This window comes from Spea bombifrons, chromosome 13 (assembly GCF_027358695.1).
Source record: "Spea bombifrons isolate aSpeBom1 chromosome 13, aSpeBom1.2.pri, whole genome shotgun sequence".
Taxonomy (NCBI): domain Eukaryota; kingdom Metazoa; phylum Chordata; class Amphibia; order Anura; family Pelobatidae; genus Spea; species Spea bombifrons.
Window position 1 is genome coordinate 4,398,266 of NC_071099.1, and position 65,312 is coordinate 4,463,577.

The 65,312-nt window shown below is 40.8% G+C and overlaps 3 protein-coding genes across 9 annotated transcripts in view; 2 read left to right on the top strand and 1 right to left on the bottom strand.

Moving 5' to 3' along the window:
* CASKIN2 (CASK interacting protein 2) overlaps positions 1-16,497 on the top strand; it is a 17,795-nt gene extending 1,298 nt beyond the window's left edge. The window contains exons 1-21 of one of the 2 annotated variants that reach the window (XM_053453376.1): positions 518-542; positions 658-1,315; positions 7,908-7,959; positions 8,355-8,452; positions 8,563-8,708; positions 9,253-9,348; positions 10,509-10,639; positions 10,734-10,842; positions 11,009-11,117; positions 11,222-11,316; positions 11,472-11,589; positions 11,725-11,853; positions 12,490-12,599; positions 12,707-12,755; positions 12,837-12,910; positions 13,086-13,196; positions 13,281-13,382; positions 13,523-13,661; positions 13,955-15,442; positions 15,621-15,864; positions 16,044-16,497. In XM_053453376.1, the coding sequence (XP_053309351.1) occupies positions 1,222-1,315; positions 7,908-7,959; positions 8,355-8,452; positions 8,563-8,708; positions 9,253-9,348; positions 10,509-10,639; positions 10,734-10,842; positions 11,009-11,117; positions 11,222-11,316; positions 11,472-11,589; positions 11,725-11,853; positions 12,490-12,599; positions 12,707-12,755; positions 12,837-12,910; positions 13,086-13,196; positions 13,281-13,382; positions 13,523-13,661; positions 13,955-15,442; positions 15,621-15,864; positions 16,044-16,137 (3,588 nt within the window). In that variant the 5' untranslated portion in view covers positions 518-542; positions 658-1,221 and the 3' untranslated portion in view covers positions 16,138-16,497. Of the gene's footprint in view, positions 1-517; positions 543-657; positions 1,316-7,907; positions 7,960-8,354; positions 8,453-8,562; positions 8,709-9,252; positions 9,349-10,508; positions 10,640-10,733; positions 10,843-11,008; positions 11,118-11,221; positions 11,317-11,471; positions 11,590-11,724; positions 11,854-12,489; positions 12,600-12,706; positions 12,756-12,836; positions 12,911-13,085; positions 13,197-13,280; positions 13,383-13,522; positions 13,662-13,954; positions 15,443-15,620; positions 15,865-16,043 lie in introns of those variants that run through there. The other variant, XM_053453375.1, reaches the window with a different exon arrangement.
* Positions 16,498-24,792: 8,295 nt separating this feature from the next.
* Positions 24,793-41,997, bottom strand: TMEM94 (transmembrane protein 94). Of its 3 annotated transcripts, none has more exons than XM_053453725.1 (32): positions 41,895-41,997; positions 39,665-39,741; positions 39,460-39,579; positions 38,584-38,708; positions 37,815-37,951; positions 36,652-36,854; positions 36,043-36,194; positions 35,079-35,181; positions 34,902-34,988; positions 34,672-34,788; positions 34,268-34,324; positions 33,975-34,079; positions 33,730-33,894; positions 33,162-33,335; positions 32,740-33,034; positions 32,397-32,570; positions 31,716-31,818; positions 31,342-31,559; positions 30,843-31,018; positions 30,628-30,766; positions 29,989-30,104; positions 29,740-29,839; positions 29,552-29,660; positions 28,129-28,318; positions 27,806-27,883; positions 27,462-27,547; positions 27,279-27,360; positions 26,227-26,375; positions 26,009-26,103; positions 25,846-25,939; positions 25,593-25,763; positions 24,793-25,496 (listed from the first exon to the last, which is right to left on the bottom strand). In XM_053453725.1, exons 2-32 carry the CDS (start codon positions 39,686-39,688, stop codon positions 25,424-25,426), a joined length of 4,017 nt encoding a protein of 1,338 aa, XP_053309700.1. In that variant the 5' UTR covers positions 39,689-39,741; positions 41,895-41,997; the 3' UTR covers positions 24,793-25,423. The 3 variants fall into 3 exon arrangements, with proteins under 3 accessions (XP_053309700.1, XP_053309701.1, XP_053309699.1); XM_053453726.1 differs by lacking the exon at positions 41,895-41,997 and adding an exon at positions 41,675-41,753 and having other exon boundaries at positions 30,843-31,015; XM_053453724.1 differs by lacking the exon at positions 41,895-41,997 and adding an exon at positions 41,675-41,753.
* A 171-nt stretch (positions 41,998-42,168) lies between these two features.
* On the top strand, positions 42,169-60,607 carry GRB2 (growth factor receptor bound protein 2). 4 transcript variants are annotated; one of them, XM_053453517.1, is made up of 7 exons: positions 42,224-42,319; positions 44,516-44,630; positions 56,196-56,412; positions 58,729-58,826; positions 58,934-59,056; positions 59,187-59,391; positions 59,644-60,607. In XM_053453517.1, exons 3-7 carry the CDS (start codon positions 56,335-56,337, stop codon positions 59,827-59,829), a joined length of 690 nt encoding a protein of 229 aa, XP_053309492.1. In that variant the 5' UTR covers positions 42,224-42,319; positions 44,516-44,630; positions 56,196-56,334; the 3' UTR covers positions 59,830-60,607. The 4 variants fall into 4 exon arrangements, with proteins under 4 accessions (XP_053309493.1, XP_053309492.1, XP_053309495.1 ...); XM_053453520.1 differs by having other exon boundaries at positions 59,187-59,355; XM_053453519.1 differs by having other exon boundaries at positions 44,516-44,611.
* Positions 60,608-65,312: the final 4,705 nt, after the last annotated feature.

A 65,312-nucleotide genomic window follows, 5' to 3' on the forward strand; every position in this document is an offset into this window, starting at 1 on the left:
ACAAATCCGCTTTCTTTGAGGTTTGGCTATGAATGCTTCTAAACGTCATTCATTTGAACCTCCCAAGGCCTTGTTGGCTCGTTAGCCTTTGACTTCCACACAGGCTTGAAACTCATTGTTGGTTTTATGTTTGAACAGCCAGCATATCAGGGCTGCTTCCTGCCTTTCAGAACCAGTCAGTGGGGAGACATGGAGGGTGGGGGGCTTTTAGCTTCCTGCCCCTGGATTTATGAATGGGTCCTGGACTCTTGAGAGGGTTCAGGAAATAGAAGCCTGTGGTGGTGGCGGCGTTAACCCCTTTCTTGCCGTGTTTTTGCAGAGGCCACAATTGTAGTGACAGTAGCTCCAGGTGCTAGAAAATACTTGTGGCTACATTCCCATTCTTCCCTCAAAACCCCTAATAAAGACGATGCCGTTAATGAAAGGTTGTATGCAGGCGTGTTATTTTCTCTTTACTTTTCTGCACATCAAAGGTGGATGTGAATGCTGGAGTATTCTTACCTCTTCGCCTATAAACCTATAAGATGTGGGGGTAAGACAAGGTATTAATGTATGTCGTGTGCTCCCCCAAAGAGTCCAGGGGGTTTAAGAATGCCTTATTTACCATAACATTTGCATGGAGCTGTAACACCTCATGTTTTGTTTCTTTATTGGCAGGTATGAAGACAAGAAGGGGCTTGAAGAAATATTTCAATGATTGAGAACAGAGAGAAAATTAGTAGTCCGCTAAAATAGAAGCCTCTTCGTTACCTCGTGGGACCTTAGAAGGAAGCAGCAGAAAAACACTGAACTCAAGATAAGCGAAGGAATACAAGGAAGCTCTTTCATGAGTAGACTTTGTCATGGAGCGTCGTGCCAGATCATTGCACCCTGTCATTTTGGGAAGACATGGCACATGGTCCTCTGCTTTTGATGACGTATGGGCCCTTTTATTTTGACCGCAGATCTGAAAGAGTTTACAATTCTGTGTTGACAGTGCTGATACTCCCTTTCATTGTTTTCAAATCTCTGCTATACATCTGAAGGCTATTGCGCTGGATTTAATACCGAACAGGATACCTCTAGTCGATATACGTTTGGAGCGTGTGCTGGAAATGATTCATTTTCCAGAAAGTTGTTGCTGGGGGTCAAATTAGCAAATGTCCTCTGTGGATATAATTTGAAGGAACGTAAGGGTATATTTTTGGCCGTAAACTATTGCGATGACGCCATAGAGTGGCGATGGGTCGAGAGAATGAACTGATTCAAGCTGTAAAGAGCGGGGATGTTGTAACTGTACAGAAACTGCTTGCCAAGGTCCGAGCTTCCAAAAACAGTAAGTTCTCTTTGGGTATTGCGGGAGTGAGCGGGGAACTAAGTTCCTGAATTGGAATTGAATCGTATAAGTGAACACGGGGAAGGTAGCCTGAAAATAATGAAAAATACATATCAGTATAAGGAATTGAGATACAGTATAAAATGGAGTGTGCATGAGCCTTACTATAAGAAGGTGTGTGTGAAAATAAAGACATAAGACAAAGCGTAGGCAAAAGGCTTTCAAAATACATTGAGAAAATGTTTAGCCTTGTAATGCCTGCTGTTAATATGCTTTGTATGACTTTCAGAATGAATCTGGATTGCGCGCAGTGATTTTCTTTGGCTTGTTCAGTGCCCTTGTAAGGGTATCTATTTACTTGGTCTATGCACATGGAAGAATACAATGCGTATTTCTTATTTCAAAGCGTCAGCATAATGATGTGTTAAAGGCATAAATTCTGTGTGTTGGGATAGTATGATGCTCGAGACTTTTAATATGTAGATAAGGCCAATGTGGTCACTAAGCGTTGTGGACGCTGTAACTCGCACGTACACGGCGTCACTTGCTCTGCATCTGGTTGTTTGTTACTAGGTTAATAGTTAAATATCTACCTGGAACTGCGTGATATAAACAGTATCCAATAGCACAAAGTTCCTGTTGTGATGAGTTTTACGGTTTCCCCTTCTGTCGTTCTTCTTTTATTTTGTTCTTGGTATTTGTACTGATTTTATCCAACTAATATGTACATAGCTGAAAGAAAAGACATTCCAACGAGGGCCATGCTATACAGTGATGTTATATTGAATAATATAGAGGCAAACAGCAATTGTTAAGGTGTAGAACAAGCAAATACATGAGAATTAAGGCAGATATGTATTCAATTTGAAATCTTTAATAATTTTCTTTTTTTTTATGAGCACTATATATATATATATATATATATATATATATATATATATGTAATGTGTTTCTTGGCTTCTATATAGGTGTGTGTGTGTGTGTGTGTGTGTGTGTGTGTGTGTGTGTGTATATATAAATATAATGTGTTTCTTGGCTTCTCATCACTGACAGAGTGCATATATTTAGCATCACAGATGTTATTGTGTTCTCAATGTTGTGTATTGTGATGTCACAAGCGTTCGCAGGATGTATATGTCATCACGCTCATGACATAAACTTTGGCAGAAACTCAGACTCTGGAACAAAGTTTTTTTTTTCCTGTGCGAGTTTCCTCTGGGCAGAAAGTGCTACTTTGTGCATATGTTAAGAGCTCCATGTGTGATCCCATTTTGCATCATAACTTTACAATGCATTATTATACAAGAGAACCCAACTGACATTAAGTGCCAACTCCCATAATCCTCAGCCAGATTCACTAGCCAGCAACACCTGAGAAAAAGCAAACAACATGGACATGATTTCTGAACATCCCTGTTTACTTCTTCAAAGTATGTTCCAGTCTCTTGTAGCGGTTGTCTGCTGCACCGTGGACAGTGGCCAGGCTCACCCACCCCTAGTAATTTCTGTCATTGGTGAGCCTGCTTTATCTTCAGATTAACTCATGCTTTCTTGTCGCCAAAGTGGGTTTCGTTTACTGTTAAATCCAACTCTTCGCTCACCCTTGTCCTCTTGATTCTGCAGGACTTTACACGCAATGGAATGTGCAGGAACTGGTTCCTCGTCGCTCCTGCCTGTCTGAACGAGCCTCCCAATACTCACTTTCACTGCTCTTACTTTCTCCCCGCCTGACATAAAATTATAAAAACCCTCGCTAATGGTGCAGGGGCCCCCTCTGACACAAGCTTCTTGCAGTTATAAAATCAGACATAGAAGTATTCATCAACTATCCAGGTCCATATTGACCGTGAATTTCCAGTTCTATGTGCGGAATATTCCTGCTACGCTCAGGGTAGAAGGGGCCTCAGTAGTGATGCAACTTTCTCCAAATTGCAAACTGAGATAGCGTTATAGAGCCTTGCACAGTATGTGGGTGTGTATGTGTGTGTGTGTGTATGTATATATATATATATATATATATATATATATATATATATATATATATATATATATATATATATATACACACACACTGTATTGGCTCGAATATAGGCTGCACCCTAAAAGTTTGGTGCTATTTTAAAGAAAAAGTTATTTTTAAAGAAACAATACACATTAGTGGAATGGTATAACAGTATTTTATCTAATAAACAGGAATACATTTTACCATTTTTGGTATCTACCGTGTTTCCCCGATAGTAAGACACCCCCGATAGTAAGACGTATCGGGGGTTTCAGAGGGGTCGGCTAATATAAGCCGTACCCCGAAAGTAAGACATATGTCTTACTTTCGGGGAAACACGGGGGATTTGCCGGGTCCGCCACTCTAAGGGGCCGGGAAGTCCCCACCAAGGCCGGCCTTACGTGTCTGCGGCCGCACAGGATTTAAATTAAAACATCGGGGTTTTTTTTTAACTTTATTTAACATCCTCCATGTTAAATAAAGTTTTTTTAACTTTATTTAACATGGAGGATGTTAAATAAAGTTGAAAAAAACCCCCGATGTTTTTATTTAAACCCTGTGCGGCCGCAGACCCCTAAGGCCGGCCCTGGTGGGGGCTTCCCGGCCTCTTAGAGCAGGGCGCCACACTCCAGGGGGCGCGACGGGGGGCGGTCCGCACCGGGTGCCGCTCATCAGGGGCTGCCAACTTGCGGCACCCGGCACTCCTCCAGAGACGGACAGTAATGTCCGCCGCTGGAGGAGCAGGCTCGCAAGGGAGCGGTATCGGAGGTCTTTAACAGACCTCCGGCTCCCTTGAGTGATTTTAAGCCGGGTTCAACCCGGCTTAAAATCACTCAAGGGAGCCGGAGGTCTGTTAATGACCTCCGATACCGCTCCCTTGTGATCTGCGCGGCAACAGCTGTTGTGCGCCGGGGTTTCTTGTCAGATCCCGGCGCACAACACTGAAGCCGCGCCCACCGCTGTCCGTGCCCTCTGAACCAGGAAGAAGACAGAACTGAAGAAGAGGAGCGAAGAGGAGGAAAAGAAGCTGAAAGAAGAAAGGAAAGGTAGGAAAGCATTAAGTGAGAGTGGATTGGTGTATGTGTGTGTGGATTGGTGTATGTGTGTGTGGATTGGTGTATGTGTGTGTGGATTGGTGTATATGTGTGTGTGGATTGGTGTATGTGTGTGTGGATTGGTGTATGTGTGTGTGGATTGGTGTATATGTGTGTGGATTGGTGTATATGTGTGTGGATTGGTGTATATGTGTGTGGATTGGTATATATGTGTGGATTGGTGTATGTGTGTGGATTGGTGTATATGTGTGTGGATTGGTATATGTGTGTGGATTGGTGTATATGTGTGTGGATTGGTGTATATGTGTGTGGATTGGTGTATGTGTGTGGATTGGTGTATATGTGTGTGGATTGGTATATGTGTGTGGATTAGTGTATATGTGTGTGGATTTGTGTATACGTGTGTGGATTTGTGTATATGTGTGTGGATTGGTATACGTGTGGATTGGTAGGTGTGTTGATTGGTAAGTGTGTGAGAGTGATGGGTGTTATGCTGTACCATTTCCAATGTCTTTTTCATGATCTAATTATGCTCTAAAAGTACATCATAACTCCCATCACTCTCAATTTTTTCCCAATATAAGACATACCCCGAAAGTAAGACATAGTGGGGCTTTTAGGGATAAAAAGAAAGTAAGACACTGTCTTACTTTCGGGGAAACACGGTATTAAGCAGTTAGTCAGCAGGGAGTCTGGGGGGAGTGGCATATCTGGGGGGGGGGAGTGGCATATCTGGGGGGCAGAGTGGCATTTCTAGGGGGCAGAGTGGCAGATGTGTTAAAGCCACAACTTTGTGCATAGAAGCTATTGTACACATGCAAAACGTGTTGTGCATAATACTTATGTTTTACGTCTCCAGAATAGAAGTCCTTGTTGTTGCCAGTGAAGGAGCAATACTAAAACATTTTCCTGATAGCGGTGATCCATCTTCACTGCTGAGGGTCTTCTGTAGTGTCGCTACATCTGCTGAATCCACTCTCAGTACTGGAAAGGAAAGCAGTGTGACCTTCCTTTATTCATCTTTAAAGTCTACTTGCCTCTTATTGTCCAGGGTCCTGAAAAGGTTCAGGGGAGGATCAACAAGCATGAAATTTTAACCACAGTTCTGGGTCTGAGACGTAATGTAGTAGTGGTCAGCAAATAAACAAGAATGTGGGAAAATTGTTGTAATGGCCAGGAACGCCGACAAACCAGGTGCTGATGCAGTAGAAACTAGAACACAGAAGGAATCAATAGGTTTAAACTAGACATCTCACACACTCACACGCACTTACATATCGCGGTTCCAAATCTGCTATCGGCAAGATAGATTAAAAGAGAATTTGAGAATTTTATATTGTACCACTCAATTCCTAATGTAACCCCACAATGCAGTGGATTTGCCCTATTGTTACACATAGAGGTTCATTCAGTAAACCAGGAGTTTGCAGACTGAATAATCTTTTAGCATGAATTATGCTCGCTGAGCCCTGCAGAATGCATGCCGAGGTCAGTAAGTGGGGATGTTGTACACCCCTCCGTTTTATAGCTTTGTGATGACTGCATGGGTGTTGGCTGAAAATATCTTTACATCTCGGCGTTTGCCGGCTCTTTGAAGAGCTCCTCGTAATTCATATTTCAGTGAAGTATCCTGGGATCACGTGAACTGCTGGCATGGCTTGTGGCACATAGACAACCACTTGTAACTTGCAGCGTCCTTGACCGAAGGCCAGCGACAGCCGCAGCAAAACAGTCCTAGGTAAAAGAAAAATAGAATGTGTAGTCCGGAAATTCATGGCTCGAAGACGTTAAAGTAAAGAAACTAGAACAGTGTTAGACAGCACGTGACCATCCTGATATCATTGACTGTACTGTACAATAACAGCTGTTGGCATTGTGTTTAAAACCCTACAGTAGTCAGTATAGCTGCCACCACCACCCCCTGATAGCGATATCATTACAAACTGCCTGCTCCAGCGAGCCTTTCCGGTAAGGACGGCATTATGATGTGTTAAATGCGTGAAAACCAATGCATTATTCGGGGCCAATGAACAAATAAGTGAAGTGATGTGATAGAGAGACGTGCAGCTAATAATCACAAAAAACACACATCTCCACAATTGTTAGCAATTAACCAAATACACAAAAGTGATTGCGCACATAAACCCAAAAAGGGGAAAAAAGAATAACGATCCCCCCCTCAACTTGCACCTAAAACCTCAGAGACAAAGAACAACATAACAGTCCATATAGTGTAGTATATGCAAATGCAACGAGAGAGACTGCCAAAAGATATGAGAGACTCTGTGTAAAGAAATAGCAGGCTCATCAAGGGTGTCCTCAAGGCAAAGTCAGAACCTCGTTCTCCTGGTGGGGCTTCTGGATGATCCTCACAGGAAACAGGTGTCCACTTGGTACTTGTAAGTAGAAAGTAAATGTAGGCAGAGCTGGGGGTCTCTCCGTTTTAAAAATGATTTAATAATTAGTAAAAACAAAAAAAAAAAACAGACAGTGCCCATATAGGGCTAATAACAAAAATAATAGAGTGGTCCTCACAAAAGAATTGCCATGCAGTCCTATCAGCACTGCTAACAGGTCTTTCTGGTCATTAGTCTCCTCTTCCCATGACGTCGCCATGCAAACGCGTTTCCCATAAAGCATCCCTTAAGGACGGCGGTACGATGTATAGTTGAAGGAGTGAAAACCTATGCATTATTCATGGCCAGCTTAGCCTTTGCTGCAGGAGACTACTATTTATTATCCCGTGGGCTTTGTGTGGTAAAGCTCTAATGAGTTTGACAGTAGGACAGTAGTAGTGTCTTCTTGACTAGTGTTGGTATGGGGAAAACATGGTCAAAAAGTAAAAGTTGGGCCATGCAGAATGGATCTAAGATATATGGTCCACAGGTCAAAGTGATCAGCTAACAAGTGAAAATATGAAAAGAAGAGGAACAATAATTATAATACAAGGCATCGATGAAGATTCTTCTGCTGTCAGAGGGATGTTTGTGGCAGCTTACCCTATTCTATGTCGTTCATCTGAGAACACAACACACAAACTGGCGTCTATGCCATCCATACTAATGTCCGCAGTGAGCAGTATAACCCATCCTGCCTTTGAGATGCCTTTGTACGCATTTTGATGTCTGCGTGTATGAATGAAATGTCAGCAATGTATGTGGGAAGTGAAAGAGACGTGAAGTATGCAGAGAAGCACCCAGTAGGCAGAAGAGCATCCAAAATGAAAGGACCAGCAGAGCGATATTCGGACGATGGTATGGGAGGGGGTGTATCAGTATTTCTGGACAGAGTGCTTATAAGGGATTTAAATGTTTTACAGCGAAATAGCACGTGTAATCGTGTTACATGGGACAGATTCTGTTCTGTGCAGTATTCGGATCCAGTACGTTTTCCTGTTTCCAGGGTCTGAAGGATTAATTCCAAGATGTACAAGACATAGCTTGGCATACATAACATGGCATTTCATACAAAGAACACGTATGCGATGTGTTGTTGTTGCTATTGATAATCTTAATAACCTTTTCTTTCTATGCAGAGCTGCTTGGATCTACAAAGAGGTTAAATATAAATTATCAGGATGCGGATGGGTGAGTTTATTTAATCCAATATGACGTAGCGTGTTTCTTCTTGTGGCTGTGTGGTCTTAGAATATACGCTGTGCAGCTGGACTGAAGCACTATGTGATAATAGCCCAGAACCTATATATTTGTCTGTACAATTTTGAGAGCCTATGAAATAAATTTAGGTCAGGTGGACTTTTAGTTGGACATCCCTTCTCTATGTCACTCTTCTTCGCTGTAAAGATCAAAGGAGCACCCTTCTAATGTTAATTCATATGTAAATAATTAAAGCCCCTTGAGGGCAAACATATGTGCATGTGGGAAATGTTATAGCCTTTAAACCTCAATCCCGGGCAGATACATAAAGTCTGTAAGTATTTGCCATATAGCCTAACATTATTAAATGACTGTTAATCCTACAGGTTTTCAGCACTGCATCACGCTGCACTTAGCGGCAACTCTGAGCTCCTCCTCATGCTGCTTGATACACAGGCAGCCGTAGACATTAAAGACGGCAATGGTGAGTATTTGCCGTGATCTAGAATGTATCAAGCATGGTTACAGTGTAAAAAGTAAAGTTAATGTACATAATCTATGGGATTAGTAATAGTTATTCTCTGTGCTGCGCAGGTATGCGGCCACTTCATTATGCGGCTTGGCAAGGACGTCCGGAGCCTGTTCTCCTCCTGCTTCGTGCTTCTGCCAGTGTCAATACTGCGTCCCAAGATGGGCAGATCCCCTTACATCTGGCTGCACAGTATGGGCACTATGAAGTGGTAGGTGTCAACCGGGGTATAAAGTCATAGAAACAAATTAAATCTGTTGTGCAAGGGTGTACAGAATTCTGGTTTGTGTCCCTCAAGGCTGAGTTTGAAACATCTTCATTAGAAAACATGGATATGCACACAAGTTGTAAGACTGTATTATAGCTGCCTTGATGTGAGTCTTTCTTCATTAGCATGCATTATAATGAGGATTTGGATAAAAAACATGAAAGACTTATTTTTTTCCCTTTATATCCTCCTTGACTTTATAATATGACTTATTGATAAGAAAAAAAGATTACAAAATGGTACAACTATCAGACTATGCTACTTTGGCAGATCTCCCCCAGGAACCCTAAAACCTACTTATAAATATCTACTGCATGTATGGTTGCCTCTATGCATATTCATATACTGTGTCTTTTAGCTATTTCATGCATCTGTATACTTTGTTCTCTCTTCAATATGTCGCTGTGTTTATAAGCACATTGATCATGTAGCCCTTTTTTTTCTTATTATTATAATTATTATTATTTCTAATGCTTTCTCTTCCTAGTGTGAGACGCTCCTGCAGCACCAGTCGAATCCCTGTCATGTCAACAAAGCCAGGAAAACCCCTCTGGATTTGGCCTGTGAATTTGGCAGAGTGAAGGTGCACGATGGGATTGGGGCTCAGATTTCTCTCTCTTCCCACAAGCTCGCCTTCCTCTTTGAGTATTTCCAATGTGACGCTAGTGTTTATTTCACGAAGCTCCCGCTTCTGTCACTTTCTTACACAATTTCCAGTTCTTCCATCCAGTTCAGTGCCTCCGAACACCTGTCTTATATTTGTTTTCGTAGTTTGGTTGTAAATAGGGTTGACGTATCCATTAAATGCATTTTGTGTGTTGCTCACCACAACATATAAAAGTATTACTCTCAGTATGTAATCTGTAATGCATTATGTAGGATGCATATACTTAAAGAAAAGGATCTGGTACTGAATGAAATTCCCTACTTTTAGTTTGCGCATCCCACATACTGCTGGGTTGCACGTCATAGTTGCTAGTCAGTAAAAATGGGTGCTATTGTAGTATTGAATATACTTTTTATTGGTTTTCTTCACTTATTGAATGTTTAGGAGTATTGCTTACCTCCTGCAGTAGCTGGTTCATTAAAGAAAAGGTGGTTCATGAATGCACACACTTCCCATATAACGGGTCCCCAAAATGCAATATAGCTTTAAAGCTGGACAACATTAACTGAGCTCTCTATTATGTTTTTTAAAGATTTAATCACAAAAAAACCAACATAGATGCTTAAAGGGAAAGCCTAATGTCCCTGGCACCCCTGCTATAGAAGAATCCATATTAAAGTGTCATTAACTCTAACCCTCTGTGAGAACGTTTATATGCATTCATCCGAAAGTGCTCACGTTGGCTGCAGTTTATGTTTCCACATGGGAATTAAGCATTTCACGAAAAATTCTGAATTGAGGCCAAAATTAATTCTTTCTAAGAATGGTTTAGACATTTATAATTCTCAGAATTGTTTTTTATCCGTTCTGCATTGTGAACGTTTTAAATGTAACTAAGTAGGTGGAAAAGCACATTTAAAATTACTTGTGAGTAAAGCAAGGGTCTACACAAAACCACAAAAATAATGAAAAAATATCCTAATCATTTTTTTGTATAAATTAGGTTCGTGGATTACTTTTAATCATGCTTTATATGCATTCATCATTGGCATTTTCTATCTGTTCTACATTTGCAACTCACCCTAATTGACTTTTGTTTTCTTTTGCTCACAATTGTTGTCATTCTGTTTCCTCAGGTGGTGCAATTGTTGTTGAATAGCCACCTGTGTGTTTCCCTCTTGGAGGGGATTTCGAAAGACCCCACAGACCCTAATTTCACTACACCTCTGCACTTGGCAGCAAAAAACGGCCACAGAGAAGTTATCAGGTGTGTTGCACTATGGCAGTTGGATTCTGAACATTATCAGACACGAAGAGCTAGAGCCCATCTTATTGACTATCCTCTGACTATCCTTTCACAGGCTACTCCTGAAATCTGGTATTGAGATTAACCAAGTGACCAAAATGGGTACAGCTCTTCACGAGGCATCACTCTGTGGCAAAACCGAGGTGGTAAAACTGCTGATAGAGGTAAGGGGAGTTGTATAGACAAAGTGTGAGCGTGTTTAAATGAGATCTAGCAAATCGGCATCCATTATAATTTAATTAAATGTTGTTGAGTCTTTTTTTTAATTAGGGTAGTTGCTTATTGAATGAAAGAGATTGTATGTGATTTATTCCTGATATCCACTTACAGAATGGAATTGATGTGAACATTCGGAACACATACAATCAAACAGCTTTGGATATTGTCAACCAGTTTACAACTACACATGGCAGCACGGACATCAAACAGCTGCTAAGAGGTATTTATTTAGTAGCCCCCCCATGGTATAGTGGTGCTTATCGGCAGTACACTGAAGGTTGGAGGGGTCCATGCGGTTACTTCATGCTATTTATTCCATTACAGAGGCTTCTGGAATTCTGAAAGTTCGAGCCCTGAAGGATTTCTGGAATTCTCATGATCCAACTGCCCTAAATATTCGAGCTGGGGATGTGATAACGGTGAATGTTTTGGTTTTTTTAAATAGATATGTTGGTCTCTTACCTTCTTTGTATTTGTAAAGCTGTTTAAATGAATAAAAGATCTTTCCCTCTACAGCTATGTAGTGTATTTTTTTCATTTCTCATCATCTGCCCTGATGTCTTCTTTTTCACAGGTCTTGGAGCAACATCCTGACGGTCGTTGGAAGGGTCATATTCATGATGCCCAAAAAGGAACTGATCGAATAGGCTTCTTTTCTCCATCGATTGTGGAGGTCATTAGCAAGCGGCTGGGTAAGTGGCCCACAAACAGTTTTGACAGTTGAGGACGTGTGCTAGCTATTGGCTTCTGAATTTTATAGTCAACACATCTCCAATTTTCTCTTTTGCCATTGGCCTTAAATCTTCTTTTGATATCTCCGACTTTAGGCTCCACTCTTTCCCGTAACGTTGTAATACCTTCTCATCAGAGACTGGCAAAACCTGCGCATTTGCTGGCTAATCAGCTCAATCCAGTAACTGGGATACAGTTGGGGATCTGCACTGAGAACACTGGAGGTGAGAGGAAATCAGGAGACTGTCGTCATTACGGAAAATAAAGTCTGGTTTGTGTAGAAAATACACTTTATCTATACAGTTTTGTAGCCAAAGTTCCAGGAATGTTTAGGTAAAATGACATGTCTGATTATGAAATGATATGCTGAATATCTCATGATTACCCAACTGGCCTGGAACCTGGAGGCTCTAAGGGAGTGCTGATTTATTAAGAAAATCTGCATTCTTTCATTGGAGAAACACTACTTCCACTGGATGATATGCCAACATTAATCCATGCATTCGCGTCCTCTCATCTAGATTACATGTAATGCACTTTACTTGGGCCTCTCAGAAAAAGAGCTCCATCACCTACGGGCAGCCAGACTATTGACTAATCAAACTCATTCATGTCACGAAACACGGAGGATTCACGTGTTGACCTGGAGGATTCGGGTCTTAACCTGGAGAACCTGAGAAGTGGTGCTATTGTGTAAGATTGTGTAAAAACAATTGAACCTTATAACTACCTGTAGTGGTACACTTTATTATTTGTCATTTCATTTAATCATTGTTAACCACCAAGCAAAATATTTGCTGAATGGATAGTTCACTGTCCCTGACACACCCGCTAAAGGAAAATCCATATTAAATCTTCAGCTGGTGACCGTCACAGCGTAGGCAGCGATGGCAGTGTGCGCAGCGCCGGAAGTGGCCAGAGTTGCGAGGGAAATGGAGTTGGAACTGCCATCCTCATAGAGAATAATAAGGTATGAGCATACCAACAGTTGTGGTATTAATGTTCTTTGAAAGGGTAGAAATTCTACGAAGGAAACTTGTTTTTGTATTTTCATGAAAACCTGCTTACCTTCTGCAGGCTCCACGCCTTGGTTTGAATGATCTGCAAAATTCAAGAACATTTCCAAGTAAGAAACGGCCTTTAGTGATATTGTAACATTTCTTTCCTTATGTCTCATTTAACTTGCAACAACTTTTCCATTTTTCAGGCTCTGTATGTGGCCACTTGCTGAATACTGGTTATGCAGTGGAGAAAGACCCAGAAATCTATCTGCATGGGAAGGTATATACACATTTTACGTGAATTACACCTGGTTTCAAGTTAGAGTAGCCCTTCAGGATAAACTGCCCCTACTTCACTCATTTGATTCTTTCAGCCTCTTAGTCATTAAATACACCAAATCAGTCGATATATTTTGCGCTACGTTTTGTTATTGCTCAGTGTTTCTCTATTTTAGGATGCAGAACTCATTTATTGCTGGCTGCGGGGCTTCCAGTTAGAAATGTATGTGGGGAACTTTCTGGCTGCAGGCTACGACCTTCCAACAATCAGTCGCATGACACCAGAGGTGAGATCATTCCTCAAAATCCTAACTCTTACGTTGTATCGTTTCATTGGCGCAGATGGCTTACGCTATCTCTACTTCTGATAGGACTTAACAGCAATTGGGGTGACAAAGCCGGGGCACCGCAAGAAGATTTCCACAGAGATTGGCAAGCTGAGTGTTGAGGATGGCCTTCCACTTCATACTCCGGTAATCATTCTGCCCGGTATTTGAACACCCTTGACATGAGCCAACTGCTACATTTTGAGACTCAAACTTTTCTCAAATTTTCTTGCACAGAAAATGTGTAACTCTCCTCATCATTGTTTCTTGAATTCTCACACATGCAGGCGGACCTCTGGGAGTGGTTGTCTTTGCTAGGTCTGCCGGAGTACCATAAACAGCTGTCAGACAATGGCTACGAAACCCTGAGCACCGTGATGGAGCTAACTTGGGAGGGACTACAGGAAATCGGTATCCACAGGCTAGGTAAGTCCGTTCCTTCGGAGAGGGGTGCATAGTCCATTGAGATTTACATTTTGAGTATAATTGATACTTATTTTAAGATTCCTTTCACTTTAAGAATACAAATTCAATCTGTTTTGTTGTGTTCGAGAAAGTGTCACAATTTTTTTTGTATCAGTAGGAATTTTTTGCAGCCGTAACTGAGGGATCGTGGGAAATGAAGGGCAAAGGATGCTCTGGCATTAAATAAAAACAAACTGTGCTATGTGGGTTTTTTTTTGTGTTGTCACGTTTAACTCTTAACTTTTTCATCTCAGGGCACCAGAAGAAGTTACTGCTTGGTGTAAAACGCCTGCTGGACCTTCAGCGCGGACATCCTGTCGGAGGAACTCTAAGACGCAGAATTGTAGGTTCCAAGGACCAAGTTACAGTTCAGGAATCTGCAGAAAATGGGGAACCACCCGTTACCCTTAAGCTGAGGACATTTCAGGGGTTGGAAATCAGCCATGAACTGCAGAGTGCGCTCACACGAGGTCCTGATGGCTTCTGTGCAGGAAGACGCTCTTATAGCCAGGAGAGTATTAGCTCTCGTTCACAGGGCTCCGGCCACTCACAGGAATCTGCCTCTTCCCGTCCATTGTTGGCCACCAACACCCAAGAAACAAACTCAACCTTACCAGAAAGGAACCTTCCTGAGGGAACAGAGCAACCACAGTGGATGCCTAATGGGTGCCAAACTCGACCAGAGCCACCCATACCACCTCCCAAACCTAGCCTAAAAAAACGTTCACTCAGTGTCTGCCGATATGCACTGTCAGATGGTGAGCCGGAGGAGGAGGAGGAAAAAAAGGTTGTATCGGGATCTGGATCACTGGGATCATATGCCACACTTACCAGACGTCCTGGGCGAAGTACTTTGACTAATGGCCAGCCAGAGAAGAAAGTACAGCGTAGCCAGTCATTTGCTGTCCGGGCACGCAGGAAGGGGCCTCCTCCACCACCCCCCAAGAGGCTTAGCTCTATGTCTAGTGTGGAAACAACAGTCTCTGGGGCAAACTGCTCAGTTAGAAGCATAGCAGCACGACTAGAAGAATTAGGTGGTGTGTCAGAATTCCGACCTTGTGAAAATCCTCAAACAGATGAAAAAGAAGTCTCTGGGGGACGAAGGAGGACAGTGAGCGAGTCTGCAGCAGGACTTGGAGGAAGGCTGACAGTACCACCGATGGTAAAGAGGGAGGGGGAGGAAGAAGGGAAGAAAGAAGAACCAATATCATCACAACACAGTTCAAGTGAAAGTCTCCCATTCGCAGAAGAAGGCAATCTCACCATTAAACAGAGACCCAAACCACCAGGGACTAAAACTGAACAAGATGTCACATTGGAGTCCAGTATCAGCCCAGTGACCAGAACAGAGCAACTGACAAACAGGGATGTCCAGGTTGTTTCAGAGCTGAACGTTCCGCCACCCATAGCTCCCAAGCCACTGACTGTATCTAAACCAAACATAGAGACCAAGCCTTCAGCAGAAGTGCTCGGCTCTAAACTTAGTATGCAGCCTGATTTTCAGCTTACAGAGTCAGACACAGTAAAACGGAGGCCAAAGGTGAAAGAGAAAGAGGTTGCTTGTTTTGGTGAAGAGAATCAGGAAATACAGAGTAAATGGAAAAATCCTTCCCCCTTACCTAAAGGATCCCCAGCGCAGGAAATTCTAGTGACCAAAATTGCGGAGATAGAGAAGAACCTCTGCAGCCTAGGAAGGAACGAAGGAATGGAGGAGATTCCAAGAGTTGCCAATGCTGGAACAGGTATACATACATACATACATACATACACAGTTACATTGGCTAGTCAAGTAGATTATTACATCATACTTGATTAATATTTAATACATAAATATTAACACACATAAATTACACATAAGAATATAATTCTGTATTTGTAATATAACCATACATTGTTTTATATTTTTTCTTTATCATTTAGGGTTTCAAGTCTCTCAATCTCATTTAGTGATTTCTGGGCCCCAATTAGTTTTGCAGAAGCCATCATGGGGAGTAAGTAGCTCAGCTCGTCCTGCAGACTCAATAATATGGGGAAATGAGGCTGGGTCTCGCCGTAGCGAACGGGACAGTGTACGTCCACAGAACATGGTAATCTCAGAACTGGGATGCAATAGCTCTTCACAACAGACAGCGGAAGCGCAAGGGACCACAAAAGAAACTAACAGGTAAATTGAGACATAAAAGGAAAAGGCATTAGTAGTAGTGTTTGCTGGCGGAGGATGGGAATGCCGCTTGTGGGCTGGGAATCTCAAGTGGGGCAAAAACAGAAAATATATTGGAATTGATACAGCAATATGTCATACAATTAAGCAAGTGTGATTTGTTTGATGTGTTTTTTCCCCAGTGTTGAGTCAATACCACTAACCAAGAACATCCTTGATGATATCAGCACGATGTTTGATAATTTGGCTGAGCAGCTGGATGCCATGCTGGATTGAAGTTTTTGGAATTTACCGCAAAAACTAAATGCAGACAACGTGGTGCATCTTGGGTTTTGGATGAAAAAAAAAAGAATGCAGTGAAACAGTGCCTTTTCAATTGGATTCTACTGAAAAAAAAAACAAAAAACTGCAGAACTAAGATGAACTTACAGGTGTTGCTCATTTGCTTGTATTTTTTGTATAGTGCATTTCCCCAGGTTAAAAAAGTATGTGTATTTTATGTACTACCAATCACAATGAAATTGTAAATGTTTGATTTGTTTTGTTCTGTTTCACAGAAAAGTCTATTTTAAAGTAACTTTTATAAATATATGTATACATTTCTATAAATATATATATATATTTACTAACCTTGAACTGCATTCTGTCTATTATGTGCTAAACAATGTGTGATGTAGAAACAAAGTTTGACAACAGGTAAGAACCATTTGGCCTCTCTAATCTGCCTGTTTCATTCCTTGGTTTCACCTTGATTCAGGATAGTCAAATTCATTTCATTTTAACATTCTACAGCATATATCTTTTAAGCAACATTTCGGGAACATTAGCAAAACGGCATCACAGGCCGTGTCAATGTCCTCTATGGAAGATATACTGTCTAGTTCTAGTCCTATAAGAGCTGACAATACATTAATTACGAAAGATATATTAAAAATGCCTTGGACGACTTAATGGAAAGAGATTTCTAACAGCTCTAAGGAAATTAAGGCTGACATTGTCATAAAGATAGAAACTAAATATGGCTCACTGGAGAAACAGCAGAAAATCATTGTGGAGACCAGTGGAAATCTAGAAAATAAATATCAAGCCTTACAAGTCAAACTATCTGATCTTGAGGACCGTTCACGCGGATCTAATTTATGTTTTAGAAATATTCCAGAGACTTACTCTAACGATAAACTTAAGACATTCTTACTAGATTTAATACAAGACATGCACATAGAAGACACCCCACCAGTCAATATAATTGATAGATGCCATCGTCTGACGAAACCAAAAGAGCTAGCAGAGAACACTAGAGATGTTATTGCTTTTCTTTCTTCCATTGGAAAGAGAATATATTAAGATCTAGAAGGAATAAAACCTCAAACGACCCAAGATTTGCAGAAATCCAAATCTACGCAGACGATCCTTTCAACAAGTTATCCGTGACAAGAATATTAGATATATATGGATTTTTCCCAGAGCGATAGTATTTTGGAACAATTCGGTCGAGACATTTACAGATTCAACTACATTGAGGGATAAAAAAGAGAAACATATAACCCCTGTTTTTTTTTTAAATGTATGTAGGTACCGTAAAGATGTATGGTATCGCAAAGCTATTAAGTTTCATGATATGTGTTCAAATCAGGTGTGCACTTACTGAAAGTTATTGGTAAATGTCCCTTACTTCTTTGTGATTAGGCATTTTAGTGTATTTATACGTATCTTAGGAAAATTGGTAAATCAAACGCTTTTAGAGTCGGCTATAATTTTTTTCCTTTCTAACACTGGGTATTTGCACGCTAGCGCTTTAATATAGCTTCTATGATCTACGGCAATTAACGAATTAGATTCCATATAAATCTGTTTCTTCCATAAGCACCCAAATTAGCGGTCTATTTGAAGACTGACAATGGTTTTCTAATACTTTGAGATTATGCACTTTAGTAGTATATGGTATATTTACTGAAGGTTTTTTAAAAGATCGACAACTTTTTCTTTAAATTCTGAGATTATGCACTTTAGTATGCTTATACAGATTTTACGGATAACGCTGAATCAAATAGTTTATAGAGTCGGATATATATATATATATATATATTTTTAACACTGGGTATTTGTACGCTAGGACTTTAATATAGCTTCCATGATTAACAACTATTAGCGAATTAGATTCTATATGGATATGTTTTTTCTATATGCACCCAAGTTAGCGGTATATTTGAAGACACTTTGAGATTATGCACTTTAGTACTACAACACCTCTTTAGGATCTCACAATCAAAAGACATTTAAAACATTAAGATGTCACAATCAAAAACCCTTTTATGATATCATATCGATATCAGAGAATAGCAGCATTATGATTAGACAATTAAAACACCTATTAATGATCTCATAATGATTAGACAATAAATAGCTTGCATGTGTATATACATACATAAGAAAAAAACAGATTGCAACAAAAGAAATGACGACATGGTTTTTACAGCAATTCAATCACTTACCATATCTGAAAATCCCTGTGTATAGTGAGAAAGGAGAGAGAGAGAAAGAGACAGAAAGAGGGGAGAAAGAAAGATACATGTTACCTGTGTCATCTCAGAACCCTAACCAGCTTGTTTTTATCACCTCTGTCTCCTAAACAGACAGCTTGCCTGTGCTAATTCTTCCACTAAAAATACTACCTGTGTCACTCTGCCCATCAACCAGTCTCTATGTGCCACCTCTGCCTCATAAATAGCTTGCATGTGTATTTAAATAAATAAAATATAAAGATTACAACAAAAAAAGGATATGGTTTTTACAGCATTTCAATCACTTACTGTGTCTGAAAAATCCTGTGTATAGTGAGAAAAGAGAAAGGGACAGAGAAACAGACAGAGTCACACATGCTACCTATGCCACCTCTGAACACTAAGCAGCTTACCTTTGGTGTCGCCTTTGCCACCAAAAAAGCCTCACTGTGCCACTTCTTCCCATAACCAGCCTGTGTCACCTCTGCCTCCTAAACAGACAGCCTGCCTGTGCCAACTCTGCCCCTTAAACAGTCTGTCTGTGCTACCTCTGCCCATAACAAGCCTGTCTGTATCACCTCTCCCTCCAAACAAAGCCTGCCTGTCCTTGTCGCTTCTGCCTCCGAAACAGGCTACCTGAGCCTTCTCTGTCCTCTAAAAAGCCTACCCGTGTCACTCTGCCTGTGTGTTTCCTCTGCCCCTTTATACAGCCTGCCTGTACCAACAATGGCCCTTAAACAGCCTGTCTATGCCATCTCTGTCGCTAAACAGCTGGTCTGTGAGATATCTGCCTCCTTAATAGCCTGTCTGTGTCATCTCTGCCCCAAAACAAGCTACTTCTGAAACAGCCTACCCATTCTGCCTCTGCCCTTAAACATGCTACCTGTGCCGCCTCAGTCTCCAAACACAACCTGCCTGTACCTCTTCTGCCCCTTAAAAAGGCTAACTGTGCCACCTCTGCCCCCTAAATAGCCTTTCTGTGCTAGAGTATTGTATGCCACACACACCTTTATTCATGGAAACAAAATGTGAACAAGACAAGATGTACTATGCAGGGTGCAGTGGCAGCATTTAACTCATTGAGTGCCAGGGAAGCCAGCCAGGCAGCACATTGTTCTGACACACATTGGGTAAAAACGTTAACCCCCCCCCCCAAGTCTTGGAAGGAAGTTTAAAGTGTTGCACAGATTTGCTTCCTTCGCTCGAGAGTGAAAATGGCTTCATAAGATAGTTTGCAATATTAACATGAATAAGCAGTGAAGGCTAAATGCTGTTTAATTGCCCCAAATCATTTGACAACTTTTCTTCTCCTGTCAGTACAGGGGGATTTGGTACGTCAGATTCCGCAGCGCTTTAAAACATTATTTTACCCCTATATCATTGTGTGACTGTGTGGTTAAAAAAATACATTTCTGCCCCCTGATGGGGTAATAAGCCATGTACTTCTGCTATAAAATAAGGGGCCACTATGATATAATGTATTTACCTGTAACAGATCTACTTAGCGCTACTTTAGTGGGGATTTCAGAAGAACTTCTGAGATGTAACTATCCGCCCCGGTATTGTGAGAGTTCTCGGGTCTGCCCGGTGGACTAAGGGTTAATACAGAGAGCCTGAGGCCTGCGTAGGGCGCAGTGGCGGCAGTTACCTGAGTGCCAAGGAAGCCAGCCATGCAGCACATTGCTGTAACGCTTAATGGGTAAAAACGGTAAGGCCGATCATTAACCCCCCCAGTGCCCGAGGGGAATTTAAAGTGTTGCACAGTTAAAGAAAATGGCTTCATAAGGAAGTTTGCAATATGGCAGCGACTCCCATGGTCACATAATGAAACTTTTTATTTGCCCCAAATCATTTGACAACTTGTTTCTTTCTCCTGTCAGCGCAGGGGCATTTGGTACGATAACATCTTGCCCTTTAAAAACATAATTTTACCCCATGTCATGATGCGACTGTGTGATTAAAAAGCTACATTTCTGCACCCTCATGGGGTAATAAGCCAGGTGCTTCCACTATAAAATAAGGGGCCGCAATGATCAAATGTATTTAGCTGTTACAGATCTATTTAGCGCTTTCCAGTTTATTGTTTAATAAGGGGACTTTTAAGTACAGTAGCCATAGAAACATTATTGGGTACAATAGGTATGTGTATATGAGGACGGAAGATCCCTGGTCTGCAGAGCTAACAGTCTAAGTGCAGTACTTAAATCTGTAACCTGCCACACCATCCTACTTGACAACTCCGCTGGGGTTGACAGCTACACCCTCGTATTAAATTTACATTGCATGCTATTATATATGTGCCTGAGAATAAGAGTGCCATTCATGAGTTCTCACAAGCTCAGTGTAGACATGAGCTATAGATGCTTATTGTTAACTATATACTGTATTTGCTCGATTATAAGATGACCCCCCAAAATGTGCGTGCGTCCCTAGACTTGTCCCCCATGCTTTTAGATTCCTTGGTGTCTAGTGGGGCAGCCGATGGAGGTCTGTGCGATGTGCGCAGGCAACCTACGCTGCTGCTGGCCAGGGCTTCTATGATGAAGCACCGGAAGGTCACGTGATGCCGGTGCTCGGTCATAGAAGCCCCGGCAGCAGCAATAACCCTGCCATTTCCCACTCAAAATGTTAATTCACTACATACTAACCCATACTTTATCCCTGGAACACTGGTTTTGCCCAACAATCACATTTATTTTGACTAACATACACATATCCTTCGCACCACTCTCTCACATCTTCTTACAACCTTTTTACTTCATTTATTTTTCTGTCGCTCCTTTTCACGTGATGGCTTGCATCAGAGACTTAAAAAACACATTGGTTCTCTGTATGACATTCTGTGCATTAATTATTGCCAATGTATTACTGTAATGTAACCTGGTTTGTTTAAAATAAGCAATTTTATGTTTTAGAAACAGTAACATTTATGGTCTGTCCACATTTGCTTGCATATTAACCCCCCCTTCAGAGCCTCCATTAAAAAAACAGACCCAGTACCTACTTACATACATTAATAGGAGCAATATCCAATAAATATGCAATTGAGTATTGTCTTTGCCTGAAGACTTGGCTGGCCAGTAGGTGAATTTATAAGGAGATTTAAACCATGTGCGTGGAGAACTTAACAAAATGAAGTTAACACTTTATATACAATGGAAATGGTATCTGAAAGGAGTGTCTTGCAACTTCCACCTAGTGTTTTTTGTTTTTATCACACCTGTACTTCTTCCACAAAGAATTTAACTTATAAATTGCATTTTTTGTTTTTAGACCCTTGCTAGGATGTCTGCTATCACTGGGAGATAACCCTCATACATACATCCTGTAATGACACAGTGCTTCATAAGAGTTTAGATTTTTTTTGTGGCTTCACATCAGTTATTTGTAACAAAGTATTATGTTGCGGTTAGCAAGATTAGTGTTTGTGTTTCTGAGCTTTTGCACTATAAAGTATTCAACTTAACCTTGAACTTCCACGTTAAAGAGCTACTATGCGATTGTGTGTATTTTTTTTTTTAATCATTCCCTTACGCCTTTGCTAAAGATGTCCAACTAGCTCAGGGTACTTAAATCCCTACTTTGACCATTCATGTAAGCCTAAGGTAAATGCACCACACAGCTTCTCTGATCACCCTCAACTGGGTGTGAGCTGCCCTGGCAGCTTTGAAAGGGAGATGATAAAGGGATACACTATACGGTGTCGGGCTACTCGGACAATCTCACGTTGACAATGCCACTGCTTCTCTCCCTACCCAATGTTATAAACCAATTGGAGACATATGGCTTGCTTTCTAACTTTTAGTTAGTGGAAAACAAGCACAGCTTTGCGTCCTTCCTATATCAATGGTCGTCTAATCCTATAAATATTAAGGAGTTTGGCCTACTAAAGAGCTCTCTAGGCTATACACTGTGAACTTTACCCCATTGCTATCCAGGCTCCAGGAAACTTTACACTCATGGAATGCTCCTCACATTTCTGGGTAGGATAAATATGATGCAAATGAATATCCTGTCTCGACTCCTTTGCTTGTTCCAGACTTTGCCAATCAATATTAGAAAACTATTTTCAAACAATTAAACATGACTCTTTATATATGTTTAGGACAAGAATAACCCTACGTTTAAATTCTACTTACCATATACTTGCCTAATCCATTTTTAGATGTAACTTTGAGGGTTTTAGAATACAAGCGGAGAGATTGTCCTTGTTCACTTCACTGCCTCTAACCACTTACATAATGCACTAAACAACAAGAGTCAGTCTGTAGGAGCTTGAGATCCTCCAGCTCCCATAACCAGTCAGTTTCCCAAGTTATGGCACTTTGTTAAGATTGACTCCTCTCGCAAAGCTTCCCTCACTAGATTGGAGCTATTCTAACCAGACTTGCGCATTCGTATTCGTGCGTTTTCTTGTCGAATGTTGCAAGTCTAGCTCTGACACAAATTCTCACTAGCAGGTACACACTTCCTTTCTAGAGATCTGACAAAATTAGTATATGTATCAAATCCTTGTACGCAAGGCACCTTCTCTGCCATAGGTCTCTTTTGTTCTTTCACAGATCAGTAAATTACATTTAATGTGGATAAATGCAAAATAATGCAGTTACCACAGTCTGACCATTTTCCCAGCGTACCTAAATTATTTGCCATTCAACCTATCCCTCTAGGAACAGCAACCATTAAGACTTTCTGCAACATCACTAATAAAGCTAAAAACTAGTAAAAGATCCCTGAGGTATCACACTGGTAGTACAATCTTCTGATCAGAGTGAAAATTCTTGTTGCAAACTAAGAACCACTCTATCCGGGAGGATCCTCAGGAATGGCTCCAAACTGGAGAAGGCCTGGAGCTCACCCACTCGTCTTGCAGAAGTGATGGCCACCAGGATGACAACCTAGTAGGTGAGTAGTTTCAGAGAAGTCCCTTGTAGAGAGGCGAGTTATCTTGGAACAAGGTTAAGATCCCATGGGAGAACTGAGGAATGGGACCTTACACCCTGCACCAAGAAACAAAAAGGTTCTCCAGACCTTCTGGTATTTGGCTAAAGTGTAGATGTAGATAGACCTCTAGAGATCAAGATTTCCCTCTCAGAAGCAAGGCAGACAGGTTGAGATGGGAAGAAACCGGGTGGAGAATAGGACCCTGGCAGAGAATGCCCTTCACCTGAGGAAGACGGATTGGCCAGTCTACGGCCAGACGGGTAAGGGATGAGAACCAGATCCTTCTTGGCCAGATAAGTCTTTGGTTTCTTGGAATCACCATGAATTGGATCCGAATTAAGTTTCAGGTACCTCATCCTGCAGGTTTAAGGTAAGAGAAAGGGGTCTTGTTGCTGCTGCAGCCTGCTGCTGTGGTTCCTTGGATTCACCCAAGGACCGATGCCAGGAATTCAAACAACATATACCCCCCTGGGGCTCCAAAGAAAAAAAATAATAAAGGGAGCATAACTAACATGCCTCCTACCGGAGTAGGGCAGGAAACATCAATTGGGAGTAAGGGGGAAGCCCACTTTTTTATAGGGTTTCCTGCCCCACCTGGTAGGCGGAGCCATCTCTCCATCTGCGCCACCTGGAATGGTAAGGAAATGTCTTCTGCACCACCTTGATCAATTATTTTAGTCACTCAAGCAAAAACATCACAAAGCACTTTTAAGACTTTTTACCCCCAATCATTGAATGGTTAACTTAATTTTGGCAGTTCAGCTCTTCTTGCAGTAGAAGCTTAGAGGGTTTTTTCCTTCATAATAATGGATATACCCCAGAGAGTGGTATTTATATCAAAAGGCCACATTTTTAGATACACCACCTAAAGAGGATTGTATTCTAATACATTGGTTCATTCTTGCATTAGTATTTAGTACAAAGCAAAGCTCATGATGCATTAATTTACCCAAAATAAAAGGACACAGGAATTATGCTTACAAAATGCTGATAAAATTTGTCACTGCAAGCTTTTCAGAGGACTTTATGTGAAATGCAATATCACGGTTGAAAAGTCTTCCCCTTACTAACTGCTGAAGTATTTCACGAGTCTAGGACAGGGAGGCAGAAATTATGGGCTACTAGAATGAAATTATTGCCCTGTCAATAAATAAGAAACTTAACAGTTGCTATCAAAAATAAAAAAAGTACAGGACACAGACTTTCACATGAACAAATGTGAACAAATACAAAAGCAGGCTATTACTAAACTTCTGATCAGTGTCCACCATCACCCGTATTTATTCACAAAGGCAGCCCAGCTGAGCACACACACAGCTGTGGTGCACCACTGAGACAATGGAAAGACCAGATATATGCGTCTCACATGCTGTCCACATTCTTCTAACCATTTACTTAACCAACAGTAGGGTCTTTGTCTACACCATCTATCCCTTTTTCTTCACGTTTTAACTTGCCAGTTCCCCCAATGGTACACATTATCCACTGACTTGGAATCGCATTTTATTTACAACATTTTAATACAAATAACAACAAGTGCTTTGATTATTTTTGTAGAAAATAAACATTATTTAATAATTACAAAAACAGCATGTTCAATGTCTGTTGCATACATTACTTGGGGGCTACAACAATCCAGTGGTTTTAAGGACACTGCAGAGCATCTCATTATCGTCGAGTCTACACAGAGCCCTGGGTGGAGTAATGATGTAAGCATAGAACGTTGCATGGGTAAATACAAACACACTAAACATGCATTAGGTCAAACAGTTTTAAAAGGACAACTGTTGACACTCTTCCCACGTCTTATCAGTGCAGGGGGAAGACTATGATAGATGTGATGGCTCGGAAGGGTGATATCTCCAGCTGCTAATTGCCTGTAAACAAGCAGGGAGATCTTGGAGGCAAGGGAGCTAGGGAGGAGGCACAGGCGGTGACAGCTGGTGGTGGGATAATATAAATAGCTTTTTATCAATGTCCGTCCAAATGGGAATATCAAGCTCAGAAACGTACCAACCCTCTGCACCTCTCCCTCATCCGTACCTGAGGTAAGACACAAAGTAAGGTCATGAACAATAGTAAATACCCAATTGCACAGAATGGTGAGAAGGGGAAATTCAGAAAGGAGAATTCATGCCAAGTTTTGTTTCAAATTGTAGCTTTTGGCGCTTTTGATAACGGACCCGAACCCTGATGAAAAAGAAGAAAAAAAAAGGCAAACATAAGCGTTTTTATCACAAACAAAAGAAGATATTTTACATTATTTCCCCAACATACTACGTCTACCTTATTTCATGCAGCTTGACTATTTCATTGATTACAAGGACAATAAGAAGTGAAAGTGATCCCAGCAGCCAGGCTAAGAGTGGGATGTCCAAAAAGTGAAATGCCAACGGCGAGTCTGTGTTTGTCCATAGTTTCAGGTCCAGGGCAGTCTGCAGTGCCTGCGCCAGCACCCTGACAGAAAAATGGAGAGTCAGAGAAAATAGAGACAATATACGACTGCTCCATGGCACAAGCCACCGCTCTCACTACTTACAACACTGGCAGTGTCAGACTCCACCATCTGTTAGAGAAAGGGCTTCGTTTCCACAGCGGTTTGGAGCGGTGCACATGACTTATTGAAATGAACACTAAAAGACAAAAAGGGATTAGACAGTGTAACATTTCCTTCACTTTCATCCTGAGCCGTTCTCTCTCACCTGTGTGCAGGACAATAAGGCAAGCAGCAAGCTTCTGGGCAAGCAGCAGAGCCCCAGAAAGGGAACCAAACCAATCCGGAGAGTCTGCAGAGTCACTATGACAAGAGTAGTGATCAATAAAAACACTTGCAATGAGCAGAGCAGACATCTATCCTATCCGGCTATAGGCTACCTTTGGAATAATCTTGCAACTGACTCTTTGTATTGCTAACCCTTACCTGTGCACTGTGATGCAAGAACAGTTGGTTGTGTTGTTATAGGATGAAATCTCACAAAATCTTTGAAGCGAAAACCAGAAGCAGGCCAGACAGCAAGTGCATGATGGCATAAACTTAAGTAGGAAGCAAATTAGAAAGTAATGCTGCGTCTGTAAATAGACAAAAACAGATGTAAAGGGTGGTCACCGATAGCGTGATATTCTATTAGAGACAAGTTGCACTTTTAACGTTTTCCTTTCCCTCTCCCCAGTTTGTCTCTGTCTCAAATTTAATAAAGATTTACTTGTTGAATTCATGAACCACACTTGAGTGTGGATTATTTACATTGACTGATGTTTAACCACTTCAGTCCCAGGAGATTTTTGTCTCCTATATAAGTTGTTTTTTCAAAGAGAGATAGAGCTTTCTTTTGATACCATAGTTAGATAATTAGCTGAAAATTTAAGATGAGAAATTTAGTAAAAAACTAGCGTAAATTAGGAAGAAGAAAAAAAAAAACAAAAAAAAAACAAAAAAAAAAAAACTAACTTTTCCCTCTGAATCCTCACAAAATTAGATAAAGTGATGGAAAATCCCCTTCAGGTTTATCAATTCAGTTGTCCTGATTTCAGAAATACCTAACTTCCATAACTTTCCCAGCACTTATGGGGAACATACTATAAGGTGTAAAAATTCAACGAAAAAATGTACATTAGGTATGATGGGATTGCAATTTAAACAAACAAATCAAAAATACCCACAAAAGCATATAATTCTGTAAAGCAGACAACTCAGACTATCATATTAGGGGTATTTGGGCACTCTTCATGCAGCTATTTGGCCACCAATCACTGTCCAAGGTGGCTGCAGAAATTATTTCCTGCTGGCTTCTACTGACAGGGGGGAGTCCAGGCTGTCAAACGACAGCCTGATCTCCCGTGTAGCGGCAGGGATGTGCCCCTGGAAGAAAAGCAGGACGCAACGGTGCTTTAGATGTGTTTCTTTAGATGAGTTTTATGGATGTACCGGTTGCTTGTTTGACGTGATTAATCGTTTGCATTATGTCGGTTTACCTTTTTGGGAATAGAATGAAGGTTTTTGCCAGTTGCTACAGTCATAATGGAATTATCAGGTGGTTTTCCAAGCAGAGACACACTATGACATTAAGCATAAGAAGAAATGTGAAAATCGTAAAACAAAACAACAGTGTCCCAAATATGTCCCAAGATATATGCAATATAATAGGGTTTCCTCACCTGAGCAAAGGGTAACAGAAGCAAGACAGCCATAGAATATCTGTAGTACTAAGGAGTGGAGGAAGCTGCAGCATACACGCTAGAAACTGCAGATGACAGAAAACATAGCAAACCCCACAATGACTATTATCTATTTAGAATATAGGTCTTCTTATACTTCTGCCAGGCACTCTCTCAAGTGGAAGCTCCACTTTATTGTGATCAATGAATGGATTTCAGGACATCTGAAAATCTCATAAAAGTCCACTCACATTTTTTCGAACATCTGCCCCTTAATTATGGTGTCAATATTTCCAGACACGATGTCTTCATATGGATACTATGCGGTCATTAAGGGGCCTCACCTGCACGATGACAAGGGTCAGTTGGCACTGCAGGAGAAACAGGAAGCACTTCCTGATACCATATGTAGCATGACGAGCCTGGGGACAAAGAGACAGTCCAAGGATTGCTAAACAACAAATCCCATAGGGCAAAAATGCACACTAGTGAAGAACGATGACCTCAGAATCAGACAGCTAGTGATAACATAAAACAGAATTTATGAAATCCCACACCAGAGCCAACATCGAGATTCGAACAAATGCCAAAATCCTGGCATCACAATGAAGATGCCATAAATCAGTCACAGATATTGGCACAAAAGGTTTGTCAAAACAGTACTGACCTGCTCAATGAGACGGATGATGCCCACACATTCCTCCTGTCTGAAGGACACGGAGCAAGGCAAGCTGTTCAGAGATGCCGAGAGTTGCAGAGGCGAGAGTACTTCTGTTTCTGTTGTCCGTAACGGACCGCTTACATAACCAAACATATCCCAAGAACAACGGGATGGGTAGAGTGGGTCCAGGGAGATACTGCAGGGATGAGATACATATATAATAGACGCACTGAAATTAGTACTGATATATAAAGGAGAATGCACTTTAGAGTTCCTATGATTTTATTAATATTCTGTTAAAATATATTTTTTCTCTAATATAAACACATAAGTACATATAACATATACAAATATATAGGAAAGTTATACATAAAGCTTGCGTGGATTTAACCTGTATGACAACCCCAATTACCTTGGTCATACATCAGTTTGTATCCAGTCCATTATGAATAACAATCACACACAGTAACTTGCCAATGTTAACTTACAATACCATACATTACTTGACAATACAATGTGGATTTGTAGATTTTGAGTTATACTATGACTTAGTATTGGCTAATCCAGGGGTTCCAGAGCTTAGAAAATGTATGCAATTTATTTTACTTTGCATAATAAAAGCTTTATCATTGCCATAAAGCAGTGCAACATTAGATACCTCTAAATGTAGAATAGCAACTCCTGGGGTAGGGATTACCAAAAATGTATTTCCAGAACTACCCTAACTTCTCACATGACCACCATACATGCATGGGATCTCACCACTGTCTTGTCACATCTTCAACATAGTGGTGCTTTCTGTCTATCTTTTGTAATCTATTAGGGTTAAGTGCCACCTATTAACCCCTTAAGGACCTTTCTTTCCTTTTTGTACCTTTGTGACAAAGGCTGTTAACATGTTTGCAGTGCTCATGCATAGGTGTAATTTTCTTCACTCTCGTTTACTGTACCCACACAAGTTATATAATGTTCTACAGAACAAGAAGGGTTTTCTTAAGATGCTATTTTGATATCTAATTTACTATAAAGAAAAATAAGATATGGAGAAAAATTTGAAAAGTTTTACTCGTCTACAAAAGCTACTGAAAAAACCTGCTAAATAGACTCTACTATTTGTCCTGAATTTAGAAATACCCAATGTTGGTGTTTTTGCAAGTTATAGGGAAATATGTACAAGTAGCGTTTTACCATTTCAAAACCATTTTTTCCCAAATCAGGTCATCCTGAACCCATGCCCTATTTGGGACATCTTTGTACCCGGCCAATTAAATTTACTCCATCAAACCGTATATTTTTGAAAACTAGACAAGCAAAGGTATTTCAAATGGTGGTATTTTAACTCTTTCCATGCCAGGGTTTTTTGGAAGATACAGTGCTATTTTTTTTTTTTTTTTATATTTTACTAATAACAGACATGGAGGGTACTGACCTGATATCACTTTGCAAAAAAAGTCCACTGTTTCTGATGCTTGCAGAGCTCCCCAGACAACAGGTCACTTCCTCATACTCCTGCATTATCTGAATCATTTCACACATGGCTGGAAGAGAAAGCAGGGTCAACAAACCCAGTGATACTCCCCCTCATTCATTTTATTTATTCTTCCCAAACATGCTTACTTTCAGGGGTGCAGTCTGTAAAAAGTGGAACCAGCAAAGGAACATTATCAATGTTCTGAAGATGAGGTCTAACCTGGTGGATGCCACGGGGAAGCTTTGCCTAAGGAGAAAAAGCGAAAAGCTGGTGACGCTGTCAGAAGCAAAGTTTCAAGCACCTACACATGCCAACACAATGACCACCCGGAAAGATACAGAGTGCCTGACCTTTCACGGAGGGTAGTGTCTTGGAGACAAATCACATTCACTAACCCTGTTGGAGTCTTCCAAGAAGCTGGGTACATCACTATCTGTGGGTTGAAAGCTAATCATATCAGCATGACCCTCATCTTCCATAAGGAGGAGTCCCTCTGCATCTTCTCGGGATGCTGAAATATGTGAAAGTAAACAAAATAGGGGGTGAAAATTATTAATAGATTCTAAGTAATGAATTACAATGTTTAAAGTGGTAGTCATGCTAAGTTTTTAATTTCACAAATAAGTCAAGCAAACCGTATTTATGTAATTGATCCGTATCTTTCTTTTTAAGCAACAAGAAAATGAATTTAACCATAATTTTCAATAGGGTCATGGTATACTGACAATCGGGATTCCGCTTAGCTACATAGGGTAAGGGGCGCATTTAAAGTATATTTGTCTGCAATCCCTATACTTGGATGCAACAGACCTTTTTATTTAGGACATTAGTGAGCAATGGAGAATATAAGTCTATGCAGTGCTGAGTAACAGTTCAAATCTAGGTGAATCTAGGTCAGATTTATCTTTTCGAAACTCAGCCTGCGATGGCAAAGAACAACAGGATCAGTTAAAGTTATGATGGTGGGAATCAACTGGAAGAATAAAATCGAAAGTTCAAATTCAAATGCTTAGTACCTAATGCTATCTACTCACTCTGGTTAAGGTCATCTCGCAGGGAGCCTGCATGGCTTGGACTGGATGGTGGAACTTCTGACCCTGGTCCTTCACCATTAGGTGTTAGGGATATGTGACAGTTCCACCCAGTTTCCAGACCCATCTTTTCTGCAAATACCTGGGTAAAGGTAGGACATTGTTTATGAAAATAAATAAATAGAAGGCAATATTAATATAGCATTTCAGCTGCTCACCTTGCTCCTGAGTTCATCCTCCATGGAAAAGTAGACAAATCTTATGCAAGCATTCACTAAAGCATCTATTAGACGCACAATGTCCAAACGAGCCTGATACTGAGAAGACACCATTCCCATGAAAATCTGACCACTTAGAGCCTGTGTAAAATCCTCTGCCACTTCTCCAATGCCTTCTGTGTCCATGGCAAGAAATATGCAAGAAAAGGGAAATTAGACCAGAGAAAATATATAAAATAAAGACCAAAAAAAAAAAAAAAAAAACACACAAAAAGTATCTCTTTACATAGTGCGGTCGCGTAAACCCCAAATTATATATTCTGCCACTCGGGCAGAGAATTAAAAAGAGCAAGGTGGGCAAATATTCCAGCTCACTCTCCTGTGGAAGGTAAGCTGGAATTCCATGCTCAACGTTCAGTAAAGCTAGTAAAGCCAACAACAGGTGCAGAACATGATCTTCCTAAATACACAATTGTAGATAGATAAACAAAACACCCACCATCAGAGCTCCAGCTATCGTGTCGGCCAGTGGTTTTGAGAGGGATAGTTCCACCAGAGTCACATAAAGCAGAAATGGTGCTTTGGCCAGGAGTATGCTGCATCTCTATACATTTTCCATGAAGCTGGTGTGACAAGGAGTAATGCATGGGCTTGTAAGAGAATGCTGAGCAGTAGCCAGATAGGCAGGCACGCTGATAGAAATCCAAAACCTTCTTCCTAAGGTAGAGAATAACAGTGACAGTACAGAGAGTTGGGCAAGAGAGAATAAAAAAGTGCGGAGAGGAGAGAAAAAAAATAAGACATCGGATGAGTATAGGGAAAAGGCATAAAGGACACTCATAAATGCAGATGCAGGAACAGGGTGCCGAGTACCTGTCAGACCCAGAAAGAGGGTAGATGTCAGCTCCGTCCCAGAAATCTGTGCAAGCTTCAAGGATAACGTCGGCTGTTCCATGGGACAGCATCTGCTCAGTGTCTGAGAGAGTGAATACAAAAAAGGCTTGAGGAAACAAAAGTAGAAGAGCGTGTGTGACAGAATGACCAGTCATACAGGGCCCAAGGAACTCAAAGATGGCTCCAGCCTGGCTGCCAAACAGGCAGGAACTCCATTGTGTAAACTAACCCCCCCATTAACAGGATTGCTGCCAGGGGGATATTCAGTAGCTAAAGGGGATTAAAGGTTGGGTGGTCTACATGTACCCGTTTATCAATGTTGACTTATGTTAATGAAGTTCTGTGGCTATACGAGTATGTTTTACATCAATACTGTTCATTCCTGCTGTACTCAATTAAAAGGTAGTTGTGTCTACTTATTGGGTACACATAGCAGGGTTCCAAGGTGCGCATGCTGGCTGGTGCTGGAAGTTACTAGAGGATACATGTGGGTGATCTCTGGGAGTTACTACAGCTCTCTTGGTGAGCCTGTTACAGTGTGTAAATATGTATTTAAGAAAGAAATAGAAACATCACAATGTTTGAAAACATAACAATAAAAGAATCCACGTTAGCAAAAGGGTTGGGAGAAGCAAATATGACATTCATTAACTGACTTACTAGTAGTAAGATCCCTCACAAAAAGACTGATCATATGGCTGAGGAGGGGTCTCCGCTTGGTAGATAACGGAAACTTAGACAGCAATGTCTCTTTCACAGACTCATCATTTGGAAGGCGGTAGAGAGACACGTGATTCTGTAATTTAAACAGATCCTTGGCTCCCGGAGTGAATCCTAGAAACGATGAGAATAATACATTTGTATCCACGATGGGTGACAGAAGAAAACGAGGAAGTTAAACCGTGAATGCACACATCGCTATGTTGAGCATCTGTCTGTACAGACGCACAGCATCACTTAAAGGCCAATACCAGATTCCACTTCCCCATTAGCAACACTTTACCAATTAGCCTGGAGAAGTCACACAGGCCCCAGGGAATGTGCCCCGGAAGCACAGAACATTGTGTTTCTTGCAGAGCTATGTGCCTCATATGGTCAGAGAACCGGCAGAGGGTGGTAGTCACTCCAGGGTTACAGAGGTTTAGTAGCACATTTAGTCCTATAGGTTTGAGAGAGCTCAGATGGAGTTGCCAGTTGGATTCATCAAACTGGATGCTCTGTGGATTCTGTTGATCTTGTGACAGACGGAGCATCTCTAGGTGACAGTCACATATATAATCTTCCATTTCACTATTAAGCTGTGGGTAACAAAAGGGTAGCCGTATTACCAGCAGTAATACAGTGATACAACAGTACAATAGTCCAATTGAAAACTAGCTTTTGTGAATTAAGTGGCTAATCAACTGACACCGCACACACTCTTACCAGCCCTCCTGCATCTTGACTGAAGCTCACGTTAGACCCAGAAGCATGTTTGCTCCGAGTGTGTACCTTTCTTTCATTAGGCTTACTGGGATCGGCAGGCTGTTCGTTTGTGTCATTCTCATTCACTAATTGCAAAGTGTCTGTGTTTGCCAGAAGTGCAACCATCTCTTGTGGCTGCAAAGACAATACCGCAAATACATTTGTAAAGCTATAGACAGGGTACACACTAATCAGCCCAAAACCGGAACGCAATTATTCATCTGTTTATTTAATTTAGCTTTATAACACGCTTTTTCCTCCATTTATTCACTTCATTTACTAAAACACGTCATTTGTTACGTGTTGAAGCTGTAGCAAAATCACAAACACCTGAAGCGCAAAATAGCCCTTGCCCTTACGGGGTTAATCAGTACATGGTCTGCAGGGAAGCTGTTCCACTTATCCACCACCCTCTAGGGGAAATAAAAACTTAACTTAGCTTTAAAAGTTGTGTGCCCAATATACAAGATAATGCAGAGAAAATGATCTTAAATACAGTACGTTTGGGTAACACACTTTCAAACATTACCTCATCTTCAAGCTCAGCCTGGCAGTAGGAGCGTAGGGACATCTGGTCAGCCATATCCTCGTGTCTGTCTGTAGCCTGATCTACCCTTCCACTAAAAAACAGAACCGTCTCTGGGCTGGGATTAGGCCACGAGAGGATGCCCTGCTTATCCACACAGCATAGCACCTGAAGGAAAGAAGTACCACTGGAACATCAACGCAACCACCGTTCAGATCTCAGTTTAAAACTATCTCGCTCTGGCTTACAGTAACAGATCCTAGGCCATGCAGCAAGCTTGAGGTGTATGCCAGATTCTCAGAGCTTCCCACGAGGACACGGAGAAAGTGTGAACACGTGCAGCGCATCAATTCCTGACAGCAAATACAAAAAAAAGTAAAAACAAATAGAAAGACGCAGAAGTTGTAATCAGAATTCAGCAGCTCATTGAACAACTGACTGATCTTTCCAGATACATTTAAGGAAAAATGACAAGCTATTATTATTGGATAACTTATTATTATTATTATTATTATTGGATAACTTTCAGACAGGTACTCACCTGTGCAGACACTACCTCGGTATAGCTGCTGAGAGTATCTTCAGAAAACTTAGCCATCTGGTGCCAGGACATGAAACACATAATTGGGGTTATTTACAAGAGACGGATTTTGCTTGTAAACTCTAACTATGGATAATGAAGGGCCATTGCTGCCAAACTTGGTCTGGACCTGCATGAAGCGCAGTTTGATAACGGAGGTTAAGTTGAAGAACGGATTTAGGTATGCATTATAAAAGGTCCATTCGCAGAAGCTCCTCACCGGGGCTGCCCTTTCATTATACATAGTACCATCAGGGTATTCAAATATTCGGCTATCCTGCATTAGTGAATAGACCCCAATCACCTAGACACATATGAAATCTCCAATAAACTTCAGGAAATCTAAAAAGTTCAGAGACCCTCACCAAGGCAGTTGGAGAAATCATGCTCATTTGAGCCAGAACACGCGCCTCTCCTAGCGCCGTTACTAGGATCCACATAACCGGGAAAAGAAGGGGAAGCACCGGTATCACAGCGTTCACCTGAATAAACAAAACACCACGTCTGTTTCTAGGACTCAAGAACAAAATCTGTTCACACGCTTAGGAACAAGATGTAAAGTAACTGTAAAACAGGCGAGAACTACTAAAAGTACCTGCAATTGCAGCAGCGCATACGGCGCAGGCGGGATGCCAGGAGCATGGAACAGAAGACGCAAGGCGTTGGTGATAAGGAAGGTTACCTGAGACATCAGAACAGTGACCATGAACATTCAGAAACGGATGTGCACAACGGAACAACACAAAGTCAGACACAATAGCCATGAACTCACCACAATGATGGGAACAGCATATATCAGCATCACAGACTGAACTGTAAACCTCTCATTATCCAGAGCAGTTCCGGGGCGAGTGAGGGCCCGATCCAGCCAGCTCCTGAGAGTGGGAGGAAGAATGTGTCTGAGTGCACCTGATCCAATCTGTTCTTTAGAAAGCAAGGGTGTAAAAGACAGCTCAGAAGAAACGTAAGAGAGGAAGAGTCAGCTACTGAGTTCTTGGAAAAGCAAGGCAGTTTGAAGAAAAATAAAATGTTAAAATGAGAAGCACGGATCAGATTGAAATGTTGAAAAGGGATGCTATTAGACGTTCTTATTAGAGACAGCTCAGTGAGACTACTTCTTGGCAAGATAATATGTATTGTTACATTCTTTTTACCCAAAAACGAAAACCATGTTATAAGAATAAGATCTATAAATAAAGTTAAAAAAAACTGATTAAAACTGTTTTTGGGTAAATGGATATTGCTATACTGGTAAAAGTGTGTAGAGAGCATCTGAACATGGAATAAAGTGTAAAGTCACCTAAACTTTCAAGATTTTTAAGCTGTAATATTCATGCTTAAAAACTCAGTAACTACACGTTAATAATCTTGGGGAGAAGCTGCAGCTACAGAGCTCTCCTCCTCCTGTATGGTCTGAGGATTAATTCTACTGATCGGTCGCTTGAAGCAGCCAATCAGTGTCAGGAAAGAACTCCCACTAAGCCAGCACTGGAGCAGACTGGGGGAGGTTTATCACAAGGCATCTCATCCATACAAAATTGCAGGCAGCAAGGAACAGGTCAAATGCACATGTGGGGATTCCCAGTCATATCGTTCCTCAGCTTAATTGCATCTAGGTATTATAAAAAGACCCCTACAATCTAATGTGAACCAGGCCGTGTCTTATTCCCGTGACAACTTTAAGCTTATCCCATGCATTTATTACCCCTAAACCACGGCACAGGCGAATTCTTTACCTGACATTTTCCAGTACAGGTGTTTTCAGGACACGGAAGAGGTGATGTTGCTGTGGGTCGTGGGGAATCCTCTTACCCTCAGCACGTGGGGATGGTGGAGGAGAGAAAGGAGGAAAGAGGTCTCCTGGCTCTAGGACAATGTGCTCATCGTCCTAATAGGGGGAGAGTAGGGTTCAAGCAAGGGTCCACAAGATTCTTTATATCATAAGCAACGAAGGCACTGCACTGTGTGAATAACTAAGTAGTATTTTGTTTGGATAGTATGACATCAACAATGGAATAAAATAGCAACAGCATGCACAATTATATGCTACATGGATGTTTGACTCCAACATACAGTATGAGTTGTGAAACACAGAACCTTAACCACCTTTAGCATTGAGGCTAGCCAAGTGGTAGTTCTCTGTGTGTGGTTGACCTAGAGTGGTGTTCTATGTCTTTAGCTAGAAGATTATATAGAGATTTCAACCACAGTTGGAGAGCTACAAGTTATTTGTGCTCAAATCAATGTTATAAAATTTGAGTATGAATATGCCTGACGAAATCAAAACGCTTTTTCTACTGCAAAGTATGTTTTAGGATCTCTGGTCTGAAACCCTGGTAAGTTACCTTCATTCCACGTAGAGAAGCAAATGATTCCTGTCCTGGCCGTAGAGCTATAATATCCCCATCCACCAACAAGTTGACCGGCAGGTTGACAAGTCTTCCATCTCGATACGCCCAGTGAAGAGACCATGAAGGAGCCGTTGGCATATACAGATCAGGATAGAGAGTGTCCCCCCAAATCATCTCCAGCCCACTCTTCAGAGCATCTACAAGAATACATTTGTTATATTATGCTATTCTTCCAACTTTCAAGTGACTGATTAAATACTAGTACCACCACAAACAAGAAAACACTGCAAATCTTTGACGCAAAGGTATCAACATAACTGCAATACTTCTGTGCTAAACGGCTATAGTATGGGATACAGGAACATGACAACACAAGTCATAAATAGATTTTTTGCAATGAATCTTTTTCTGCGTATCCAACAGTCAACTGAACTTCCAGATTTTAAAAAGGGGTACAAACTAAATATACTATGGGTGAAAACAAATGGAAAGTAGAAGTTTTATCTACCATGCTGACCTCTGCTTTTGCCTAGTTTTACTTCAAGAGTTTCTTTTATCTCACACATTTAGTGTACCCACGTGTGTGTGTGTGTGTGTGTGTGTGTGTGTGTGTGTGTGTGTGTGTGTATATAAATATTTTTGCGAGATAAGTAGGACTTTCTTTTAATATCCTATTCATTTATGTAAAACATTATTTTTATTAATATTAAGAAGTATTGTTACATTCACTTTGATTTGCCAATGCTGAATATATTTTTATGTGACATATTGCTTCAGATTCAAAAGTAGCCATTCCATAGCATAAGGAAAGAGAACCCATATCTGGATTTGTAAATTATGTAAAACACAGAGAAAAAACGTTAAAAGATCAGACTTTTGGAAAATGCATTTAGATTATTGTATATTATCTCTTATAATAATTATCATGTATGACATATAAGTAGCCACTTTGATTTGCGACATACGCATGCTGAAAAACACCAAGCTCCAGGTCCTGGTAGATCTTTGTTCATTGGTATTAATGTTATAATACAATAATATCTGTATTAGATTTAAAGAGACAAGATGTAAAGTACTAGAAAAAGCGACAGGTAGAAACAAAGAGTTTGCATGTGGATACACATATTGAAGTGGCTGGTAGTAGATGAATTAGTTACCATTAATCTCTGTGATGATCTTTGTCAGTCTCCTTTCCACTTCTCTTTCTTTAAGAATCTCCAGTCGTCTCATTAGAAACAAATCAAGGAGAAGCAAAAGCAAGAGGGCCAAGGCATTACCCAATTCAGAGCCCTGACTGCAAAAAAAACAAACAACCCTGAGTAACAAAACATATCAAAGCCTAACTTTCTAAACGTATAACTCTCTCAAAAAGATAATACATATCTTAGTGTGCTAAAGTAGAAAGAGCACTATAAGAGATTTGTATAAAACATCTGTATGTATTTTCTATGGGATCCGTTAGGGTTACAATTCAATATTTAGGGTGTCTCGTAATTAATTGCTACTGTGTGTTAAAAAAAAAGAAAAAAAAAAGATGATTAAAACGTGACTCAATAGTGCAGACAAAAACTGCCTATACGTTGTGCTACTAATGTCTTAGTTTTGAAAACTTTTTAGTAATATATTTCAACCTCTTGAACTAATCAGGAATGGGGATATCAGTAGCATTCTGGGACACATCATCCCTAATTGCAAATCATTTATTGCAAGCATAGCAATGCCAAGACAAACAAGCATTCTGTAGATGGAGTTTGCTTGGCAGCTCCCTCTTTAAAATATGGGTTCAGTATGCCCACAGTCCTGTCTTCACCATGAGAGGCCTGTGGAACAGGCTTGGGTGCTATGATTTCCCAATTTTATTCTGCACCCCAAAATCAAAGAATCAGTGACGAAGATAGTAACCAGTAATGAAGTCATTTCGCTCACCTCCCTTCAGGCTGGCTGCCGTAACAGCATACAAGTAAAAACGTAGCAAGCAACATAAGAGCAGCGCCAGGCCAATGGAAGCAAGAGGAGCGGTTGCCATGATATAGGAAGCTCTGCTTCCAGTCCTGAGGAAGGGAGGGAATCAAGTCAATACATCTAATAGGAGGTTAAAATGCCTGTTTATCTAACACATCACATTTTACAAAAGTAGATCACGTGTCAGGATAAGGTAAAAAATGACTTAAATAAGTGAAGTACCGTCTGTTTCCTATTGCAACATTCTGATATAAATGAGCAAACTAAGGTAAATGCAACTTCCAGCCTACATGTATTAATAGCCACGATTTAGCAAATTATATGATACAGGCATTGGCAGTAAACGTAGCTTCTGGTACGACACCAGGGAAGCAACTATTTCCAACCATAAATGTTGCTTTGTTGACAAAAGGTATCAAACAACAATATAAAATTGTTCTTCTGAAGACAATATAATGGGATGGAAATAGTTGCTACCCTGGAGTCGTACCAGAAGATACATTTACTAGCAATAACTATATCTCATATAATTTGGTAAATTCTGTTTAAGTGTATCTGTGATTCATGTTGCCTGTAAACATGTTATTAATAGAAAAGGATCATTTGGATGACACATACGAAATGTTTTGTAGGCTTTTAAAAATATCTCTAAAAAAGCACAAAACATAGAAAATATATTCTGAGAACATGGTTTGCCATATCATCTTGGATTCATTTCCTAAAGGTGGATGCAGCCATAAAGGAATGAAGGTTTCTGGAATCTCAACGATAAATATGTTTACTAGCAATACCTATATTTCATAAAATTTGCTAAATTCTGTAAACAGAATACACTAGTACCTTTCTCAGAAATGTCTTGTTCTTTTGTCTCTGGTGGTTTCCCAGGGCCAATGACAACTGTTCTTGCAAGCGTGACAGAGCCTGGCGAGTAGAGAGGCCCAAACATGGCCTGTGGCCATCCTGTCAAAAACAGAAACCAATGCGATGGTTCAGATCCCATACAAAAATGATTAAACCGCTTAAAGTACTCAATCCAATCTAATACCTGGATCTTCTCTTCTGGCTCCATGCAGGGCACTTAGAAACACTCATGTATAGGCATATATTCCACTTCTGTACCACCTAAGCGACAAAAGAATCATGCATCAATACAACAGGCAACAATATTTCACACGTTATTGATTACAACTTGGCATCAAATAGTTAAAACAAAATTATGGTATTTATACACTGTAGAAGTATAGGAATCTTTACAATCTGCATAATGGTAAACATGGGATTAAACAATATACACAATATAATATAGAAATAAGAGTTCAGTAACATAAAATCACCATTAGCGGAGTAGGGATTATGCACAAAACGTGATTTAAAGTCTATGTAGGAAAGGACTTCATAGCATTACCATAAGGAACCACCTCGGTGTGGTGAAAGTCACCCAAAATATCACATGACTGACAAATATGGCAGCCTCCAGGTAAAGCAAGTTTATTGGACTAATAGGAAATAAAAATTTTTCCCCTTCCCCTTTGCAGCAAGTGGAGAGTTTTATGAGCCAGAAACAGATGCATTCATAAAAGACTACAATAGATTTATATATATTGTACAGCGCTATGGAATTTGATGGCGCTATATAAAACAATAAATTATATAATATATATATATATATATATATATATATATATTAAAACCGGAAGCCTAGAGGCTCTCTGTGCAGACTTCTCTCATTCTAGAAGCCATAGGTCAGAACACATCACTCCAATGAACCGCGATGTCATTGTTCTCAAAGTGTTTGTGAAGCAACCTGATTTTTTTCCTGCCTCGCGCTAAATCTTACAAATGTGTGCAGCACTGTGTAAAGTTACCAATATAGTACACAACACTAGATTTATAAATAATGGAATTGCTTCCTTTCACGCATTAAAACATATAAGGATCAACCCCAGTATATCCTCGTATATGGGGAGCATTTGAAGCAGCTGCATAACGATATGGAAGTTCCATGTTCTGCTCAATACGGATATTGCGGCCCGAATAGCAGATCCAATTGCGGTGAATGCTGCCGACATTGACGTTACATTGTAAGAACCTCTCAGAAGAACTCCAGAGTGATACAGAAGCCCAAGCAAGTTTCAAACGAAGTAAACATTCTTTTTGGGTACAGATTTCCAGTGCATTTCCCACATCATACTTGGTGGAATCACGTTTCACCAGCGTGAGTAATTTGTTAACACAAACAACGTGCAACTGCTGGACATAGTGAACAGAGGTGAGCTTCACTTATTTGCTGCAATGGAACCTGACATCAAGGAACTTCCATCTGCTCACCAAGGTCACCAAGCCCAAGGCTCACGTTACATTACATTTATTTATATAGCGCAAGCAGACTCTTTAGCGCCATTACAATCGGTGGGAAAATTGAGAGTCACACACAATAACAAACCGGTACAAAAGGAGAAGAGGACCCTGCTCCTGTGAGCTTACAATCTAGCCGGTGGTTAGGGGCAAGTGAAGCCATAGGTCACATTAATTGACCAACAAATTATAGTCATTGTGTTTTGTATGCTGCATTACTAACAAAAATACATATTGCATTTAGAAGCCTAGCGGGGGTCTTTTACACCAGTAACAGGACCCGGACAGGTGGCCACAGGAGAAAAACAGGCCAGAAAAAGTTAAGTTAAGAAACACCGCACTATAGAGCCTGGCGAACCTCATATTACTAAATTAAAATTACATGTCTCTGTTTAACTGCAAACTATCCAAGATAATAAATCTTACAATCCACAAACACATCATAAAATTATGCCGGACTGTGATTTCTCTTAAACGCTTACCTTAGCAGACCAGGCCCACATACCTGCATACACATTTACACTGGGACGTAAACAGACATGTCTGAAGTGGCCCCAAAATACCTGGCACAACTAAAAACGCAATAACACCATAAAGATACACGTCTGACTAATGATAAAGACATTAAGAAATCCCCCACGGAAAGCCACGATCGCTATGAGAGTGCGCAGAGTATATATAAATATTTTTATCCACATACAGTCACACACGAACTCCACGGTTTATGAGTAGCCGCTCCCGGTCCCCAGTTTAGGCATCAGACCGCCATATTGGTGACGCCTTTAGGTACTAGGAATTTGATTGGACAAACACAGTATCGAAAGGGGCGGGACTTGTGGTTAGGCAAGTAAGGTGATATTATATGGTAATACGTTGGACCCCTGCAGCAATACCTGTCAAAACATTGACAAGTGACGTACAATTTAGTACCGGCTGCTTCATCACACTCCCCGGTTCCAGCTAAGCAATTTCAGTGCCCCGTATGGTCAGGTCAATGTTTGTCCCCTTTCCATTCTAGACGTCTGTAAGATTTAGAGGCTTTTGGCGTTTTAAAGAATTAAATACCCGACGTCTTGCCCAGTTTGCGCTCACTCGTGTTGTTAGGTTGCAGTACTTATATTATTATCCATGTCTCACTTTTTGGCTATACATAGGTGGGACCCATATCAAACATGGCGCTGTTAGCTTCGCCAGAAAAGACATCGCTAAATTAGTGACGAATGCACGTAAGCGTGAGTGAGCACGAAGGATCTGACGCTATCCCGGAAGTCTCGCGGGAGGATCTGCCCCGGGGCGGAGCGGAAGCGGCCGGAAAGACAGAGCAGACGCGGCTCCGCTGATTAGGGTGAGACAGGGGAAGGGGCGAAATACCGTTGGGTGGTTGATATATATTCTAAGACATAGAAACCGTACTAGAAAGAAAATGGCAGTGGGTGTATACCGAAAGCCGAGTGGGTTCAGTAGAAGGGAAGTACCGGAGGTAGAAGCACCGAGTCAGAGGAGATAAAGCAGCGGTGTCTTCCATGTGTTTATTCACGAATACATTACAGAGGGCTGGGGAGGAGAAGGATGAATTATATGAAGGCAGTTACTAGGATGGGATCATGGGTGGTGTCAAATGGTTTTGACTTGATCATTAGAGTCTAATGGGCCGACCGCACCACTGAGTATCCACCCATGACAGGCTTTGTTGGGTGTCCGTACCATCAGTGTCTCGTAGATGACACGCTGGGTAGTTAAGGGAGAACCTGGTTTGAATTTGAAAGGGAAGCATGACAGTTATGTGTATGGGGGCAGGGAGCGGCATCAATATCCACAATTGATTTTTTTTTTTATGTGGCAGTGATGACTGTTGAGTGGTTGTTATACAGAGGCAGTGCTTCGTATGCTTAGATAGAAAGACAATAGCCCTGACCTGTGCGATTATAAAACATATGCCGCCATTACCTCTTATTCATGTGTATCTACATTTATAATGCTACCGTTTAATTTTACAATGTCGGTTCTTCTTGTATAGCGCCGCTGAGTGTTGTTAAGCTTTCTAGTGAAATATGGGCTAAAATAACAGGTTGGGTGAATAGAGGCCAAAACTGATAAGGCACGATTGGAGAAGCACCTCTGGGACAGAAGAGTGATGTAAAGTTAAGGCGTGATAGTTTGTCACTACTCGTTTTGTAGTTGGCTCCTTAATTAAGTTTCTGCAATCTTGCGCAGTTTAACAGCCCGTTGACTCCTAACGCAAGAAACTTTCGGGACTAGCTGTAGGTAACAGGCTTTCCAGTAGAATGCAGCGTCAAGCGGTTGTAGCTAAATCAAGTAAGTTTCCATGAGATAGTAAACGGGGAAAAGATTCACTATAGAAAAAGCCCAGGGCAGACCAAACTTTAAGTACAATTCTGCTTGGCTGTTTATAAGAAGGGCATTTTAAGTATTTATTTTTATTTTTTGGAAATGTAGGTTATGGGAGTTATCCGATTATCATAATAGGCCTAGATTCTATAATTTGGGGCACGTTAATTACTGCCAGTTAAATATCTGTTTTCCCATGGACTGCAGAAGTAAAGTATTCTAAAAACCCTTTTTTACTCAGATTATGGAAAGCATGCTGTGGTGTGAGGAAGGACTTCCTTAAACTAGAGCACATAACTGCAGTGTGCCAATATGTATCTCTTTTAGATACATTTACAAATTAGGATTAAACATAAAGTGGATATTCTGTAACTGACTGGATTGATTGAATTTGTTTCTTCAACACTTTTAAATAACCAAGAAGTGCAGAGTTCAGACAGAGGGAGAGAGAATCATGGACAGGGTGCATTTGAAGATGATGAAATAAGGGGATTGCAAGCGAACAGCATTGTTGGGAAAGATTGTTGAGAGATGTGGGACCTGGAAATGGTTTTGTCTTTTTATGCCGGCCTGTTGGAATACATGCCTAGAGATCGATATACAAAAGTGCAAATAGGTGCCACCGATGATACCGTTAAGAACTATGTCATGACATGTGGCATGGTGTGAGACAGTTTGTTGAGTTTAAGGCACAAGGGGTCGCGGAGAACGTTCCTTTAGGGGTTATGGTGGAAAGTGAGATATGAAAGATTGCACTGTGGGATGGGAAACAAAACAAATGAAATGTATTTGAAGAGTCAGGATCAGCCACATAAACAACCTGACCTCATCTAGAAATAAGGAGGAAAAAGTAACTTGTAAAGGAAGTAGGGGCAGAACAAGCAACTTCTAGATGGGGAAGGTAGATAACGCTGCCGCGTGGTGTAAGATGTGATCATTTCAGCTTTTCAAGGGTTTGCCAATTTCCTTCAGGAAGAATGAGTTACAGGTTTACCTGTGTGTTCCTTTAGTCTGATGATGTGACTCCGTTATTGTGTATCGGTTTCCGTGAGAGAGGAGCACAGTGCTAGATTTACCCTGCTTTAAGAACATCTGTGTGAAAGATCACCGGATGTAACTGATGCTGCTGGCGGAATGAGAAGTGCTGCTAGGGATGCTCGGGAACTTCATTTTTGCATTTCTTTGATTATAGAGATTTAGAAATGGATACATCCAGTGGCCATCCTGGAGGCAAGAGACCTACTTTTTGAAGGAAATATTGGACAAAGCATCAGAGGATAATTTGCATGTTGGATGAACTGCAAAAGGTTAATGATTTGTGTTATGTGCCAATTTGTACATGCGTTGTGGGGGAAATGAAGTGGTAGTTGAGTGCAGTGTTTTCTAGATGTATTCAGGCCGCTTAGCTATTCTATCATATTACTGAATGTTATAGTGTATGATATTTGAAAACAAACTCTTGTGGCTTTACAATGAATTGGAGTTTGGGTGTATTAATATAAAATATCACTTTGTGATATCGTAGGAGACCTTTTCCAAGTCACCTTATTTCTGTGTGTGTGTGTGTATATATATATACACACACACACACACACACACACACACACATAGAATGAGCAGTTGTGTTCAAGGAATCTTCCTGGGTGCAAACGCTAAGCAAGGAGGTGAAACTTTTAACGGCTGCCATGAAATGATAAAATATTAAAGGGTCACAATAACCTGGTCTGCCCAGATGCAAAATGGTATTGAATGTCTTTATGTAGGCTTAAATATGCAATACATGTTGTTTTTCTTATTTCTCAACATCGACGGGACATCTGTATGTTTGGGTCAGAGTTTGTAGACTGAGTTGTTTGATATTTAATTTGTTTTTTGATGTGTAGCTTGTTTTTTTCAGAACTTATTATTAATATAGCTACCTTTTTATTCAATAAATTGCATAGATTTGTTGCTTCAGTGTAATGTCCTATGTCAAGGACACGCGGAGTGCTGGTGCCCCCTGTTATCAGTAGTAGTTCCCCATTTTAATCAGGAAGAGGAACTTCCTTCTGTTTGCTTTAAGTTTGGTTTTGTATGGCTAGATCTGGCCCTTCATTGCTGGAGAAATGAAGCCGTGTGAAAGCAGGCACATTGAATTATATTGTAAGTAGTCATTAGATACCTTAATATATTACACTATTTCCTAATTGTTTCTATACATGGCAATGCTTTACTTTAGATGCCTTGTTCCTCTCCATGGTATCAATGCAATAAAAAACATTGTCCTAATATAGGGGCATATATTACGTCTGCTCTCGATGCCAAGTTACTGTGCAGAATCCATGAGGTGAACATGTTCTGTATTACTTTGCATGAAGGAGAGCCCTTTAAAGAGAGGTAGCAGCTTCAGTTATGAAGGGCTGGTGCTGGTAAGATTTTTCCTGCAAGAAGGGCTGAACCGGCCCTGTGTAATGTCTAATTCATCTAGGAGACTACAGGAACCCCATTGGTTTCACTACACATTATACATGGTTAGCAAAGTTCTTCCTACAGCAGAAGCTGATGTTGGACCTCCATCGTATAATGATGATGTCACGGATTTGAAACCAAAACTGTCCTGTAAGACACCGGTAATTTAAACTCTCTAAACAAAGCATTGTGAAGGACTACTCCCATACGAGCTCCTTTCCAGATGGGCCTTCATAGTGCATAAGTTCAGTGTGTGATTTCTTGTGTTGCCTTATTGCTTGAGCATAATGAAGTTTACTGTACTTAGGACCTTGGAAACAAACCGGAGAAATGGTTGCTTTTATAGATGAGGAGATAAGTCTTCTCTTAGGATGTCACACTATGTTTTGAAGAGAGAGGCGTGGCAGTTTAGGATGTAAAGGTTCAAAAGCTTGTATTGCGTTTCTTTCCCTGTCAGAAAGCATACGTTTTGTGCAATGTTTGCTGGGATCTGGAAAGGAAACCTTTACGTTTACTTTAAACAGTTAGTGCATGCTAAAAACTTTATGCGATTGCCATAAAATGCTTTCTTTGGTGCTATCTCAATTAGTAAAAGCATTTTGCCGGTGGTCGGATCTCTGTGAACAGATGGGATCATTGAAGCTCCAGGAAATGACACCCTCTTTAGATCATTACCACAACATCATGAAATTACAATCTCTCTAATGGGATTTCATTGATTGCTATCTTGATTGCATCACATTTATCATTTTGAACCTCAGTGGGCGATCCTAGGTGACTACCTTGTTGTCATGTGATATTTGCCGCTTAAATTTCCCCTAGGTCCTTGTCACAATGCCCCTTAATGCTTTATTTTGCCTTTAGGTTTTTTATGTCCCAAGTGCATTATCTTATATTTATCAACATTAAACTGCAGCTGCCACACACTCAATCTTTATTTTAATTTACCTAGTCATTTGGCTTATTCCACCAGAAATGTCTACTTTGTTGCAGACTGTTGAGACCTGTTTTTAGTATCACTGATAAGGATACTAAAAAAAAAAAGGTACCACACTAGCAGCAAGACCATCTTCTTCTGAATATTCCCCATTAACTTTCTTTGTCTTATCTGTTTATTATAACATACAAACTAATCCGTGTTCTATGAGAGACAGTGTTAGAAGCCCTACTAAAATCTGGTCTTCTGCCCTGGTCTATTATCTTGGGTTAGTTTCCCAGCTACTGGCATAACTTACGTGTCTGTAGTTTGCAGAGTCCTGGTTCTGAGCGCTTATATTTTCTAAATGCTTCCACTTTTCTACTGCTTTCTTTTTTTAACATATGCACCGCTTCTGCACAATACCACAGTGGTTTCCTCTTTCTTTTAGCCTTACTGACAAGGTTACTGACAAGCTTTTTACGTTTTATTGACAATCTTCAGTGCTGCACCACTTTGTACAGTCCAACAATTAACCTCTTAATAACAAAGGGTATTTCATCATAAAAACTCAATCTTATTTAACCATTATTTTTTTTGACTTTAACACCATAGTGTAACACACACCTAACCTATACTACACTTATCAACACACAAACATACACTATGCTGACGTTCACTTATTCTAATGCCGTACCGTAACATGCACAACCCCTTTTACACGAACACCGCACTCTTATACTCATGCACACACTATCCAACAATATACGCTTGTTCTGGCTAACACTGTACATAAATACAAATGCACACGTACACACTGAATCTGGCACTACAATACAGTATACCTAACTGACTCTGGGACTATGCATTTACTCACACAGACACTGATTCTAGCAATATACATATATACACACTGACTCTGGCACTACGGTATACAAAGACACACACAGACTGACTCCAGCACTATACATGCACTACTGTATATGCATGCACACACTGCCCCTAGCATAATACATAATACATGCACACTGACTCTGAAACTACAGTATAAACTCACACGCTAAATTAGTTTGTATATGTGTTTTTGTCTAGTGCTAGGGGCAGTCGCTATACTATAATGTTCTAGTCAGTGTGTATGTATGTATAGTGCTGGAGTCAGTCAGTCAGTGTGTGTGTGTGTATGTATGTATCGTGCTGGAGTCGGTGTGTATGTATGTATAATGCTGGAGTCAGTCAGTGTGTGTGTATGTATCGTGCTGGAGTCAGTGTGTATGTATGTATAGTGCTGGAGTCAGTCAGTGTGTATGTATGTATAGTGCTGGAGTCAGTCAGTGTGTGTGTGTGTGTGTGTATAGTGCTGGAGTCAGTCAGTGTGTATGTATGTATAGTGCTGGAGTCAGTCAGTGTGTGTGTGTGTGTGTGTATAGTGCTGGAGTCAGTCAGTGTGTATGTATGTATTGTGCTGGAGTCAGTCAGTGTGAATGTATGTATCATGCTGGAGTCAGTCGGTGTGTATGTATGTATCGTGCTGGAGTCAGTCAGCGTGTATGTATGTATCGTGCTGGAGTCAGTGTGTATGTATGTATGTATAGTGCTGGAGTCAGTCAGCGTGTATGTATGTATCGTGCTGGAGTCAGTCAGCGTGTATGTATGTATCGTGCTGGAGTCAGTCAGCGTGTATGTATGTATAGTGCTGGAGTCAGTCAGCGTGTATGTATGTATAGTGCTGGAGTCAGTCAGCGTGTATGTATGTATCGTGCTGGAGTCAGTCAGCGTGTATGTATGTATCGTGCTGGAGTCAGTCAGCGTGTATGTATGTATCGTGCTGGAGTCAGTCAGCGTGTATGTATGTATCGTGCTGGAGTCAGTCAGCGTGTATGTATGTATCGTGCTGGAGTCAGTCAGCGTGTATGTATGTATAGTGCTGGAGTCAGTCAGCGTGTATGTATGTATAGTGCTGGAGTCAGTGTGTATGTATGTATGTATGTATAGTGCTGGAGTCAGTGTGTATGTATGTATGTATAGTGCTGGAGTCAGTATGTATGTATTGTGCTGGAATCAGTCAGTGTGTATACTATAGTGTCAGAGTCAGTCTGTAAGTGAATACTTTAGTGTCACAAAATGATTCCAGCACTATACACACTGACATTATCGTATACACATACAAACACTGACTCTAGCTCTATACAAACACATACATACACAAACACTGATCCCCTTCTCACCTTGTGGAGACTTCCCACGCTGCTGCCTATATTCTGCCATCGTGAATCCATCACCCTATGCTTCCCTGTGGGGGGGGCAGTGAAACACGTGCCATGAGGTACCCCGCGGATCATGTAATGTATGTGCCCACGGGAAAGCATAGGGTACCGGATTCACAATGTTTTCATGTGCTTTCAGTCAACTGTTTTGTTTGATAGTTTCTCCAGTTTTCTCTTAATAGTGAACAGGCAAGTAGGGCTGCAACTAACGATTATTTTAATAATCGATTAATCGGCCGATTATTTTTTCGATTAATCGATTAATCGGATAAAAAAAACAATATGCAAATTTTTCGTTTATTTAAAAGAATTTAATGAACTGGATGTTAAAAAACAACTTAAAATTTACATTAACATTCTTATTTTGTTATGATGTAATAAAAAACAATATTTTCAAAGTACAAGAACCCAAACACAATATTTATGAAACAAAATAACCCCAAACATTCTGAAAAGAGGTGGACTATTACTGTTCAAGAAACTTTGCCCCAGCACTTTGCACTTTGCACCCAGCACTTTGCACCCAGCACTTTGCACCCAGCACTTTGCACCCAGCACTTTGCACCCAGCCCTGGCACTTTGCACCCAGCACTTTGCACCCAGCACTTTGCCCCAGCCCTGGCACTTTGCATCCAGCACTTTGCACCCAGCATTCAGCACTTTGCACCAGCACTTTGCACTTTGCACCCAGCCCTGGCACTTTGCACCCAGCACTTTGCACCCAGCCCTGGCACTTTGCACCCAGCACTGGCACTTTGCACCCAGCACTTTGCACTGTGCCCCTGCACCCAGTCTCTAACTCTGCCCTGCACCCAGCCCTGCCCCCACATTCTGCCCTGCCCCCACACTCACACTCTGCCCTGCACCCACTCTGCCCTGCACCCACACTCACACCCTGCCCTGCATCCCCACCCCCACTCTGCCCTGCACCCAGTCTCCCACTCTGCTCTGCACCCACACTCACACCCTGCATCCCCACCCCCACTCTGCCCTGCACCCAGTCTCCTGCCCTGCACCCCCCACCCCCACTCTGCCCTGCACCCCCACCCCCACTCTGCCCTGCACCCACACTCACGAACCGCTCTGTGCGAATGGAGCCACTCGCACAGAGCGAACCGCTCTGTGCGAATGGAGCCACTCGCACAGAGCGAACCGCTCTGTGCGAATGGAGCCACTCGCACAGAGCGAACCGCTCTGTGCGAATGGAGCCACTCGCACAGAGCGAACCGCTCTGTGCGAATGGAGCCACTCGCACAGAGCGAACCGCTCTGTGCGAATCGCTCTGTGCGAGTGGCTCCATTCGCACAGAGCGATTCGCTCTGTGCGATCTGTGCAGAATACTTACCTCCGGAACGCGTCACATCCGTCACGTAGCTAGAAGGCGGAGACTGCAGAGCATGTAGCAGAAGCGGGGAACGCTCGCGGAGGTAAGTAAAAGGAGCCGAGTGCTCCAACAACGAATTGATCACTCGATTAATCGATAACGGAAATCGTTATCGATGATTTCCGTTATCGATTATTATCGATTTTATCGATTCGTTGTTTCAGCTCTACAGGCAAGTTTAATTTTCGAGAGACACTCCGGCCAGCGTATGCACTTTATTTTTAAAAAGAACTCTGAAAGTGCTTGCAGTAATATCACTGGTGCTGTTTCCTGCCAGCGATTGGCTGCTTCATCAGCCAGAACTACAGAGGGGATGGTGGAAGGAATTTTTTTTATTTTGTGTAAGTTATTGAACATATTGAAATCCTTTCGTGCTATGTACTTCAATAGGCATTCTCCATCGGTAGATCTGATTTGGGACATTATACTTTAGGAGGCTGCGGTATGTAAAACTGTAAGTCACTGTCATCCGGTTCTGATTGGTTAAGACAACCTTTTGTAAGAACGGGATAAGGAGATGCATGTTAGCCTCAGTACACAAAATGTATTTGATTTGCTAGTAGTGCCACGTTGAAGGGCCAGTCTACTGTCCTTAACAATATAAACTTGTGGAACTTTATAGTCTATTCACAAACGTACATTGATCTAAAAACAGCAAGGAATGCTGCAAGCATATCGAGGTGAGGGATTCTGCGAAGTCAAGTTATTTATTGTGATTTTTCCAACTTCATGGTTTTGTGTTACTGTTCCAAATAACCTCATCAAACGTTAATGCGTATTAAAAAAAAACTTGGTAGGTACACCATATGAGCAAAAGTATTTGGACATACATCTTAATTATTGAAATCGGGTGTTTCAATCGGACCCATTGACACGGGTGTATAAACTTACGCACCTAGCCATGCAGTTACGAACGTTTGTGGAAAAAATGGGTCGTTCTGAAAAGCTCGGTGAATTCAAGTGTGGTGCTGTGATAGGCTGCCCTCTTTGCAATAAGTCAGTTGGTGAAATTTAACCCCTGCTAGATATTCCACTGTCAACTGTAAGTGGTATTATTGGAAAGTGTATGCGCTTAGGAACGGCAGCAACTCAACCACGTAAAGTCACAGAGCTGGATCACCAAGTGCTAATGTACGTAGTGCGTTAGTTACAAACTTCTACTGGAACTAATATCAGCACCAAAACTGTGCGGCGGGAGCTTCATGGAGTGGGTTTCCATGGACGAGCAGCTGCATGCAAGCCTCGCATCACCAAGTAGAATGCCAAGCATTAGATTGAATGGTGTAAAGCACATCGCCACTGGACTCTGGAGCAGTGGAAACGTTCTCTGTTAGTCTAATGGGTCTGGGTTTGACGGATGCCAGAAGAAAATTAATGACTATTTCCCAGTGCACAAAACCAGGTGCACAGAGACTTGGTTGGATGTGTGTTGGTGTGGAAGAACTTGAGTGACCCACACAGAGCCCTGACCTCAACCACATCGATCAACTTTGGGATGAACCGGAATGGAGATTGCAAGCCGGGCCTTCTCATCCAACATCGGTGCCTGACCTCACAAATGCTCTACTGGGTGAATGGGAAAACATTCCAACAAACACTCCAAAATCTTGCGGAAAACCTTCCCAGAAAAGTGAAAGCTGTTATAGCTGCAAAGGGGTACCAACTATATACTTATATATGTATTTAAAATGTCATAAAAGTCCCTGATGGTGTAATGGTCAGGTGTCCCAATACTTTTGTCCATAAAGTGTACATTTCATGTGTGTTTTTGTTTTGGTGAATATAATACAGCTGCATAATAGCCACTATACGATTACTGACAGTTTTAGCTGCTTAAATGTAGTCGGAGCACCAAATGCGCACCATGTCAGACCCCTTGGAAATCTTGCACGAGCGATTGCAAGAGCTGGAAGGAGGTGCACGATTCAGAGCACGAGATGCGTTTGGCCAAATGCATCTCCTGCAAAGGCTTGGCGTGGGAAAACATGCCTGTTGTATAAAAAAAAAAATGGTTCTGAGGTAACACTCATATCCATTAACATTAAAGCTTCTGTAAAAGTAAAAGCTATATTTAGCTTTAACGTACTATCTTGATTATGTTTAACGCCATGGCTGCAACAGTTCTCGTTTAGTATGATCACGGTTTGGAGCTGCAGCACTTCCTTGTACAAAACACAGAAGTCACTGGGCTGGTGTAGTTGTAAGGTAGATTTGATTACCTGCTGTAAATCTGCTCTGATAAAATACTTGCCCAAAGGCGGGTCTAAAGACCGCTACTCACACCATTTTTTATTACTAGTTACAAATTTCGTTACTAGTATCAGTATTTTGTTTTTAACTGTTCTAGTTTTGGCATAATATTTTCAGGCAGCTGCATAAGTAGCCTTTTGAATGTGTGCTCTGCTAATATTTCACACCATTCTACAAAAACACGCTGTCATTTTATCACACTGCCTCTAATAAACGATACTATAATCCGTCTTAATCACCCAGCTGGAAATCTGACTGATAAAGGTCTACAGAGGAACAGACTTCATTAGCATTGCCATAAAGAATCGGCTCAATGTGGTTTGCGCAGGGCAAGTCACCAAAAAAATCACCTGACTGAGAGCAATGGCAGCCGACATGTATACAGAAAAAGGGAGTTTATTGGAACTAAATGAGAGGAAACCAGGTTTTTGTCATAGCTATACTGCATACCTATATTGCTGTATACGGCACTGGTTTCTAATGCATTTTGAGAACAATTTCTCCCCCATGGAACCTCACATTAAAACACAACCGGATAAGTGCTAATTTAGAGTTGAGGCAAGTATCTTGACAGTTAAACCAATGTAAATTGAATTTACCGCATTTGATATTTATCAAATAAGCTGTGATGTCTCTAGCCTGGTTCCTTGATATTGACTCGGCTTTACTCAGTTTAATTTGAGTTTATTGAGAAAACCAATTCCATAAATGTGGTACCACTTTTTAACAGTGGACATTTTTAGCACTTACTATATTTGCCATGAAGGATACATTTAGTTTAATAAAATAATTCTCAAGTAATATAGACATTAGGTGGACTTAAATAAGGACACAACAGGACTTCAGGTACCATAGTCAAGCCGAGGCTAACGGCACAAATGAGGGTCTTTAGTAATACATGCTAAAGGGCTTAAGATAACCGTGGACGTATCCGTTTAAAGCTAGGACAAGAGGTAGTCCATGGATTATTTGAAAACATATTGATAATTTAACTATTTAAAAATTATCCCTCACATGAACTGTATTTTGCTTTGTCAAGAAGTAAGTATGGATATATATCTGTTATTTTTCTTTAGAGTGCCAGCAGATTTCCTCTTACATAAAGAATACAAAATTATGTGTGTCAAAATTAACACATTATTTGACAAAATTAACACATTAATCCACACTGGTTCAAAAGGAGAAGAGGGCCCTACTGTTGAGAAGTTTATAGTCTATTACAACAATGTCACTGATGATATTGGTTGGATCAGGGTCTGGCCGAGCTTTCCCAACTTATGCGATTATTAGCCAGCGAAGGGTTTAGGTAATTTACTTGATTTAAAATGTTACAAGCTCAGGTCTTTCTAGTGGCATTTTCATGATTGTCCAGGGCAGTGATGTGCTTTTTGCCTCGGTATCTGTAAATGACATGAAGTAGGTGAAGTGTACTGTCTGTGACCTACTCATCCAGTGACCGTGCCAAGACTGGTTAAATTACATCTGTCAGCGCTGACGTTCCTTAAGCTAGAGTCTTCTAGAAAGAGAGTGGCTCCTGTGGGACTCAGCAATGTTAAGTGTGATTCTGTAAGCTCATAGTCGGGAACTTTTTAAAAAATATATTTACTTTTCTTAAAAGTGGTCAAGTATTTAACTCTTGATCTATAGTTTTGTTGTTGTTGTTAAATTAGCCCCTTAAGCGTGTTTCCTTTTAAGACATGCTGCGTGTGTTACCGGCTGTGCGCTCATTTCTCTAATCAGCACACAGCTCCTCCTTGACCACGCAACCAGTCTAAGTGACTCTAATAACGCCTGATAATTCGAGTGCCTCCATGTTGTTAATATACAGTATATCCACCCAATTTATAGGAACACTCTAGTGTCCTGGCAACTCTTTAAACAAACAATGCATATTAAAGTACTAATAAAAAAACGACTTATGTGGAAGCTGCTGTAGTTGATTTGTGCCCCTGATTGGCTGCTTGACTCGTTTAAAACCACTGGGAGTGCTTACCGGGCATGTGCATAGGGGTTCTCGTTAGACCAACAGTCACAGAGCCACTGCTGGTAGTTGGCAGAACGCATCTCCTGCACAGCAAATTGCTGGGGAGAGGAAATTAGTAGGGGGAATCTTGCAGAATTCACCCCCCTTCCCCATGGAAATGTATAGGGGCCACTCCGCTATCATACACATTGAAGTGCATATGATCGCTGGAGTGTCCCTTAAAGCAGTCTGGGAAATCTAGTATTTAGGAAACTAAGATAAGCTTCAAGTTGAGTACAGGCAGTACATTACAAATGAGACATTTTAGAGGAAGCTGAGAAACATTTACTTCATTCTAAAGGTTATAACACAAAAGAGCCTAAATATTTGCGGTAAACAGACTATTCAGGACACGTGACAAGACCAAGGACAAAACATATGACATTGGTATACCTACGAACCTTACAATACCTGATGGGATAATGGTTACTGTCTGTCAACAATTTTCCTGCAATGTATCAGAAGGCAACCATTATTTTAGATTTCAGAAAGCAAGGTATAGCTATGAGGAATTCAGCGTGTCCACCATAGGGGCTGCCATCTTAAGTGCTCAGGACTTGCGTAATGATTTCATCCCAGTAAATTAGCTCTAGCTTTGGAGGAAGTGGGTTCTCTCACAGCCTTTGTATGGGTGGGGTGGGGAAAAAGAAGAAGAATTCAGAACATATGTCATTTTATCTCAGTTCCCCGGAGTATAAATAGTATCTGATTTTAACCTCATGTCATTATTTTAATTGGTTGAAACTGAAGCATTTTACTCATTTTGCTATGTCTTGTTCAACCACACTTTTTTTTTCCCTGACAGTTTTAACCATTGTTATTTATTTTATATAGCGCCATCGTATACCGCAGTGCTATACAATGGGTGAACAGGATATAAGTAGTAAATAGGATAGCAATTTGACTTACAGAGCCAGATAAGGAGGTCCCTGTTAAAAGAAGTTTGCAATCTAAATTATAAATATATATTTACTTTGTTGTTGTTTTGAAAGTCCTCTTTCCTAGGATTTTCAGCTTTGACATGTACAGAGGCATATATTGGTGCAGGAATGGTGAGAGCTGTAGTCCCCCCCCCCAAAGTTTGAGGTTTGTGTTCCTGGTTGTTAAGTAATGGCTCTACCGTGACATATGGTAATCCATATATCTAAAAAGCAATTGCACTAAGATACCAGGAAATAGACCGAGCTCAAGGGAGTTTAAAATGAATTTAGCTCATCTTATCTTTTGTGCACTTTGTAGCCTAGATATGTCCAGAGCTGCCCTCTAGTTACTTTTATTTGCTGTTGAATTCAGGGCCTACAATGAGGCCAAGTAACACGGAATCACTGAATTGAACAGGTTTTGTCACTGGGTCATTCTGCATTGAGCAACTTTTTATATAAACCATTAGAAGTGGTTAATCACCATTTTCCACATTACTTTTAAAACTGCCTGACTAGTTTGTCAATGTTGTGAATGTTAAAGTAGATAAAGATACAAATATTAATTATTTGTCTTTACATTTGGTATCATTGAACGGTTATAAACCCAATTAAAGAAGAACGGAAAGCCCTGTCTTTTGCTCATTGCTCCCTCCTGTAATTTCAGGCCGCAGTTTTTCCTTCTGAAGTGAAGCTAAAAAGTATCTTTCATAGCAACCTGAGTCTGGTGACAAACGGAAGGTGTGAGCAGCAAAGGGGAACAGCCCTTCTCTTTGTGTGGCCTCCACAGAGAAGTTGCAGTCACCATGGAGGCCATAGCAAAATATGACTTCAAAGCCACAGCAGATGATGAGCTGAGTTTCAAGCGAGGGGACGTTCTGAAGGTGAGTGACATTTGGCCATCAATGATATTAGTTATGAGAAAAAAAAATTGTAATGTAAAATTAACCAAGATCAAAAGGCTGCCTATTATTGTCAGGTAATTGTTTCAGGTTTGTTAAGGTTTCTCCTTTGCCTAAATTGGGACTGAAGTAAAAAGAGTTCAGCCTTTTCAAAATATCTATTGTAATAAGAATGTTGCTTAATCAAAGGGACACTCTGATATGCACTTTGATCATACAACTAACATTGTTTTGCCCCTTTCCCTGTCCCTTAGCGAAGTGCCTTGCAGGCCGAATGCATCTCCGTGCACTTGATTTACTCGCCGTTAGTCAGCTCCAGCACTGGCTCTGCTGAACGCTGCATGAAGGCGTCTGTGTAGATTCCTGTGCGCATGAGTACGGTCTTCCCATTGAAATGGCAGCAAAGTCTGTGTTAAGTGCTTTATTTCATTTAGAAAGAATGCATTTTAACTTAGGGTTGGGGTTACTCATAGTATGCATTCATAGTAGAGGTGTCAGGAACATTAGACTGCCCCTTTTAAATCAAACAAAGGCAGTTCACTTTTTTGGACGCAACATATAGCTGTCACATCCATTTCCTATTTCAGTTGAAATGCATGAATACGTTATTAATGTTGGTAGGTTCTGCAAGTTGGTTTTATTTTTAAGATGGCACAAGTAGGCTAGAGAACAACTCTTAATATACATAAGATGCATTTCGCCAAAAGATATTTGAGGTAATTACAGAAGAATTGCACTGTTTTGAAATAGCATTGTAATCCAATATTTGCATGACATTATTATTATTCCTGTGGTAGAAGGCGAGAATGAAATATAATATTCTGAATAATTTAAACATTTTAGATTAGATTGTGAGTCTATCATATGCGATTTCACTGTAAAACTATGTCTGGAAGAGAATATGGTAATGCAGTTATTGAGATTAGCTTTGCTGAGTAATGCATATTCACACGCATTCCCCATAAGCATGATGTCAAATAATCAATAACCGTGCTTAACCATGCAGGACGCACTATTATGGCACCACAGAGCACTCGCTAGACAATGGAGAATGCAATATTACAGCCTTTGGTATCACATAAGTTGGTCCCTAGTAAATCAGGGTGCCTTTTCTCCATCAGTAGTCATTATTGCTGGAATAACCACCACCCTAATAATACTTATGCCTCTAGCTATACTATATGACCAATATTACATGGACACCCTTATAATTATTGAGTTCAGGGTCTGGGGCTGTTTTTAAGGGTTTGGGCCCCTTAGTTCTAGTGAAGGGTAAAGTTAATGCAATAGAATGAAAAGACATTTTATAGAATGCTATGTTTCCAAATTTGTGGCACCAGCTTGGGGATATTCTTAACCTAGCATGACTATTCCCCTGTGCAAAAAAAACAAGGTCCATAAGATGCGGTTTGATGAGTTTGGTGTGGAGGAACTTGAGCGGTCTGCATAGTAGGACCTTAACCGCATTTGGATACCTTTTAGGATGAATTGGAATGTCAGTTGTGAGCCAGGCCTTCTCATTCGGTATCAGTGCCTGACCCCACAAATGCTGTTTTGTCTGAATGGGTACAAATTCCCACACACACACTTCAAAATGTTGTCCAAAGCCTTCCCAGAAAAGTGGGGGCTATTATGTGTGATTGCCAGGTATCCCTTTTAAAAAAAACATACACAACAACGAAAGGTGAGAATACGGAACTCAGTTATGGGATGGTGCACGAACCAGGGTACCACCAGTCCCTCAAATATATGGAATAAAGAAGCAGAAGCTCAGCACTTCAATGGTGAGGTGAGTTAATTTCACACAGGCAACGGGTCTTTCTCAAGATCTGTGCGTCGAAACGTTGTGTGACATAAACTCACCTCATTGAAGTGCTGAGGCTCTGCTTCTTTATTCCAGGTATCACTTTTGGTCATTTTCTTTTCACACCTCCGCTCATTCGCTTGCAGATGATCTGTGAAAAGCGTTGATGCACAATTGATGTGAAGCGATTTTGAAGTCTCCACAGGCTGCACATTGTATCAAATACCCATAGCCAGAAAAAGAATCGCAAATTAGTGATTTTATATAATTGTGCCTTCTCTTTATAAATAGTGGGCAGCCTTAAAATGCACGTGCAGACAAACTGGGCAAACAGATTCTACTAAGTAGTCACTGCACAGCAGACAAATACATATGGCAATAGTTCCCAAATCACTGTCACTTTTTATAACATACTATAAATCCCCCAAACCCTGTCTCTCGTGCATCAATTTTCACATGTTCCTCTGCACTACATGCTTTTTTTCTTTTTATAGGTCCTGAATGAAGAGTGTGACCAGAACTGGTACAAAGCTGAACTCAACGGAAAAGATGGATTCATTCCCAAAAATTATATTGAGATGAAGCCACATCCGTAAGTACCATGTGCGGGTCAGAATTCTTTAGCCTCACCTTTTTGGTGCTCCTCTGCCCCATTCACCTTTGTACTTAACTTCCTTTGTGTATCCCTTTCCACTTCAGGTGGTTTTTTGGCAAGATTCCACGTGCCAAAGCAGAAGAGATGCTTGGTAAGCAAAGACACGATGGTGCCTTTTTGATCCGTGAGAGTGAAAGTGCACCAGGAGACTTCTCTTTATCAGTCAAGTGAGTCTTGGTCCAAGTAGTTACTACAGTTTTTTGGTGGATCATTTTGCTCAATCTGTAGTGAATAATAGACAGGAAAATTTGTAAAGAATGTCAAGCCCAAGTATACACAACTGTTCTTCTGCTACAGATTTGGCAATGATGTGCAGCACTTCAAGGTTTTGCGAGATGGTGCAGGGAAGTATTTCCTGTGGGTTGTAAAGTTCAACTCCCTGAATGAGCTAGTTGATTACCATCGGTCTACATCAGTATCCCGGAACCAACAGATCTTCTTGCGTGACATCGAGCAGGTGCCACAGGTACACGGGGGAGAAAGAGCAACGAATTTACCACAGGTATATAGAGGGGTGGGAAATCAGGAGGGGAGAGTGTATCTTTAGATCTTTAATCCAAGTTCTATTGGGTCACCATGTTGTATTACTACCAAATCTTTCTTTCTTGAGGAGATGGTCATTTTGAATCAGTGTTTGGGGAAATAAATAATGGATTTCTTTGTGTGCCTTCTCACCTCTAATAGACATGGATTTGATTTAGACACGGTATCATTGTAAGCATCACAACTGACCTCTTTGCTTTTACTTCAACAGCAACCCACCTATGTGCAGGCGCTGTTTGATTTCGATCCCCAGGAAGATGGGGAACTTGGATTCCGACGAGGAGACTTCATCCAAGTGGTGGACAACTCAGATCCGAACTGGTGGAAGGGAACTTGCCATGGCCAAACTGGCATGTTCCCACGCAATTATGTGACACCTGTCAACCGCAACCTGTAACTAGAGCCTGCAAGGCAGCCAAGGAAGAGCACAGACAGGCTTACCTGGGAAAGAGAGTATGGACTGATTTTAAGACCAGGGATACACAAGACCAGTTTATTTAGGTATAGATAAGTTGAATGAATTGCAACTATAGGCAAATTATCGACAAATGGAACCACAAAAGTATATGCTTAGGGATACTAATTGATTGAGAGGCCCTAACTATTTGGCTAACCAGACTATAGTGTAATTGGGCCACACATTTGTAAATGTGGGTCTATCACAGGTAGACCTGTGATATATAAGAGAATGGTAATGGACTGACAGTAAAGCTGGGTTGGGGTGAGGGCAGGGTAGCTACACACACTTGCAAACACACACACAAACTGCTCTACAGAAACAGTGGTGAACACCCACTGGTCCGTGATCTGAGGAAACCATCCCAGGAGTCTGGCTGTGCTTTGTGCAATTGCTTTTCAGCATCTTTTTTGAAGGAAAGGGGAGTACCCTTGGCTCATTATGGAACTTTAATTTTTTTTTGGGGGGGGTTGAGGGTCCAACAGGCTCAGTGGGCGGGGGAGGGGGTTTAATGGATGTTTGATTTAGAATGCCAAAACATAACTTTAAATTAAAGACCGAAAATAAGACTTTTTTTTAATTAACAAGTTTCCTTCACTGCTGCTGTTTCTTCCTAATGTTTCACCCGCTTCACTCCTCTTTATCTGTCTTATCGTGCATGTGTGTTATCAACGCACTGAAATACAACACACGCCTATAAAATAAAATACAAAATTGAGAGCTGCCATTTCCAGTCATTTTCTCTCTATGCAAACCTGGGGTTGCTGGCTTTATTGTACGGGACAGACAATTTCTCAGCATCTCCAGGCACATCCAGGTGTTTCCTAAACTAAGGCACAGATGTTTTGTCTAAGATACAGCTGGCATTCATTCCTGGTTCAACTGACCTGCTCCATCCACTTTATTTATTGAAAACCTTTTATTTCACTTCTGCAGACAGAGGGCAGCGTGCTTCCACCAAATTTGGCTCTTCACTTGTATTATGGAGGTACAGCAGGGGAAAAGGTTGATTTGTAGATGTCAGAGCTTTTTAAAGCAATTAAATGAAAGTAATTGCACAGGCCTCAGATAACTAAGGTGTTCGCTAACAAAAAAGTTGCACCAAAGTGCTATTATACAGATTTGGTCTGTTGTGGAGGAATACTCCATGCCTTCTTAGTTTACCAGTAGTGCAGATGATAACCCTTTGTGTACCATCTGAATATTCTGTTATCTGTTAAGGCTAAAAAAAGGAGAGGGCAGGTTCTGCTAAAGGCCACAACCAAGACTTATGATGCATCTATGAACCAAAATATTGCAGCTTAAAACATCATTGTAACACAGCAGGACTCCTTTTACACCTTGCTGGGTAAGAGTTGCATGTTCACATATATACCCCTCTTCAGACACCATTTGACAGCCTTCATGCAGCTGTGTAGGTTTACAAGAGTGATCCATGCCACAGGCTCACAATGTAGAAAATTGTCAATGATTCTTTAAACATGCTTTTATCACAAAATGAAAATTTGACCCTGCAAGGGTAACTTCATCCCTGTAGTGCCTCTACTTGCTCTTTTCCTTCTTTAACTCTTGATTTGTTATTTTCTACTACTTTCAGCTCTATGTAAATGGATTAAGAGCACACTGGGACCATTTGATTGTGTATTAGGGGTTTATGTATATTCTGCACCCATGCAGATTGAAAACTTGTGTGCGTGTGTATATATATATATATATATAAAAAAAAATCAAATCAGTGTTTAAATAATTAAGAACAGCTCCTGCATTTAAATATTCTAATGCGGCATTTGGTAGATTATAGTTATTAACTGTGAATAATAATAAAATCCCTGTGTATTCTTCACTGGACTGCTAGTGACCTAATTTCTAAGTAACAAGCCCAGAAAACCTTAACTCTGACTCATTTTTATGTCTTATCAATGTAGATATTTTACACTTTGTGCTATTCTCTGAAATTGTCTATTTCAAATGACCTCCTAAGGATTGATTTTATATATATATAGATATATATAGATATATAGATATATATATCTATATCTATATATCATATATTGATAAAAGTAATATGTGACCCTCTATGCACTTTGCAGTGTAACAAACCTGTGTACATCTCAGTATTAACACATTTGTCTTAACAGTTGTGAATCTGATTAATTGTCTGAACATATAAAGGTCTTGTATGTGTAGTAGTGATCATAATCAAATTCATATTAAAGTAGACCTGTCATGGAAAAAACAATATTATATAGAATGAATGTTAATTAAAATCCACCTATGCATTGCGCAAGCAAATGTATAGATTTCCTATTTTCCCTAATCAAATGTTGTTCCTTGTTTTTCGAAAAACCTCCTCTGCGTAGTCTTCCTGAGCAGCGCTCGGTAGAGCACAGTGATCATGTACTATATGTAGGGAAGCCATTAGTGAACATAGCAAGGTGAGCTGAGCTTCCTAAATAGAGCAGTGAACATTGTGTGAGACAACAGTAGGGGAAGTTGCCATCTCACCAGGAAGGTAGAGAGAAAGAACAGTGTTTAATTAGGGGCTCACGTGTGTGTGTTTTTTTTTTTTAGTTTTTAGTGGATAAATGTATTTAATAATGAAGAAATAATTCTCAAAAAAAAGCAAAAAGTCTTTACCAGGGCCGGTCCACAAGATGTCCAGATTGTAATAACCAAGAGGTTTCAACCATTGACTACATTAACATCAAGCACTATATATAATATTTTGGGCACTGTCCTGCCTTTGCAGGGGGTGTGGTGCATGGGCCAGTTGGGGAGATCCTTAGACCTCCCCAGCAAAGAGCTCTAATGAAGCATGAAAAGGGTTGGTATGATACATACCGGTATTTATATACACAGAGAGATTTTATAGAAGACAAAATGGAGCATAAAGATTATGTGCCGGTCGTTATACCCATCTCACAGTTCTATAAAAAGGTTGCTAGCTAGTCATACGGGATATACCTTGAGTACACTTAGTATTGCTGGTAGTGCTACTGTTTACCTTCCATATAACATCCATGTGTAATCTTAATAAAAATATGAGACAGGACCATCCCTAGTAGGGCGCTGGGCACCAACAACATCACGCGACTACCACGAGAGAAAGCACTGAACATGCTTCCATGTTTTCTCGTGATTACTCCCCACTAACCAGGCATGTTTGCTAGGTTCTAAAAAGATCTGTGGTAAACCCCAGCAATAGCCATGCCTTACCTACTTTTACTGCTTTTTGTGTATATGCATGTAATAATTGGGTTTTATTAAAGTATTAAAATGGTGCATGTAGAAATTAGGCTACGTGAATATTCCATAGGTCTTATACACCATTCTGGTTTTCAACTTTCACAATGCCACTTGTGTCATAAGCAGCATGCAGGAGTGCCCATTTGTCCCGGTCTCTGCAGTTCCTGTACAGCTGGAAGGGAGCTGTGAAATATGCCCTCCTCCTACAGACTGGTGACCTTAGCTACACCGCACACTTACACATGCATATACAAACTCACTCAGTTTCCCTTTCACAGCTCTCCTCATCGTTTGCACAGCACCTTTATCTTCAGCACAGTGTCATGTAAGCCTGTTCCTTGACCCCACTGGGCAGGTGGGATTGTGGATTCTGGGTGTCCACCTCATTTTGCCCTATACAAAGAATTGCCCTGTCTGTACCGAGACAGAAGATTTTAGGCTATGTAAGCATTGAATCATATGTTGTGACAAATCCTAAAACCCCATAATGTTAAAAGGCTCTCTTATTTTTTTTATATTTCTTGTATTACTATAAATAAGAAAACAAAAAAGAACCACTGTTAAGGATGGACCAGCCACACTAGTATTGGAGGAAATTAAGAAAGGGGAGCAAAGGAATATGGGAGAAAGGGTGTTGAGGGATCTTTTGAAGGACCAAAGGTGGGGGGAAAGACAGATAAGCCAGGGAGGGCGTTCGAGAGGATAGGGGCAGCCCTTGTGTGCATGAGAGCAACAAATCAGAAGAGAGGACAGACTGATTAGGTGTGTATTTAGAGATAAGTGATGAGATGTACCATATTTCCCCAAGTATAAGACACTGCCTTTTATAAGATGCACCTTAATTTTGGGGGCCGAAAAAAAAAAGTTATTGTACTGGCTGCCTGGGCATGATATGAGTATGATTGATGTTAGCTGCTAGCAATTGTTAGCAATCGCACTCCTATCATGCTCAGGCAGCCAGTACATGCACATCACTTTCAGCCTCCCTGTGGGTGCACCCCAAATTTTTCTGAAAAAGGTACGTCTTACACATGGGAAAATACGGTAAGTAGGAGAAGCGCTATGAAGGCTTTTTAAGTTCATTCTGAAGCGCACAGGCAGCCAATGAAGAGACTGACAGAGAGCAGAGGTAATAGTAAAGTCGTGTAGAGAGAAGTTAAACAAACCTGTAATTTTATTTTCCTCCTTAGTCCCTTCAGACTCGTGTGTAATGATGCTTGCCGTGAGTGCTGGTACAGTCATTCAAGGTATGCACAAATAATGCGATCGAGCATTCCCTTCTGGTAGGTGTCACATGAGGACAGGAGAGCCTCAGCAGAGTCTGTTTATAGGCTTTCCCATTGCTACCCCTGCTTGCTGATCACAATTAATGCAATTGGCACATCAAAAAGTGAAAAAAGGAACAAAATAAAAGTGGGAGCTTAGCGATCTTACTATGACATCAATGACATCATTGGTATAAAAACAATGTATGAGAGATCACCATAGAGATCTTGAGTTATACTGCAGTGGGACCAGTGCAAAAACAGAGTTCATAGTTTAAAACTGACGGGTCAGAGACTTAAGATCAGTTTATTTCACCTAGAGGATGGTGAAGTCTTAATACAGTGAGATCATTTAACCATGTTGGGAATATAAAACAAAACCAATGACCAAATAAAATTTGAGCTCTTTACAATAGGAAAAAAAGGAACAGACTGGATGGATTTATATATAATGTTGTCATTATAGGAGTTCTCTTTTTAAAATTTATTTTCATAATAAGAAAAGACATGACAAAAAGGTATAATATCAGAAAAAAATAATAATATCAGACATGTAGCTATAGAGTGCCACAATAGGGGTTCCGATAGCTAATTATTAATAATTATACAAAACGATAAAAAAGAAACAAGACAATAGATACCGTACTATTAATCTAGTGTCGCAAAAGATTGTCTTACATAGAATTAGATGGCTAAGATAGGGATTGGCTTGGGGGAGCTCCAAAAAGGCGGAATTTTGGTGGCAGGGGCTGTAACTGATTAATAGGAAAGGTTATTTAAAGACATATAAGATTCCCATACAGTTAAGGCCTTATCAGCTAAGATATTACAGTTAACTGCGAGGAGACCTTTCTCCATATGTAGTTAATGTTCAATTTGGGCCTTAAACTCAATTACTTTTCCAGTGTCACG

What these genes read in the sequence shown, in the direction of transcription:
- TMEM94 (XM_053453725.1), bottom strand. Translation starts at nt 39,688, where the DNA reads ATGGAGCCAGAAGAGAAGATCCAG. An exon ending in GATCATCACAGAGATTAATG is followed by an intron (nt 36,855 to 37,814) that starts GTAACTAATTCA and finishes GTATTCTTGTAG; the next exon opens with ATGCTCTGAAGAGTGGGCTG. An exon ending in TCTTGGAAGACTCCAACAGG is followed by an intron (nt 29,840 to 29,988) that starts GTTAGTGAATGT and finishes TTTTCTCCTTAG; the next exon opens with GCAAAGCTTCCCCGTGGCAT.
- GRB2 (XM_053453518.1), top strand. Translation starts at nt 56,335, where the DNA reads ATGGAGGCCATAGCAAAATATGACTTCAAAGCCACAGCAGATGATGAG. An exon ending in GACTTCTCTTTATCAGTCAA is followed by an intron (nt 59,057 to 59,186) that starts GTGAGTCTTGGT and finishes CTTCTGCTACAG; the next exon opens with ATTTGGCAATGATGTGCAGC. An exon ending in GAGCAACGAATTTACCACAG is followed by an intron (nt 59,392 to 59,643) that starts GTATATAGAGGG and finishes TTACTTCAACAG; the next exon opens with CAACCCACCTATGTGCAGGC.